The following is a 72,089-nucleotide window of genomic DNA, read 5'->3' as shown; positions in this document are numbered from 1 at the left end:
CGTTTATCATACCCATTTCCTTTTTGTGATTTAAACAAAATATCATCGAATTAGTCAGTATTTTGCCGTTTTGCTACGTTTTTGTGAATTTTCAGTTTATTGGTATTAATTCATTATATATACGATAAAAATGATGTAAACACATAATTGATTAGAAATTAACCTTAAATACTTAATTTTCAATCAACTATTTGTTTCTCGTTAAAATACAGATAAGATATTGAAAAGGGGAGAAGTTCTGTTTTTATTGCATATATCGACGTTTCAGCCGAATTAAAGCGGTTTTACGTGTACATCTTCCATCGGTAATATAAACGGAAAATCAGGAACATTTTCGTTAATTCTAATGAAAACGCATTGATTTTTATGATTTGTATTGGAAACAACATTGTCATGTCTTTTCTTGGATCTTCTTATTACGAAACCTCGCTCTATGATTTGAAGTTAAAATTCTCAAATATGATAAAATAGTGACTTTTTTCACGTTTTTCATGTAGTGTGATTTTACGTAAATATATTCGTTTTTACAAATATTTCGATACTACTTCATGTTTTCTCACGATATGTGATTTGGCCGTCATATCTAAAAATTTCGCAAATTTTGCATTTTTATGCAAGTTTCTTGCATTTTGTTTTGAATTAAAATCATCGAATTTAGCAATATTTTGACGTTTATCATCCCCTTTTCCTTTATGTGATTTAAACAAAATATCATCGAATTAGGATATATTTTGCCGTTTTTCCACGTTTTTGTGAATTTTTAGTTTATTGGTATTAATTCATTAAATATACGATAAAAATGATGCAAACACATAATTGATTTGATAATAACCTTAAATATTTAATTTTCAATCATCTATTTGTTTCTCGTTAAAATACTGAGTAAGATATTGAAAAGGGGAGAAGTTCTGTTTTTATTTGCATATATCGACGTTTCAGCCGAATTAAAGCGGTTTTACGTGTACATCTTCCATCGGTAATATAAACGGAAAATCAGGAACATTTTAGTTAATTCCAATGAAAACGCATTGATTTTTATCATTTGTATTGGAAACAACATTGTCATATGTCTTTTCTTGGATCTTCTTAAAAAGAAAGCTCGCTCTCTGATTTGAAAATAATATCCTCAAATATGGTAAAATAGTGACTTTTTTCACGTTTTTCATGTAGTGTGATTTACGTAAATATATTCATTTTTATCAATATTTCGATACTACTTCATATTTTCTCACGATATGTGATTTGGCCGTCATATCTCAGAATTTCGCAAATTTTGCATTTTTTAGCAAGTTTCTTGCATTTTGTTTTGTACTAAAAATCACGAATTTAGCAATATTTTGACGTTTATCATCCCCTTTTCCTTCATGTGATTTAAACAAAATATCATCGAATTAGGTAATATTTATGCAGTTTTTCCACGTTTTTGTGAATTTTCAGTTTATTGGTATTAATTCATTAAATATACGATAAAAATGATGCAAACACATAATTGATAAGATAATAACCTTAAATATTTCATTTTCAATCATCTACTTGTTTCTCGTTAAAATACTGAGTAAGATATTGAAATATTGAAAAGGGGAGAAGTTCGGTTTTTATTGCATATATCGACGTTTCAGCTGGAATAGAGCTTTACATGTACATCTTCTATCGGTAATATAAACGGAAAATCAGGAACATTTTAGTTAATTCGAATGAAAACACATTGATTTTTATCAGTTGTATCGGAAACAACATTGTCATGTCTTTTTTTGGATCTAAATAATACGAAACCTCGCTCTATGATTCGAAGTTAAAATCCCCAAATTTGGTATAATAGTGACTTTTTCACGTTTTTCATGTAGTTTGATATTACTCATTTTTACCAATATTTCGATACTTTTTCATGTAGTATCACTATATATGATTTGGCCTTCAAATCTCAGAATTTCGCATAATATTGCATTTTAAGCAAGTTTTCTTGCATTTTGTTTCCTACTAAAAATCATCGAATTTAGTAATATTTATACGTTTATCATCCCTATTTCCTTTTTGTGATTTAAACAAAATATCATCGAATTATTCAGTATTTTGCCGTTTTGCTACGTTTTTGTGAATTTTCAGTTTATTGGTATTAATTCATTATATATACGATAAAAATTATGTAAACACATAATTGATTAGAAATTAACCTTAAATACTTTATTTTCAATCAACTATTTGTTTCTCGTTAAAATACAGATAAGATATTGAAAAGGGGAGAAGTTCTGTTTTTATTGCATATATCGACGTTTCAGCCGAATTAAAGCGGTTTTACGTGTACATCTTCCATCGGTAATATAAACGGAAAATCAGGAACATTTTCGTTAATTCTAATGAAAACGCATTGATTTTTATGATTTGTATTGGAAACAACATTGTCATGTCTTTTCTTGGATCTTCTTAATACGAAACCTCGCTCTATGATTTGAAGTTAAAATCCTCAAATATGATAAAATAGTGACTTTTTTCACGTTTTTCATGTAAAGTGATTTTACCTATATATATTCGTTTTCACAAATATTTCTATAATACTTCATGTTTTCTCACGATATGTGATTTGGCCGTCATATCTCAAAATTTCGCAAATTTTGCATTTTTAAGCAAGTTTCTTGCATTTTGTTTTGAATTAAAATCATCGAATTTAGCAATATTTTAACGTTTATCATCCCCTTTTCCTTTATGTGATTTAAACAAAATATCATCGAATTAGGATATATTTTGCCGTTTTTCCACGTTTTAGTGAATTTTTAGTTTATTGGTATTAATTCATTAAATATACGATAAAAATGATGCAAACACATAACTGATTTGATAATAACCTTAAATATTTAATTTTCAATCATCTATTTGTTTCTCGTTAAAATACTGAGTAAGATATTGAAAAGGGGAGAAGTTCTGTTTTTATTTGCATATATCGACGTTTCAGCCGAATTAAAGCGGTTTTACGTGTACATCTTCCATCGGTAATATAAACGGAAAATCAGGAACATTTTAGTTAATTCTAATGAAAACGCATTGATTTTTATCATTTGTATTGGAAACAACATTGTCATATGTCTTTTCTTGGATCTTTCTAATAAGAAACCTCGCTCTCTGATTTGAAAATAATATCCTCAAATATGGTAAAATAGTGACTTTTTTCACGTTTTTCATGTAGTGTGATTATACGTAAATATATTCATTTTTATCAATATTTCGATACTACTTCATATTTTCTCACGATATGTGAATTGGCCGTCATATCTCAGAATTTCGCAAATTTTGCATTTTTTAGCGTTTCTTGAATTTTGTTTTGTACTAAAAATCATCGAATTTAGCAATATTTTGACGTTTATCATCCCCTTTTCCTTTATATGATTTAAACAAAATATCATCGAATTAGGTAATATTTTGCAGTTTTTCCACGTTTTTGTGAATTTTCAGTTTATTGGTATTAATTCATTAAATATACGATAAAAATGATGCAAACACATAATTGATTAGATAATAACCTTAAATATTTCATTTTCAATCATCTACTTGTTTCTCGTTAAAATACTGAGTAAGATATTGAAAAGGGGAAAAGTTCTGTTTTTATTTGCATATATCGACGTTTCAGCCGAATTAAAGCGGTTTTACGTGTACATCTTCCATCGGTAATATAAACGGAAAATCAGGAACATTTTAGTTAATTCTAATGAAAACGCATTGATTTTTATCATTTGTATTGGAAACAACATTGTCATATGTCTTTTCTTGGATCTTCGTAATAAGAAACCTCGCTCTCTGATTTAAAAAAAATATCCTCAAACATGGTAAAATTGTGACTTTTTTCACGTTTTTCATGTAGCGTGATTTTACGTAAATATATTCATTTTTATCAATATTTCGATACTACTTCATATTTTCTCACGATATGTGAATTGGCCGTCATATCTCTGAATTTCGCAAATTTTGCATTTTTTAGCGTTTCTTGCATTTTGTTTTGTACTAAAAATCATCGAATTTAGCAATATTTTGACGTTTATCATCCCCTTTTCCTTTATGTGATTTAAACAAAATATCATCGAATTAGGTAATATTTTGCAGTTTTTCCACGTTTTTGTGAATTTTCAGTTTATTGGTATTAATTCATTAAATATACGATAAAAATGATGCAAACACATAATTGATTAGATAATAACCTTAAATATTTCATTTTCAATCATCTACTTGTTTCTCGTTAAAATACTGAGTAAGATATTGAAATATTGAAAAGGGGAGAAGTTCGGTTTTTATTGCATATATCGACGTTTCAGTTGGAATAGAGCTTTACATGTACATCTTCTATCGGTAATATAAACGGAAAATCAGGAACATTTTAGTTAATTCGAATGAAAACACATTGATTTTTATCAGTTGTATCGGAAACAACATTGTCATGTCTTTTTTTGGATCTAAATAATACGAAACCTCGCTCTATGATTCGAAGTTAAAATCCCCAAATTTGGTATAATAGTGACTTTTTCACGTTTTTCATGTAGTTTGATATTACTCATTTTTACCAATATTTCGATACTTTTTCATGTAGTATCACCATATATGATTTGGCCTTCAAATATCAGAATTTCGCATAATATTGCATTTTAAGCAAGTTTTCTTGCATTTTGTTTCCTACTAAAAATCATCGAATTTAGTAATATTTATACGTTTATCATCCCTATTTCCTTTTTGTGATTTAAACAAAATATCATCGAATTAGTCAGTATTTTGCCGTTTTGCTACGTTTTTGTGAATTTTCAGTTTATTGGTATTAATTCATTATATATACGATAAAAATTATGTAAACACATAATTGATTAGAAATTAACCTTAAATACTTTATTTTCAATCATCTATTTGTTTCTCGTTAAAATACAGATAAGATATTGAAAAGGGGAGAAGTTCTGTTTTTATTGCATATATCGACTTTTCAGCCGAATTAAAGCGGTTTTACGTGTACATCTTCCATCGGTAATATAAACGGAAAATCAGGAACATTTTCGTTAATTCTAATGAAAACGCATTGATTTTTATGATTTGTATTGGAAACAACATTGTCATGTCTTTTCTTGGATCTTCTTAATACGAAACCTCGCTCTATGATTTGAAGTTAAAATCCTCAAATATGATAAAATAGTGACTTTTTTCACGTTTTTCATGTAAAGTGATTTTACCTAAATATATTCGTTTTCACAAATATTTCTATACTACTTCATGTTTTCTCACGATATGTGATTTGGCCGTCATATCTCAAAATTTCGCAAATTTTGCATTTTTAAGCAAGTTTCTTGCATTTTGTTTTGAATTAAAATCATCGAATTTAGCAATATTTTAACGTTTATCATCCCCTTTTCCTTTATGTGATTTAAACAAAATATCATCGAATTAGGATATATTTTGCCGTTTTTCCACGTTTTAGTGAATTTTTAGTTTATTGGTATTAATTCATTAAATATACGATAAAAATGATGCAAACACATAATTGATTTGATAATAACCTTAAATATTTAATTTTCAATCATCTATTTGTTTCTCGTTAAAATACTGAGTAAGATATTGAAAAGGGGAGAAGTTCTGTTTTTATTTGCATATATCGACGTTTCAGCCGAATTAAAGCGGTTTTACGTGTACATCTTCCATCGGTAATATAAACGGAAAATCAGGAACATTTTAGTTAATTCTAATGAAAACGCATTGATTTTTATCATTTGTATTGGAAACAACATTGTCATATGTCTTTTCTTGGATCTTTCTAATAAGAAACCTCGCTCTCTGATTTGAAAATAATATCCTCAAATATGGTAAAATAGTGAATTTTTTCACGTTTTTCATGTAGTGTGATTATACGTAAATATATTCATTTTTATCAATATTTCGATACTACTTCATATTTTCTCACGATATGTGAATTGGCCGTCATATCTCAGAATTTCGCAAATTTTGCATTTTTTAGCGTTTCTTGCATTTTGATTTTGTACTAAAAATCATCGAATTTAGCAATATTTTGACGTTTATCATCCCCTTTTCCTTTATAGTGATTTAAACAAAATATCATCGAATTAGGTAATATTTTGCAGTTTTTCCACGTTTTTGTGAATTTTCAGTTTATTGGTATTAATTCATTAAATATACGATAAAAATGATGCAAACACATAATTGATTAGATAATAACCTTAAATATTTCATTTTCAATCATCTACTTGTTTCTCGTTAAAATACTGAGTAAGATATTGAAAAGGGGAGAAGTTCTGTTTTTATTTGCATATATCGACGTTTCAGCCGAATTAAAGCGGTTTTACGTGTACATCTTCCATCGGTAATATAAACGGAAAATCAGGAACATTTTAGTTAATTCTAATGAAAACGCATTGATTTTTATCATTTGTATTGGAAACAACATTGTCATATGTCTTTTCTTGGATCTTCCTAATAAGAAACCTCGCTCTCTGATTTGAAAATAATATCCTCAAATATGGTAAAATAGTGACTTTTTTCACGTTTTTCATGTAGCGTGATTTTACGTAAATATATTCATTTTTATCAATATTTCGATACTACTTCATACTTTCTCACGATATGTGAATTGGCCGTCATATCTCAGAATTTCGCAAATTTTGCATTTTTAGCGTTTCTTGCATTTTGTTTTGTACTAAAAATCATCGAATTTAGCAATATTTTGACGTTTATCATCCCCTTTTCCTTTATGTGATTTAAACAAAATATCATCGAATTAGGTAATATTTGCAGTTTTTTCCACGTTTTTGTGAATTTTCAGTTTATTGGTATTAATTCATTAAATATACGATAAAAATAATGCAAACACATAATTGATTAGATAATAACCTTAAATATTTCATTTTCAATCATATACTTGTTTCTCGTTAAAATAGAATAGCTTTACATGTACATCTTCATCGGTAATATAAACGGAAAATCAGGAACATTTTAGTTAATTCGAATGAAAACACATTGATTTTTATCAGTTGTATGGAAACAACATTGTCATGTCTTTTTTGGATCTAAATAATACGAAACCTCGCTCTATGATTCGAAGTTAAAATCCCAAATTGGATAATAGTGACTTTTTCACGTTTTTCATGTAGTTTGATATTACTCATTTTTACCAATATTTCGATACTTTCATGTAGTATCACATATATGATTTGGCCTTCAAATATCTCAGAATTTCGCAAATTGCATTTTAAGCAAGTTTCTTGCATTTTGTTTTACTAAAAATCATCGAATTTAGTAATATTTATACGTTTATCATCCCCATTTCCTTTTGTGATTTAAACAAAATATCATCGAATTAGTCAGTATTTTGCCGTTTTGCTACGTTTTTGTGAATTTTCAGTTTATTGGTATTAATTCATTATATACGATAAAAATGATGTAAACACATAATTGATTAGAATAACCTTAAATACTTCATTTTCAATCAACTATTTGTTTCTCGTTAAAATACAGATAAGATATTGAAAAGGGGAGAAGTTCTGTTTTTATTGCATATATCGACGTTTCAGCCGAATTAAAGCGGTTTTACGTGTACATCTTCCATCGGTAATATAAACGGAAAATCAGGAACATTTTCGTTAATTCTAATGAAAACGCATTGATTTTTATCATTTGTATTGGAAACAACATTGTCATGTCTTTTCTTGGATCTTCTTAATACGAAACCTCGCTCTATGATTTGAAGTTAAAATCCTCAAATATAAAATAGTGACTTTTTTCACGTTTTTCATGTAGTGTGATTTTACGTAAATATATTCGTTTTACAAATATTTCGATACTACTTCATGTTTTCTCACGATATGTGATTTGGCCGTCATATCTCAAATTTCGCAAATTTTGCATTTTTAAGCAAGTTTCTTGCATTTTGTTTTGAACTTGTTTCTCGTTAAAATACTGACGTAAGATATTGAAAAGGGGAGAAGTTCTGTTTTTATTTGCATATATCGACGTTTCAGCCGAATTAAAGCGGTTTTACGTGTACATCTTCCATCGGTAATATAAACGGAAAATCAGGAACATTTTAGTTAATTCTAATGAAAACGCATTGATTTTTATCATTTGTATTGGAAACACATTGTCATAATGTCTTTTCTTGGATCTTCTTAAAAAGAAACTCGCTCTCTGATTTGAAAATAATATCCTCAAATATGGTAAAATAGTGACTTTTTTCACGTTTTTCATGTAGTGTGATTTACGTAAATATATTCATTTTTATCAATATTTCGATACTACTTCATATTTTCTCACGATATGTGATTTGGCCGTCATATCTCAGAATTTCGCAAATTTTGCATTTTTTAGCAAGTTTCTTGCATTTTGTTTTGTACTAAAAATCACGAATTTAGCAATATTTTGACGTTTATCATCCCCTTTTCCTTTATGTGATTTAAACAAAATATCATCGAATTAGGTAATATTTATGCAGTTTTTCCACGTTTTTGTGAATTTTCAGTTTATTGGTATTAATTCATTAAATATACGATAAAAATGATGCAAACACATAATTGATTAGATAATAACCTTAAATATTTCATTTTCAATCATCTACTTGTTTCTCGTTAAAATACTGAGTAAGATATTGAAATATTGAAAAGGGGAGAAGTTCGGTTTTTATTGCATATATCGACGTTTCAGCTGGAATAGAGCGGTTTTACATGTACATCTTCTATCGGTAATATAACGGAAAATCAGGAACATTTTAGTTAATTCGAATGAAAACACATTGATTTTTATCAGTTGTATCGGAAACAACATTGTCATGTCTTTTTTTGGATCTAAATAATACGAAACCTCGCTCTATGATTCGAAGTTAAAATCCCCAAATTTGGTATAATAGTGACTTTTTCACGTTTTTTCATGTAGTTTGATATTACTCATTTTTACCAATATTTCGATACTTTTTCATGTAGTATCACCATGTATGATTTGGCCTTCAAATCTCAGAATTTCGCATAATATTGCATATTAAGCAAGTTTTCTTGCATTTTGTTTCGTACTAAAAATCATCGAATTTAGTAATATTTATACGTTTATCATCCCCATTTCCTTTTTGTGATTTAAACAAAATATCATCGAATTAGTCAGTATTTTGCCGTTTTGCTACGTTTTTGTGAATTTTCCGTTTATTGGTAATAATTCATTATATATACGATAAAAATGATGTAAACACATAATTGATTAGAAATTAACCTTAAATACTTCATTTTCAATCAACTATTTGTTTCTCGTTAAAATACAGATAAGATATTGAAAAGGGGAGAAGTTCTGTTTTTATTGCATATATCGACGTTTCAGCCGAATTAAAGCGGTTTTACGTGTACATCTTCCATCGGTAATATAAACGGAAAATCAGGAACATTTTCGTTAATTCTAATGAAAACGCATTGATTTTTATCATTTGTATTGGAAACGACATTGTCATGTCTTTTCTTGGATCTTCTTATTACGAAACCTCGCTCTATGATTTGAAGTTAAAATTCTCAAATATGATAAAATAGTGACTTTTTCACGTTTTTCATGTAGTGTGATTTTACGTAAATATATTCGTTTTTACAAATATTTCGATACTACTTCATGTTTTCTCACGATATGTTATTTGGCCGTCATATCTCAAAATTTCGCAAATTTTGCATTTTTAAGCAAGTTTCTTGCATTTTGTTTTGAATTAAAATCATCGAATTTAGCAATATTTTGACGTTTATCATCCCCTTTTCCTTTATGTGATTTAAACAAAATATCATCGAATTAGGATATATTTTGCCGTTTTTCCACGTTTTTGTGAATTTTTAGTTTATTGGTATTAATTCATTAAATATACGATAAAAATGATGCAAACACATAATTGATTTGATAATAACCTTAAATATTGAATTTTCAATCATCTATTTGTTTCTCGTTAAAATACTGAGTAAGATATTGAAAAGGGGAGAAGTTCTGTTTTTATTTGCATATATCGACGTTTCAGCCGAATTAAAGCGGTTTTACGTGTACATCTTCCATCGGTAATATAAACGGAAAATCAGGAACATTTTAGTTAATTCTAATGAAAACGCATTGATTTTTATCATTTGTATTGGAAACAACATTGTCATATGTCTTTTCTTGGATCTTCTTAATAAGAAACCTCGCTCTCTGATTTGAAAATAATATCCTCAAATATGGTAAAATAGTGACTTTTTTCACGTTTTTCATGTAGTGTGATTTACGTAAATATATTCATTTTTATCAATATTTCGATACTACTTCATATTTTCTCACGATATGTGATTTGGCCGTCATATCTCAGAATTTCGCAAATTTTGCATTTTTTAGCAAGTTTCTTGCATTTTGTTTTGTACTAAAAATCACGAATTTAGCAATATTTTGACGTTTATCATCCCCTTTTTCTTTATGTGATTTAAACAAAATATCATCGAATTAGGTAATATTTATGCAGTTTTTCCACGTTTTTGTGAATTTTCAGTTTATTGGTATTAATTCATTAAATATACGATAAAAATGATGCAAACACATAATTGATTAGATAATAACCTTAAATATTTCATTTTCAATCATCTACTTGTTTCTCGTTAAAATACTGAGTAAGATATTGAAATATTGAAAAGGGGAGAAGTTCGGTTTTTATTGCATATATCGACGTTTCAGCTGGAATAGAGCGGTTTTACATGTACATCTTCTATCGGTAATATAAACGGAAAATCAGGAACATTTTAGTTAATTCGAATGAAAACACATTGATTTTTATCAGTTGTATCAGAAAAAACATTGTCATATGTCTTTTTTTGGATCTAAATAATACGAAACCTCGCTCTATGATTCGAAGTTAAAATCCCCAAATTTGGTATAATAGTGACTTTTTCACGTTTTTCATGTAGTTTGATATTACTCATTTTTACCAATATTTCGATACTTTTTCATGTAGTATCACTATATATGATTTGGCCTTCAAATCTCAGAATTTCGCATAATATTGCATTTTAAGCAAGTTTTCTTGCATTTTGTTTCCTACTAAAATTCATCGAATTTAGTAATATTTATACGTTTATCATCCCCATTTACTTTTTGTGATTTAAACAAAATATCATCGAATTAGTCAGTATTTTGCCGTTTTGCTACGTTTTTGTGAATTTTCAGTTTATTGGTATTAATTCATTATATATACGATAAAAATTATGTAAACACATAATTGATTAGAAATTAACCTTAAATACTTCATTTTCAATCAACTATTTGTTTCTCGTTAAAATACAGATAAGATATTGAAAAGGGGAGAAGTTCTGTTTTTATTGCATATATCGACGTTTCAGCCGAATTAAAGCGGTTTTACGTGTACATCTTCCATCGGTAATATAAACGGAAAATCAGGAACATTTTCGTTAATTCTAATGAAAACGCATTGATTTTTATGATTTGTATTGGAAACAACATTGTCATGTCTTTTCTTGGATCTTCTTAATACGAAACCTCGCTCTATGATTTGAAGTTAAAATCCTCAAATATGATAAAATAGTGACTTTTTTCACGTTTTTCATGTAAAGTGATTTTACCTAAATATATTCGTTTTTTACAAATATTTCTATACTACTTCATGTTTTCTCACGATATGTGATTTGGCCGTCATATCTCAAAATTTCGCAAATTTTGCATTTTTAAGCAAGTTTCTTGCATTTTGTTTTGAATTAAAATCATCGAATTTAGCAATATTTTGACGTTTATCATCCCCTTTTCCTTTATGTGATTTAAACAAAATATCATCGAATTAGGATATATTTTGCCGTTTTTCCACGTTTTAGTGAATTTTTAGTTTATTGGTATTAATTCATTAAATATACGATAAAAATGATGCAAACACATAATTGATTTGATAATAACCTTAAATATTTAATTTTCAATCATCTATTTGTTTCTCGTTAAAATACTGAGTAAGATATTGAAAAGGGGAGAAGTTCTGTTTTTATTTGCATATATCGACGTTTCAGCCGAATTAAAGTGGTTTTACGTGTACATCTTCCATCGGTAATATAAACGGAAAATCAGGAACATTTTAGTTAATTCTAATGAAAACGCATTGATTTTTATCATTTGTATTGGAAACAACATTGTCATATGTCTTTTCTTGGATCTTTCTAATAAGAAACCTCGCTCTCTGATTTGAAAATAATATCCTCAAATATGGTAAAATAGTGACTTTTTTCACGTTTTTCATGTAGTGTGATTTACGTAAATATATTCATTTTTATCAATATTTCGATACTACTTCATATTTTCTCACGATATGTGATTTGGCCGTCATATCTCAGAATTTCGCAAATTTTGCATTTTTAGCAAGTTTCTTGCATTTTGTTTTGTACTAAAAATCACGAATTTAGCAATATTTTGACGTTTATCATCCCCTTTTCCTTTATGTGATTTAAACAAAATATCATCGAATTAGGTAATATTTATGCAGTTTTTCCACGTTTTTGTGAATTTTCAGTTTATTGGTATTAATTCATTAAATATACGATAAAAATGATGCAAACACATAATTGATTAGATAATAACCTTAAATATTTCATTTTCAATCATCTACTTGTTTCTCGTTAAAATACTGAGTAAGATATTGAAATATTGAAAAGGGGAGAAGTTCGGTTTTTATTGCATATATCGACGTTTCAGCTGGAATAGAGCGGTTTTACATGTACATCTTCTATCGGTAATATAAACGGAAAATCAGGAACATTTTAGTTAATTCGAATGAAAACACATTGATTTTTATCAGTTGTATCGGAAACAACATTGTCATGTCTTTTTTTGGATCTAAATAATTCGAAACCTCGCTCTATGATTCGAAGTTAAAATCCCCAAATTTGGTATAATAGTGACTTTTTCACGTTTTCATGTAGTTTGATATTACTCATTTTTACCAATATTTCGATACTTTTTCATGGAGTATCACCATGTATGATTTGGCCTTCAAATCTCAGAATTTCGCATAATATTGCATTTTAAGCAAGTTTTCTTGCATTTTGTTTCGTACTAAAAATCATCGAATTTAGTAATATTTATACGTTTATCATCCCCATTTCCTTTTTGTGATTTAAACAAAATATCATCGAATTAGTCAGTATTTTGCCGTTTTGCTACGTTTTTGTGAATTTTCAGTTTATTGGTAATAATTCATTATATATACGATAAAAATGATGTAAACACATAATTGATTAGAAATTAACCTTAAATACTTCATTTTCAATCAACTATTTGTTTCTTGTTAAAATACAGATAAGATATTGAAAAGGGGAGAAGTTCTGTTTTTATTGCATATATCGACGTTTCAGCCGAATTAAAGCGGTTTTACGTGTACATCTTCCATCGGTAATATAAACGGAAAATCAGGAACATTTTCGTTAATTCTAATGAAAACGCATTGATTTTTATCATTTGTATTGGAAACAACATTGTCATGTCTTTTCTTGGATCTTCTTATTACGAAACCTCGCTCTATGATTTGAAGTTAAAATTCTCAAATATGATGAAATAGTGACTTTTTCACGTTTTTCATGTAGTGTGATTTTACATAAATATATTCGTTTTTACAAATATTTCGATACTACTTCATGTTTTCTCACGATATGTTATTTGGCCGTCATATCTCAAAATTTCGCAAATTTTGCATTTTTAAGCAAGTTTCTTGCATTTTGTTTTGAATTAAAATCATCGAATTTAGCAATATTTTGACGTTTATCATCCCCTTTTCCTTTATGTGATTTAAACAAAATATCATCGAATTAGGATATATTTTGCCGTTTTTCCACGTTTTTGTGAATTTTTAGTTTATTGGTATTAATTCATTAAATATACGATAAAAATGATGCAAACACATAATTGATTTGATAATAACCATAAATATTTAATTTTCAATCATCTATTTGTTTCTCGTTAAAATACTGAGTAAGATATTAAAAAGGGGAGAAGTTCTGTTTTTATTTGCATATATCGACGTTTCAGCCGAATTAAAGCGGTTTTACGTGTACATCTTCCATCGGTAATATAAACGGAAAATCAGGAACATTTTAGTTAATTCTAATGAAAACGCATTGATTTTTATCATTTGTATTGGAAACAACATTGTCATATGTCTTTTCTTGGATCTTCTTAATAAGAAACCTCGCTCTCTGATTTGAAAATAATATCTTCAAATATGGTAAAATAGTGACTTTTTTCACGTTTTTCATGTAGTGTGATTTACGTAAATATATTCATTTTTATCAATATTTCGATACTACTTCATATTTTCTCACGATATGTGATTTGGCCGTCATATCTCAGAATTTCGCAAATTTTGCATTTTTTAGCAAGTTTCTTGCATTTTGTTTTGTACTGAAAATCACGAATTTAGCAATATTTTGACGTTTTCATCCCCTTTTTCTTTATGTGATTTAAACAAAATATCATCGAATTAGGTAATATTTATGCAGTTTTTCCACGTTTTTGTGAATTTTCAGTTTATTGGTATTAATTCATTAAATATACGATAAAAATGATGCAAACACATAATTGATTAGATAATAACCTTAAATATTTCATTTTCAATCATCTACTTGTTTCTCGTTAAAATACTGAGTAAGATATTGAAATATTGAAAAGGGAGAAGTTCGGTTTTTATTGCATATATCGACGTTTCAGCTGGAATAGAGCGGTTTTACATGTACATCTTCTATCGGTAATATAAACGAAAAATCAGGAACATTTTAGTTAATTCGAATGAAAACACATTGATTTTTATCAGTTGTATCGGAAACAACATTGTCATGTCTTTTTTTGGATCTAAATAATTCGAAACCTCGCTCTATGATTCGAAGTTAAAATCCCCAAATTTGGTATAATAGTGACTTTTTCACGTTTTTCATGTAGTTTGATATTACTCATTTTTACCAATATTTCGATACTTTTTCATGTAGTATCACCATGTATGATTTGGCCTTCAAATCTCAGAATTTCGCATAATATTGCATTTTAAGCAAGTTTTCTTGCATTTTGTTTCGTACTAAAAATCATCGAATTTAGTAATATTTATACGTTTATCATCCCCATTTCCTTTTTGTGATTTAAACAAAATATCATCGAATTAGTCAGTATTTTGCCGTTTTGCTACGTTTTTGTGAATTTTCAGTTTATTGGTAATAATTCATTATATATACGATAAAAATGATGTAAACACATAATTGATTAGAAATTAACCTTAAATACTTCATTTTCAATCAACTATTTGTTTCTCGTTAAAATACAGATAAGATATTGAAAAGGGGAGAAGTTCTGTTTTTATTGCATATATCGACGTTTCAGCCGAATTAAAGCGGTTTTACGTGTACATCTTCCATCGGTAATATAAACGGAAAATCAGGAACATTTTCGTTAATTCTAATGAAAACGCATTGATTTTTATCATTTGTATTGGAAACAACATTGTCATGTCTTTTCTTGGATCTTCTTAATACGAAACCTCGCTCTATGATTTGAAGTTAAAATCCTCAAATATGATAAAATAGTGACTTTTTTCACGTTTTTCATGTAAAGTGATTTTACCTAAATATATTCGTTTTCACAAATATTTCTATACTACTTCATGTTTTCTCACGATATGTGATTTGGCCGTCATATCTCAAAATTTCGCAAATTTTGCATTTTTAAGCAAGTTTCTTGCATTTTGTTTTGAATTAAAATCATCGAATTTAGCAATATTTTGACGTTTATCATCCCCTTTTCCTTTATGTGATTTAAACAAAATATCATCGAATTAGGATATATTTTGCCGTTTTTCCACGTTTTAGTGAATTTTTAGTTTATTGGTATTAATTCATTAAATATACGATAAAAATGATGCAAACACATAATTGATTTGATAATAACCTTAAATATTTAATTTTCAATCATCTATTTGTTTCTCGTTAAAATACTGAGTAAGATATTGAAAAGGGGAGAAGTTCTGTTTTTATTTGCATATATCGACGTTTCAGCCGAATTAAAGCGGTTTTACGTGTACATCTTCCATCGGTAATATAAACGGAAAATCAGGAACATTTTAGTTAATTCTAATGAAAACTCATTGATTTTTATCATTTGTATTGGAAACAACATTGTCATATGTCTTTTCTTGGATCTTTCTAATAAGAAACCTCGCTCTCTGATTTGAAAATAATATCCTCAAATATGGTAAAATAGTGACTTTTTTCACGTTTTTCATGTAGTGTGATTATACGTAAATATATTAATTTTTATCAATATTTCGATACTACTTCATATTTTTTCACGATATGTGAATTGGCCGTCATATCTCAGAATTTCGCAAATTTTGCATTTTTTAGCGTTTCTTGCATTTTGTTTTGTACTAAAAATCATCGAATTTAGCAATATGTTGACGTTTATCATCCCCTTTTCCTTTATGTGATTTAAACAAAATATCATCGAATTAGGATATATTTTGCCGTTTTTCCACGTTTTAGTGAATTTTTAGTTTATTGGTATTAATTCATTAAATATACGATAAAAATGATGCAAACACATAATTGATTTGATAATAACCTTAAATATTTAATTTTCAATCATCTATTTGTTTCTCGTTAAAATACTGAGTAAGATATTGAAAAGGGGAGAAGTTCTGTTTTTATTTGCATATATCGACGTTTCAGCCGAATTAAAGCGGTTTTACGTGTACATCTTCCATCGGTAATATAAACGGAAAATCAGGAACATTTTAGTTAATTCTAATGAAAACGCATTGATTTTTATCATTTGTATTGGAAACAACATTGTCATATGTCTTTTCTTGGATCTTCCTAATAAGAAACCTCGCTCTCTGATTTGAAAATAATATCCTCAAATATGGTAAAATAGTGACTTTTTTCACGTTTTTAATGTAGTGTGATTTTACGTAAATATCAATATTTCAATACTACTTCATATTTTCTGACGATATGTGATTTGGCCGTCATATCTCAGAATTTCGCAAATTTTGCATTTTTTAGCGTTTCTTGCATTTTGTTTTGTACTAAAAATCATCGAATTAAGCAATATTTTGACGTTTATCATCCCCTTTTCCTTTATGTGATTTAAACAAAATATCATCGAATTAGGTAATATTTTGCAGTTTTTCCACGTTTTTGTGAATTTTCAGTTTATTGGTATTAATTCATTAAATATACGATAAAAATGATGCAAACACATAATTGATTAGATAATAACCTTAAATATTTCATTTTCAATCATCTACTTGTTTCTCGTTAAAATACTGAGTAAGATATTGAAAAGGGGAGAAGTTCTGTTTTTATTTGCATATATCGACGTTTCAGCCGAATTAAAGCGGTTTTACGTGTACATCTTCCATCGGTAATATAAACGGAAAATCAGGAACATTTTAGTTAATTCTAATGAAAACGCATTGATTTTTATCATTTGTATTGGAAACAACATTGTCATATGTCTTTTCTTGGATCTTCCTAATAAGAAACCTCGCTCTCTGATTTGAAAATAATATCCTCAAATATGGTAAAATAGTGACTTTTTTCACGTTTTTCATGTAGTGTGATTATACGTAAATATATTCATTTTTATCAATATTTCGATACTACTTCATATTTTTTCACGATATGTGAATTGGCCGTCATATCTCAGAATTTCGCAAATTTTGCATTTTTTAGCGTTTCTTGCATTTTGTTTTGCACTAAAAATCATCGAATTTAGCAATATTTTGACGTTTATCATCCCCTTTTCCTTTATGTGATTTAAACAAAATATCATCGAATTAGGATATATTTTGCCGTTTTTCCACGTTTTAGTGAATTTTTAGTTTATTGGTATTAATTCATTAAATATACGATAAAAATGATGCAAACACATAATTGATTTGATAATAACCTTAAATATTTAATTTTCAATCATCTATTTGTTTCTCGTTAAAATACTGAGTAAGATATTGAAAAGGGGAGAAGTTCTGTTTTTATTTGCATATATCGACGTTTCAGCCGAATTAAAGCGGTTTTACGTGTACATCTTCCATCGGTAATATAAACGGAAAATCAGGAACATTTTAGTTAATTCTAATGAAAACGCATTGATTTTTATCATTTGTATTGGAAACAACATTGTCATATGTCTTTTCTTGGATCTTTCTAATAAGAAACCTCGCTCTCTGATTTGAAAATAATATCCTCAAATATGGTAAAATAGTGACTTTTTTCACGTTTTTCATGTAGTGTGATTTACGTAAATATATTCATTTTTATCAATATTTCGATACTACTTCATATTTTCTCACGATATGTGATTTGGCCGTCATATCTCAGCATTTCCCAAATTTTGCATTTTTTAGCAAGTTTCTTGCATTTTGTTTTGTACTAAAAATCACGAATTTAGCAATATTTTGACGTTTATCATCCCCTTTTCCTTTATGTTATTTAAACAAAATATCATCGAATTAGGTAATATTTATGCAGTTTTTCCACGTTTTTGTGAATTTTCAGTTTATTGGTATTAATTCATTAAATATACGATAAAAATGATGCAAACACATAATTGATTAGATAATAACCTTAAATATTTCATTTTCAATCATCTACTTGTTTCTCGTTAAAATACTGAGTAAGATATTGAAATATTGAAAAGGGGAGAAGTTCGGTTTTTATTGCATATATCGACGTTTCAGCTGGAATAGAGCTTTACATGTACATCTTCTATCGGTAATATAAACGGAAAATCAGGAACATTTTAGTTAATTCGAATGAAAACACATTGATTTTTATCAGTTGTATCGGAAACAACATTGTCATGTCTTTTTTTGGATCTAAATAATACGAAACCTCGCTCTATGATTCGAAGTTAAAATCCCCAAATTTGGTATAATAGTGACTTTTTCACGTTTTTCATGTAGTTTGATATTACTCATTTTTACCAATATTTCGATACTTTTTCATGTAGTATCACCATATATGATTTGGCCTTCAAATATCAGAATTTCGCATAATATTGCATTTTAAGCAAGTTTTCTTGCATTTTGTTTCGTACTAAAAATCATCGAATTTAGTAATATTTATACGTTTATCATACCCATTTCCTTTTTGTGATTTAAGCAAAATATCATTGAATTAGTCAGTATTTTGCCGTTTTGCTACGTTTTGGTGAATTTTCAGTTTATTGGTATTAATTCATTAAATATACGATAAAAATGATGCAAACACATAATTGATTAGATAATAACCTTAAATATTTCATTTTCAATCATCTACTTGTTTCTCGTTAAAATACTGAGTAAGATATTGAAATATTGAAAAGGGGAGAAGTTCGGTTTTTATTGCATATATCGACGTTTCAGCTGGAATAGAGCTTTACATGTACATCTTCTATCGGTAATATAAACGGAAAATCAGGAACATTTTAGTTAATTCGAATGAAAACACATTGATTTTTATCAGTTGTATCGGAAACAACATTGTCATGTCTTTTTTTGGATCTAAATAATACGAAACCTCGCTCTATGATTCGAAGTTAAAATCCCCAAATTTGGTATAATAGTGACTTTTTCACGTTTTTCATGTAGTTTGATATTACTCATTTTTACCAATATTTCGATACTTTTTCATGTAGTATCACCATATATGATTTGGCCTTCAAATATCAGAATTTCGCATAATATTGCATTTTAAGCAAGTTTTCTTGCATTTTGTTTCGTACTAAAAATCATCGAATTTAGTAATATTTATACGTTTATCATACCCATTTCCTTTTTGTGATTTAAGCAAAATATCATTGAATTAGTCAGTATTTTGCCGTTTTGCTACGTTTTGGTGAATTTTCAGTTTATTGGTATTAATTCATTAAATATACGATAAAAATGATGCAAACACATAATTGATTAGATAATAACCTTAAATATTTCATTTTCAATCATCTACTTGTTTCTCGTTAAAATACTGAGTAAGATATTGAAATATTGAAAAGGGGAGAAGTTCGGTTTTTATTGCATATATCGACGTTTCAGCTGGAATAGAGCTTTACATGTACATCTTCTATCGGTAATATAAACGGAAAATCAGGAACATTTTAGTTAATTCGAATGAAAACACATTGATTTTTATCAGTTGTATCGGAAACAACATTGTCATGTCTTTTTTTGGATCTAAATAATACGAAACCTCGCTCTATGATTCGAAGTTAAAATCCCCAAATTTGGTATAATAGTGACTTTTTCACGTTTTTCATGTAGTTTGATATTACTCATTTTTACCAATATTTCGATACTTTTTCATGTAGTATCACCATATATGATTTGGCCTTCAAATATCAGAATTTCGCATAATATTGCATTTTAAGCAAGTTTTCTAGCATTTTGTTTCGTACTAAAAATCATCGAATTTAGTAATATTTATACGTTTATCATACCCATTTCCTTTTTGTGATTTAAGCAAAATATCATCGAATTAGTCAGTATTTTGCCGTTTTGCTACGTTTTTGTGAATTTTCAGTTTATTGGTATTAATTCATTATATATACGATAAAAATGATGTAAACACATAATTGATTAGAAATTAACCTTAAATACTTCATTTTCAATCAACTATTTGTTTCTCGTTAAAATACAGATAAGATATTGAAAAGGGGAGAAGTTCTGTTTTTATTGCATATATCGACGTTTCAGCCGAATTAAAGCGGTTTTACGTGTACATCTTCCATCGGTAATATAAACGGAAAATCAGGAACATTTTCGTTAATTCTAATGAAAACGCATTGATTTTTATCATTTGTATTGGAAACAACATTGTCATGTCTTTTCTTGGATCTTCTTATTACGAAACCTCGCTCTATGATTTGAAGTTAAAATTCTCAAATATGATAAAATAGTGACTTTTTTCACGTTTTTCATGTAAAGTGATTTTACCTAAATATATTCGTTTTCATAAATATTTCTATACTACTTCATGTTTTCTCACGATATGTGATTTGGCCGTCATATCTCAAAATTTCGCAAATTTTGCATTTTTAAGCAAGTTTCTTGCATTTTGTTTTGAATTAAAATCATCGAATTTAGCAATATTTTGACGTTTATCATCCCCTTTTCCTTTATGTGATTTAAACAAAATATCATCGAATTAGGATATATTTTGCCGTTTTTCCACGTTTTAGTGAATTTTTAGTTTATTGGTATTAATTCATTAAATATACGATAAAAATGATGCAAACACATAATTGATTTGATAATAACCTTAAATATTTAATTTTCAATCATCTATTTGTTTCTCGTTAAAATACTGAGTAAGATATTGAAAAGGGGAGAAGTTCTGTTTTTATTTGCATATATCGACGTTTCAGCCGAATTAAAGCGGTTTTACGTGTACATCTTCCATCGGTAATATAAACGGAAAATCAGGAACATTTTAGTTAATTCTAATGAAAACTCATTGATTTTTATCATTTGTATTGGAAACAACATTGTCATATGTCTTTTCTTGGATCTTTCTAATAAGAAACCTCGCTCTCTGATTTGAAAATAATATCCTCAAATATGGTAAAATAGTGACTTTTTTCACGTTTTTCATGTAGTGTGATTATACGTAAATATATTCATTTTTATCAATATTTCGATACTACTTCATATTTTTTCACGATATGTGAATTGGCCGTCATATCTCAGAATTTCGCAAATTTTGCATTTTTTAGCATTTCTTGCATTTTGTTTTGCACTAAAAATCATCGAATTTAGCAATATTTTGACGTTTATCATCCCCTTTTCCTTTATGTGATTTAAACAAAATATCATCGAATTAGGATATATTTTGCCGTTTTTCCACGTTTTAGTGAATTTTTAGTTTATTGGTATTAATTCATTAAATATACGATAAAAATGATGCAAACACATAATTGATTAGATAATAACCTTAAATATTTCATTTTCAATCATCTACTTGTTTCTCGTTAAAATACTGAGTAAGATATTGAAATATTGAAAAGGGGAGAAGTTCGGTTTTTATTGCATATATCGACGATTCAGCTGGAATAGAGCGGTTTTACATGTACATCTTCTATCGGTAATATAAACGGAAAATCAGGAACATTTTAGTTAATTCGAATGAAAACACATTGATTTTTATCAGTTGTATCAGAAAAAACATTGTCATATGTCTTTTTTTGGATCTAAGTAATACGAAACCTCGCTCTATGATTCGAAGTTAAAATCCCCAAATTTGGTATAATAGTGACTTTTTTACGTTTTTCATGTAGTTTGATATTACTCATTTTTACCAATATTTCGATACTTTTTCATGTAGTATCACTATATATGATTTGGCCTTCAAATCTCAGAATTTCGCATAATATTGCATTTTAAGCAAGTTTTCTTGCATTTTGTTTCCTACTAAAAATCATCGAATTTAGTAATATTTATACGTTTATCATCCCTATTTCCTTTTTGTGATTTAAGCAAAATATCATCGAGTTAGTCAGTATTTTGCCGTTTTGCTACGTTTTTGTGAATTTTCAGTTTATTGGTATTAATTCATTATATATACGATAAAAATGATGTAAACACATAATTGATTAGAAATTAACCTTAAATACTTCATTTTCAATCAACTATTTGTTTCTCGTTAAAATACAGATAAGATATTGAAAAGGGGAGAAGTTCTGTTTATATTGCATATATCGACGTTTCAGCCGAATTAAAGCGGTTTTACGTGTACATCTTCCATCGGTAATATAAACGGAAAATCAGGAACATTTTCGTTAATTCTAATGAAAACGCATTGATTTTTATCATTTGTATTGGAAACAACATTGTCATGTCTTTTCTTGGATCTTCTTATTACGAAACCTCGCTCTATGATTTGAAGTTAAAATTCTCAAATATGATAAAATAGTGACTTTTTCACGTTTTTCATGTAGTGTGATTTTACGTAAATATATTCGTTTTTACAAATATTTCGATACTACTTCATGTTTTCTCACGATATGTTATTTGGCCGTCATATCTCAAAATTTCGCAAATTTTGCATTTTTAAGCAAGTTTCTTGCATTTTGTTTTGAATTAAAATCATCGAATTTAGCAATATTTTGACGTTTATCATCCCCTTTTCCTTTATGTGATTTAAACAAAATATCATCGAATTAGGATATATTTTGCCGTTTTTCCACGTTTTAGTGAATTTTTAGTTTATTGGTATTAATTCATTAAATATACGATAAAAATGATGCAAACACATAATTGATTTGATAATAACCTTAAATATTTAATTTTCAATCATCTATTTGTTTCTCGTTAAAATACTGAGTAAGATATTGAAAAGGGGAGAAGTTCTGTTTTTTTGTTGCATATATCGACGTTTCAGCCGAATTAAAGCGGTTTTACGTGTACATCTTCCATCGGTAATATAAACGGAAAATCAGGAACATTTTAGTTAATTCTAATGAAAACGCATTGATTTTTATCATTTGTATTGGAAACAACATTGTCATATGTCTTTTCTTGGATCTTTCTAATAAGAAACCTCGCTCTCTGATTTGAAAATAATATCCTCAAATATGGTAAAATAGTGACTTTTTTCACGTTTTTCATGTAGTGTGATTTACGTAAATATATTCATTTTTATCAATATTTCGATACTACTTCATATTTTCTCACGATATGTGAATTGGCCGTCATATCTCAGAATTTCGCAAATTTTGCATTTTTTAGCGTTTCTTGCATTTTGTTTTGTACTAAAAATCATCGAATTTAGCAATATTTTGACGTTTATCATCCCCTTTTCCTTTATGTGATTTAAACAAAATATCATCGAATTAGGTAATATTTTGCAGTTTTTCCACGTTTTTGTGAATTTTCAGTTTATTGGTATTAATTCATTAAATATACGATAAAAATGATGCAAACACATAATTGATTAGATAATAACCTTAAATATTTCATTTTGAATCATCTACTTCTTTCTCGTTAAAATACTGAGTAAGATATTGAAATATTGAAAAGGGGAGAAGTTCGGTTTTTATTGCATATATCGACGTTTCAGCTGGAATAGAGCGGTTTTACATGTACATCTTCTATCGGTAATATAAACGGAAAATCAGGAACATTTTAGTTAATTCGAATGAAAACACATTGATTTTTATCAGTTGTATCGGAAACAACATTGTCATGTCGTTTTTTGGATCTAAATAATACGAAACCTCGCTCTATGATTCGAAGTTAAAATCCCCAAATTTGGTATAATAGTGACTTTTTCACGTTTTTCATGTAGTTTGATATTACTCATTTTTACCAATATTTCGATACTTTTTCATGTAGTATCACCATATATGATTTGGCCTTCAAATCTCAGAATTTCGCATAATATTGCATTTTAAGCAAGTTTTCTTGCATTTTGTTTCGTACTAAAAATCATCGAATTTAGTAATATTTATACGTTTATCATCCCCATTTCCTTTTTGTGATTTAAACAAAATATCATCGAATTAGTCAGTATTTTGCCGTTTTGCTACGTTTTTGTGAATTTTCAGTTTATTGGTAATAATTCATTATATATACGATAAAAATTATGTAAACACATAATTGATTAGAAATTAACCTTAAATACTTCATTTTCAATCAAATATTTGTTTCTCGTTAAAATACAGATAAGATATTGAAAAGGGGAGAAGTTCTGTTTTTATTGCATATATCGACGTTTCAGCCGAATTAAAGCGGTTTTACGTGTACATCATCCATCGGTAATATAAACGGAAAATCAGGAACATTTTCGTTAATTCTAATGAAAACGCATTGATTTTTATGATTTGTATTGGAAACAACATTGTCATGTCTTTTCTTGGATCTTCTTAATACGAAACCTCGCTCTATGATTTGAAGTTAAAATCCTCAAATATGATAAAATAGTGACTTTTTTCACGTTTTTCATGTAAAGTGATTTTACCTAAATATATTCGTTTTCACAAATATTTCTATACTACTTCATGTTTTCTCACGATATGTGATTTGGCCGTCATATCTCAAAATTTCGCAAATTTTGCATTTTTAAGCAAGTTTCTTGCATTTTGTTTTGAATTAAAATCATCGAATTTAGCAATATTTTGACGTTTATCATCCCCTTTTCCTTTATGTGATTTAAACAAAATATCATCGAATTAGGATATATTTTGCCGTTTTTCCACGTTTTAGTGAATTTTTAGTTTATTGGTATTAATTCATTAAATATACGATAAAAATGATGCAAACACATAATTGATTTGATAATAACCTTAAATATTTAATTTTCAATCATCTATTTGTTTCTCGTTAAAATACTGAGTAAGATATTGAAAAGGGGAGAAGTTCTGTTTTTATTTGCATATATCGACGTTTCAGCCGAATTAAAGCGGTTTTACGTGTACATCTTCCATCGGTAATATAAACGGAAAATCAGGAACATTTTAGTTAATTCTAATGAAAACGCATTGATTTTTATCATTTGTATTGGAAACAACATTGTCATATGTCTTTTCTTGGATCTTTCTAATAAGAAACCTCGCTCTCTGATTTGGAAATAATATCCTCAAATATGGTAAAATAGTGACTTTTTTCACGTTTTTCATGTAGCGTGATTATACGTAAATATATTCATTTTTATCAATATTTCGATACTACTTCATATTTTCTCACGATATGTGAATTGGCCGTCATATCTCAGAATTTCGCAAATTTTGCATTTTTTAGCGTTTCTTGCATTTTGTTTTGTACTAAAAATCATCGAATTTAGCAATATTTTGACGTTTATCATCCCCTTTTCCTTTATGTGATTTAAACAAAATATCATCGAATTAGGTAATATTTTGCAGTTTTTCCACGTTTTTTTGAATTTTCAGTTTATTGGTATTAATTCATTAAATATACGATAAAAATGATGCAAACACATAATTGATTAGATAATAACCTTAAATATTTCATTTTCAATCATCTACTTGTTTCTCGTTAAAATACTGAGTAAGATATTGAAATATTGAAAAGGGGAGAAGTTCGGTTTTTATTGCATATATCGACGTTTCAGCTGGAATAGAGCTTTACATGTACATCTTCTATCGGTAATATAAACGGAAAATCAGGAACATTTTAGTTAATTCGAATGAAAACACATTGATTTTTATCAGTTGTATCGGAAACAACATTGTCATGTCTTTTTTTGGATCTAAATAATACGAAACCTCGCTCTATGATTCGAAGTTAAAATCACCAAATTTGGTATAATAGTGACTTTTTCACGTTTTTCATGTAGTTTGATATTACTCATTTTTACCAATATTTCGATACTTTTTCATGTAGTATCACCATATATGATTTGGCCTTCAAATCTCAGAATTTCGCATAATATTGCATTTTAAGCAAGTTTTCTTGCATTTTGTTTCGTACTAAAAATCATCGAATTTAGTAATATTTATACGTTTATCATCCCCATTTCCTTTTTGTGATTTAAACAAAATATCATCGAATTAGTCAGTATTTTGCCGTTTTGCTACGTTTTTGTGAATTTTCAGTTTATTGGTAATAATTCATTATATATACGATAAAAATGATGTAAACACATAATTGATTAGAAATTAACCTTAAATACTTCATTTTCAATCAACTATTTGTTTCTCGTTAAAATACAGATAAGATATTGAAAAGGGGAGAAGTTCTGTTTTTATTGCATATATCGACGTTTCAGCCGAATTAAAGCGGTTTTACGTGTACATCTTCCATCGGTAATATAAACGGAAAATCAGGAACATTTTCGTTAATTCTAATGAAAACGCATTGATTTTTATCATTTGTATTGGAAACAACATTGTCATGTCTTTTCTTGGATCTTCTTATTACGAAACCTCGCTCTATGATTTGAAGTTAAAATTCTCAAATATGATAAAATAGTGACTTTTTCACGTTTTTCATGTAGTGTGATTTTACGTAAATATATTCGTTTTTACAAATATTTCGATACTACTTCATGTTTTCTCACGATATGTTATTTGGCCGTCATATCTCAAAATTTCGCAAATTTTGCATTTTTAAGCAAGTTTCTTGCATTTTGTTTTGAATTAAAATCATCGAATTTAGCAATATTTTGACGTTTATCATCCCCTTTTCCTTTATGTGATTTAAACAAAATATCATCGAATTAGGATATATTTTGCCGTTTTTCCACGTTTTTGTGAATTTTTAGTTTATTGGTATTAATTCATTAAATATACGATAAAAATGATGCAAACACATAATTGATTTGATAATAACCTTAAATATTTAATTTTCAATCATCTATTTGTTTCTCATTAAAATACTGAGTAAGATATTGAAAAGGGGAGAAGTTCTGTTTTTATTTGCATATATCGACGTTTCAGCCGAATTAAAGCGGTTTTACGTGTACATCTTCCATCGGTAATATAAACGGAAAATCAGGAACATTTTAGTTAATTCTAATGAAAACGCATTGATTTTTATCATTTGTATTGGAAACAACATTGTCATATGTCTTTTCTTGGATCTTCTTAATAAGAAACCTCGCTCTCTGATTTGAAAATAATATCCTCAAATATGGTAAAATAGTGACTTTTTTCACGTTTTTCATGTAGTGTGATTTACGTAAATATATTCATTTTTATCAATATTTCGATACTACTTCATATTTTCTCACGATATGTGATTTGGCCGTCATATCTCAGAATTTCGCAAATTTTGCATTTTTTAGCAAGTTTCTTGCATTTTGTTTTGTACTAAAAATCACGAATTTAGCAATATTTTGACGTTTATCATCCCCTTTTTCTTTATGTGATTTAAACAAAATATCATCGAATTAGGTAATATTTATGCAGTTTTTCCACGTTTTTGTGAATTTTCAGTTTATTGGTATTAATTCATTAAATATACGATAAAAATGATGCAAACACATAATTGATTAGATAATAACCTTAAATATTTCATTTTCAATCATCTACTTGTTTCTCGTTAAAATACTGAGTAAGATATTGAAATATTGAAAAGGGGAGAAGTTCGGTTTTTATTGCATATATCGACGTTTCAGCTGGAATAGAGCGGTTTTACATGTACATCTTCTATCGGTAATATAAACGGAAAATCAGGAACATTTTAGTTAATTCGAATGAAAACACATTGATTTTTATCAGTTGTATCAGAAAAAACATTGTCATATGTCTTTTTTTGGATCTAAATAATACGAAACCTCGCTCTATGATTTGAAGTTAAAATCCCCAAATTTGGTATAATAGTGACTTTTTCACGTTTTTCATGTAGTTTGATATTACTCATTTTTACCAATATTTCGATACTTTTTCATGTAGTATCACTATATATGATTTGGCCTTCAAATCTCAGAATTTCGCATAATATTGCATTTTAAGCAAGTTTTCTTGCATTTTGTTTCCTACTAAAAATCATCGAATTTAGTAATATTTATACGTTTATCATTCCTATTTCCTTTTTGTGATTTAAACAAAATATCATCGAATTAGTCAGTATTTTGCCGTTTTGCTACGTTTTTGTGAATTTTCAGTTTATTGGTATTAATTCATTATATATACGATAAAAATTATGTAAACACATAATTGATTAGAAATTAACCTTAAATACTTCATTTTCAATCAACTATTTGTTTCTCGTTAAAATACAGATAAGATATTGAAAAGGGGAGAAGTTCTGTTTTTATTGCATATATCGACGTTTCAGCCGAATTAAAGCGGTTTTACGTGTACATCTTCCATCGGTAATATAAACGGAAAATCAGGAACATTTTCGTTAATTCTAATGAAAACGCATTGATTTTTATGAATTGTATTGGAAACAACATTGTCATGTCTTTTCTTGGATCTTCTTAATACGAAACCTCGCTCTATGATTTGAAGTTAAAATCCTCAAATATGATAAAATAGTGACTTTTTTCACGTTTTTCATGTAAAGTGATTTTACCTAAATATATTCGTTTTCACAAATATTTCTATACTACTTCATGTTTTCTCACGATATGTGATTTGGCCGTCATATCTCAAAATTTCGCAAATTTTGCATTTTTAAGCAAGTTTCTTGCATTTTGTTTTGAATTAAAATCATCGAATTTAGCAATATTTTGACGTTTATCATCCCCTTTTCCTTTATGTGATTTAAACAAAATATCATCGAATTAGGATATATTTTGCCGTTTTTCCACGTTTTAGTGAATTTTTAGTTTATTGGTATTAATTCATTAAATATACGATAAAAATGATGCAAACACATAATTGATTTGATAATAACCTTAAATATTTAATTTTCAATCATCTATTTGTTTCTCGTTAAAATACTGAGTAAGATATTGAAAAGGGGAGAAGTTCTGTTTTTATTTGCATATATCGACGTTTCAGCCGAATTAAAGCGGTTTTACGTGTACATCTTCCATCGGTAATATAAACGGAAAATCAGGAACATTTTAGTTAATTCTAATGAAAACGCATTGATTTTTATCATTTGTATTGGAAACAACATTGTCATATGTCTTTTCTTGGATCTTTCTAATAAGAAACCTCGCTCTCTGATTTGGAAATAATATCCTCAAATATGGTAAAATAGTGACTTTTTTCACGTTTTTCATGTAGCGTGATTATACGTAAATATATTCATTTTTATCAATATTTCGATACTACTTCATATTTTCTCACGATATGTGAATTGGCCGTCATATCTCAGAATTTCGCAAATTTTGCATTTTTTAGCGTTTCTTGCATTTTGTTTTGTACTAAAAATCATCGAATTTAGCAATATTTTGACGTTTATCATCCCCTTTTCCTTTATGTGATTTAAACAAAATATCATCGAATTAGGTAATATTTTGCAGTTTTTCCACGTTTTTTTGAATTTTCAGTTTATTGGTATTAATTCATTAAATATACGATAAAAATGATGCAAACACATAATTGATTAGATAATAACCTTAAATATTTCATTTTCAATCATCTACTTGTTTCTCGTTAAAATACTGAGTAAGATATTGAAATATTGAAAAGGGGAGAAGTTCGGTTTTTATTGCATATATCGACGTTTCAGCTGGAATAGAGCTTTACATGTACATCTTCTATCGGTAATATAAACGGAAAATCAGGAACATTTTAGTTAATTCGAATGAAAACACATTGATTTTTATCAGTTGTATCGGAAACAACATTGTCATGTCTTTTTTTGGATCTAAATAATACGAAACCTCGCTCTATGATTCGAAGTTAAAATCACCAAATTTGGTATAATAGTGACTTTTTCACGTTTTTCATGTAGTTTGATATTACTCATTTTTACCAATATTTCGATACTTTTTCATGTAGTATCACCATATATGATTTGGCCTTCAAATCTCAGAATTTCGCATAATATTGCATTTTAAGCAAGTTTTCTTGCATTTTGTTTCGTACTAAAAATCATCGAATTTAGTAATATTTATACGTTTATCATCCCCATTTCCTTTTTGTGATTTAAACAAAATATCATCGAATTAGTCAGTATTTTGCCGTTTTGCTACGTTTTTGTGAATTTTCAGTTTATTGGTAATAATTCATTAAATATACGATAAAAATGATGTAAACACATAATTGATTAGAAATTAACCTTAAATACTTCATTTTCAATCAACTATTTGTTTCTCGTTAAAATACAGATAAGATATTGAAAAGGGGAGAAGTTCTGTTTTTATTGCATATATCGACGTTTCAGCCGAATTAAAGCGGTTTTACGTGTACATCTTCCATCGGTAATATAAACGGAAAATCAGGAACATTTTCGTTAATTCTAATGAAAACGCATTGATTTTTATGATTTGTATTGGAAACAACATTGTCATGTCTTTTCTTGGATCTTCTTAATACGAAACCTCGCTCTATGATTTGAAGTTAAAATCCTCAAATATGATAAAATAGTGACTTTTTCACGTTTTTCATGTAAAGTGATTTTACCTAAATATATTCGTTTTCACAAATATTTCTATACTACTTCATGTTTTCTCACGATATGTGATTTGGCCGTCATATCTCAAAATTTCGCAAATTTTGCATTTTTAAGCAAGTTTCTTGCATTTTGTTTTGAATTAAAATCATCGAATTTAGCAATATTTTGACGTTTATCATCCCCTTTTCCTTTATGTGATTTAAACAAAATATCATCGAATTAGGATATATTTTGCCGTTTTTCCACGTTTTAGTGAATTTTTAGTTTATTGGTATTAATTCATTAAATATACGATAAAAATGATGCAAACACATAATTGATTTGATAATAACCTTAAATATTTAATTTTCAATTATCTATTTGTTTCTCGTTAAAATACTGAGTAAGATATTAAAAAGGGGAGAAGTTCTGTTTTTATTTGCATATATCGACGTTTCAGCCGAATTAAAGCGGTTTTACGTGTACATCTTCCATCGGTAATATAAACGGAAAATCAGGAACATTTTAGTTAATTCTAATGAAAACGCATTGATTTTTATCATTTGTATTGGAAACAACATTGTCATATGTCTTTTCTTGGATCTTTCTAATAAGAAACCTCGCTCTCTGATTTGAAAATAATATCCTCAAATATGGTAAAATAGTGACTTTTTTCACGTTTTTCATGTAGCGTGATTATACGTAAATATATTCATTTTTATCAATATTTCGATACTACTTCATATTTTCTCACGATATGTGAATTGGCCGTCATATCTCAGAATTTCGCAAATTTTGCATTTTTTAGCGTTTCTTGCATTTTGTTTTGTACTAAAAATCATCGAATTTAGCAATATTTTGACGTTTATCATCCCCTTTTCCTTTATGTGATTTAAACAAAATATCATCGAATTAGGTAATATTTTGCAGTTTTTCCACGTTTTTTTGAATTTTCAGTTTATTGGTATTAATTCATTAAATATACGATAAAAATGATGCAAACACATAATTGATTAGATAATAACCTTAAATATTTCATTTTCAATCATCTACTTGTTTCTCGTTAAAATACTGAGTAAGATATTGAAATATTGAAAAGGGGAGAAGTTCGGTTTTTATTGCATATATCGACGTTTCAGCTGGAATAGAGCTTTACATGTACATCTTCTATCGGTAATATAAACGGAAAATCAGGAACATTTTAGTTAATTCGAATGAAAACACATTGATTTTTATCAGTTGTATCGGAAACAACATTGTCATGTCTTTTTTTGGATCTAAATAATACGAAACCTCGCTCTATGATTCGAAGTTAAAATCACCAAATTTGGTATAATAGTGACTTTTTCACGTTTTTCATGTAGTTTGATATTACTCATTTTTACCAATATTTCGATACTTTTTCATGTAGTATCACCATATATGATTTGGCCGTCAAATATCAGAATTTCGCATAATATTGCATTTTAAGCAAGTTTTCTTGCATTTTGTTTCGTACTAAAAATCATCGAATTTAGTAATATTTATACGTTTATCATACCCATTTCCTTTTTGTGATTTAAACAAAATATCATCGAATTAGTCAGTATTTTGCCGTTTTGCTACGTTTTTGTGAATTTTCAGTTTATTGGTATTAATTCATTATCTATACGATAAAAATGATGTAAACACATAATTGATTAGAAATTAACCTTAAATACTTCATTTTCAATCAACTATTTGTTTCTCGTTAAAATACAGATAAGATATTGAAAAGGGGAGAAGTTCTGTTTTTATTGCATATATCGACGTTTCAGCCGAATTAAAGCGGTTTTACGTGTACATCTTCCATCGGTAATATAAACGGAAAATCAGGAACATTTTCGTTAATTCTAATGAAAACGCATTGATTTTTATGATTTGTATTGGAAACAACATTGTCATGTCTTTTCTTGGATCTTCTTATTACGAAACCTTGCTCTATGATTTGAAGTTAAAATTCTCAAATATGATAAAATAGTGACTTTTTCACGTTTTTCATGTAAAGTGATTTTACCTTAATATATTCGTTTTCACAAATATTTCTATACTACTTCATGTTTTCTCACGATATGTGATTTGGCCGTCATATCTCAAAATTTCGCAAATTTTGCATTTTTAAGCAAGTTTCTTGCATTTTGTTTTGAATTAAAATCACCGAATTTAGCAATATTTTGACGTTTATCATCCCCTTTTCCTTTATGTGATTTAAACAAAATATCATCGAATTAGTATATATTTTGCCGTTTTTCCCACGTTTTTGTGAATTTTTAGTTTATTGGTATTAATTCATTAAATATACTATAAAAATGATGCAAACACATAATTGATTTGATAATAACCTTAAATATTTAATTTTCAATCATCTATTTGTTTCTCGTTAAAATACTGAGTAAGATATTGAAAAGGGGAGAAGTTCTGCTTTTATTTGCATATATCGACGTTTCAGCCGAATTAAAGCGGTTTTACTTGTACATCTTCCATCGGTAATATAAACGGAAAATCAGGAACATTTTAGTTAATTCTAATGAAAACGCATTGATTTTTATCATTTGTATTGGAAACAACATTGTCATATGTCTTTTCTTGGATCTTCTTAAAAAGAAACCTCGCTCTCTGATTTGAAAATAATATCCTCAAATATGGTAAAATAGTGACTTTTTTCACGTTTTTCATGTAGTGTGATTTTACGTAAATATATTCATTTTTATCAATATTTCAATACTACTTCATATTTTCTCACGATATGTGATTTGGCCGTCATATCGCAGAATTTCGCAAATTTTGCATTTTTTAGCGTTTCTTGCATTTTGTTTTGTACTAAAAATCATCGAATTAAGCAATATTTTGACGTTTATCATCCCCTTTTCCTTTATGTGATTTAAACAAAATATCATCGAATTAGGTAATATTTTGCAGTTTTTCCACGTTTTTGTGAATTTTCAGTTTATTGGTATTAATTCATTAAATATACGATAAAAATGATGCAAACACATAATTGATTAGATAATAACCTTAAATATTTCATTTTCAATCATCTATTTGTTTCTCGTTAAAATACTGAGTAAGATATTGAAAAGGGGAGAAGTTCTGTTTTTATTTGCATATATCGACGTTTCAGCTGGAATAGAGCGATTTTACGTGTACATCTTCTATCGGTAATATAAACGGAAAATCAGGAACATTTTAGTTAATTCTAATGAAAACGCATTGATTTTTATCATTTGTATTGGAAACAACATTGTCATATGTCTTTTCTTGGATCTTCTTAAAAAGAAACCTCGCTCTCTGATTTGAAAATAATATCCTCAAATATGGTAAAATAGTGACTTTTTTCACGTTTTTCATGTAGTGTGATTTACGTAAATATATTCATTTTTATCAATATTTCGATACTACTTCATATTTTCTCACGATATGTGATTTGGCCGTCATATCTCAGAATTTCGCAAATTTTGCATTTTTTAGCAAGTTTCTTGCATTTTGTTTTGTACTAAAAATCACGAATTTAGCAATATTTTGACGTTTATCATCCCCTTTTCGTTTATATGATTTAAACAAAATATCATCGAATTAGGTAATATTTATGCAGTTTTTCCACGTTTTTGTGAATTTTCAGTTTATTGGTATTAATTCATTATATATACGATAAAAATGGTGCAAACACATAATTGATTAGATAATAACCTTAAATATTTCATTTTCAATCATCTACTTGTTTCTCGTTAAAATACTGAGTAAGATATTGAAATATTGAAAAGGGGATAAGTTCGGTTTTTATTGCATATATCGACGTATCAGCTGGAATAGAGCGATTTTACATGTACATCTTCTATCGGTAATATAAACGGAAAATCAGGAACATTTTAGTTAATTCTAATGAAACGCATTGATTTTTATCATTTGTATTGGAAACAACATTGTCATATGTCTTTTCTTGGATCTTCTTAAAAAGAAACCTCGCTCTCTGATTTGAAAATAATATCCTCAAATATGGTTAAATAGTGACTTTTTTCACGTTTTTCATGTAGTGTGATTTACGTAAATATATTCATTTTTATCAATATTTCGATACTACTTCATATTTTCTCACGATATGTGATTTGGCCGTCATATCTCAGAATTTCGCAAATTTTGCATTTTTTAGCAAGTTTCTTGCATTTTGTTTTGTACTAAAAATCACGAATTTATCAATATTTTGACGTTTATCATCCCCTTTTCGTTTATGTGATTTAAACAAAAATCATCGAATTAGGTAATATTTATGCAGTTTTTCCACGTTTTTGTGAATTTTCAGTTTATTGGTATTAATTCATTATATATACGATAAAAATGATGCAAACACATAATTGATTAGATAATAACCTTAAATATTTCATTTTCAATCATCTACTTGTTTCTCGTTAAAATACTGAGTAAGATATTGAAATATTGAAAAGGGGAGAAGTTCGGTTTTTATTGCATATATCGACGTTTCAGCTGGAATAGAGCGGTTTTACATGTACATCTTCTATCGGTAATATAAACGGAAAATCAGGAACATTTTAGTTAATTCGAATGAAAACACATTGATTTTTATCAGTTGTATCAGAAAAAACATTGTCATATGTCTTTTTTTGGATCTAAATCATACGAAACCTCGCTTTATGATTCGAAGTTAAAATCCCCAAATTTGGTATAATAGTGACTTTTTTCACGTTTTTCATGTAGTTTGATATTACTCATTTTTACCAATATTTCGATACTTTTTCATGTAGTATCACTATATATGACTTGGCCTTCAAATCTCAGAATTTCGCATAACATTGCATTTTAAGCAAGTTTTCTTGCATTTTGTTTCGTACTAAAAATCATCGAATTTAGCAATATTTTGACGTTTATATAAACATATTTTTGTGATATAATATGATATAATATTTTTGTGATATTTTTGTGATATATATTTTGTGATATAAACAAAATATCATCGAGTTAGGCAATATTTTGCCGTTTTTCCACGTTTTTGTGAATTTTCAGTTTATTGGTATTAATTCAATAAATATACGATTAAAATGATGCAAACACATAATTGATTAGAAATTAACCTTAAATACTTCATTTGCAAACAACTATTTGTTTCTCGTTAAAATACAGAGTAAGATATTGAAAAGGAGAGAAGTTCTGTTCTTATTACATATATCGACGTTTCAGCCAGATTAGAGCGGTTTTACGTGAACATCTTCCATCGGTAATATAAACGGAAAATCAGGAACATTTTAGTTAATTCTAATGAAAACGCATTGATTTTTATCATTTGTAATGGAAACAACATTGTCATATGTCTTTTCTTGGATCTTCTTAATACGAAACCTCGCTCTGTGATTTGAAGATAAAATCCTCATATATGGTAAAATAGTGACTTTTTTCACGGTTTCCATGTAGTGTGATTTTACGTAAATATATTCATTTTTATCAATATTTCGATATTACATCATGTTTTCTCACGATATGTGATTTGGCCGTCATATCACAGAATTTTGCAAATTTTGCATTTTTAAGCAAGTTTATTGCATTTTGTTTTGTACTAAAAATCATCGAATTTAGCGTTAGTTAGTGACTATGACGTTTATCATCCCCTTTTCCTTTATGTGATTTAAACAAAATATCATCGAATTAGGCAATATTTTGCCTTTTTCTACGTTTTTGAGAATTTTCAGTTTATTGGTATTAAGTCATAAAATATACGATAAAAATGATGCAAACACATAATTGATTAGATATTAACCTTAAATACTTCATTTTCAATCATCTATTTGTTTCTTGTTAAAATACTGAGTAAGATATTGAAAAGGGGAGAAGTTCGGTTTTTATTGCATATATCGACGTTTCAGCCGGAATAGAGCGGTTTTACGTGTACATCTTCCATCGGTAATATAAACGGAAAATCAGGAACATTTAGTTAATTCCAATGAAAACACATTGATTTTTGTCATTTGTATTGGAAACAACATTGTCATATGCCTTTTCTTGGATCTTCTTAATCCGAAACCTCGCTCAATGATTCGTAGTTAAAATCCTCAAAATTGGTATAATAGTGACTTTTTTCACGTTTTTTTGTAGTTTGATATTACGTAAATATGTTTATTTTTACCAATACTTCGATACTATTTCATGTTGTATCACAATATGTGATTTGGCCTTCAAATCTCAGAATTTCGCATAATATTGCATTTTAAGCAAGTTTTCTTGCATTTTGTTTCGTACTAAAAATCATCTAATTTAGCGATATTTTGACGTTTATCATCCCCTTTTCGTTTATGTGATTTAAACAAAATATAATCGAATTAGGTAATATTTTGCCGTTTTTCCACGCTTTTGTGAATTTTCAGTTTATTGTTATTAATTCATTAAATATACGATAAAAATGATGCAAACACATATTTGATTAGAAATTAACCTTAAATACTTCACTTGCAATCAACTATTTGTTTCTCGTTAAAATACAGAGTAAGATATTGAAAAGGGGAAAAGTTCTGTTTTTATTGCATATATCGACGTTTCAGCCGGATTAGAGCGGTTTTACGTGTACTTCTTCCATCGGTAATATAAACGGAAATTCAGGAATATTTTAGTTATCTCTAATGAAAACACATTGATTTTTATCATTTGTATCGGAAACAACATTGTCATATGTCTTTTCTTGGATCTTCTTAATACGAAACCTCGCTTAATGATTCGAAGTTTAAATCCTCAAATTTGGTATAATAGTGACTTTTTTCACGTTTTTCATGTAATTTGATTTTACGTATATATATTCATTTTAACCAATATTTCGATACTATTTCATGTAGTATCACGATATGTGATTTGGCCTTCAAATCTCAGAATTTCGCATAATATTGCATTTTAAGCAAGTTTTCTTGCATTTTGTTTCGTACTAAAAATCATCGAATTTAGCAATATTTTGACGTTTATCATCCCCTTTTCCTTTATGTGATATAAACAAAATATCATCGAGTTAGGCAATATTTTGCCGTTTTTCCACGATTTTGTGAATTTTCAGTTTATTGGTATTAATTCAATAAATATACGATTAAAATGATGCAAACACATAATTGATTAGAAATTAACCTTAAATACTTCATTTGCAAACAACTATTTGTTTCTCGTTAAAATACAGAGTAGGATATTGAAAAGGAGAGAAGTTCTGTTCTTATTACATATATCGACGTTTCAGCCAGATTAGAGCGGTTTTACGTGAACATCTTCCATCGGTAATATAACGGAAAATCAGGAACATTTTAGTTAATTCTAATGAAAACGCATTGATTTTTATCATTTGTATCGGAAACAACATTGTCATATGTCTTTTCTTGGATCTTCTTAATACGAAACCTCGCTCTGTGATTTGAAGTTAAAATCCTCAAATATGGTATAATAGTGACATTTTTCACGTTTTTCATGTAGTTTGATATTACGTATATATATTAATTTTTACCAATATTTCGATACTATTTCATGTAGTATCACGATTTGTGATTTGGCCTTCAAATCTCAGAAGTTCGCATAATATTGCATTTTAAGCAAGTTTTCTTGCATTTTGTTTCGTACTAAAAATCATCGAATTTAGCAATATTTTGACGTTTGTCATCCCCTTTTCGTTTACGTGATTTAAACAAAGTATAATCGAATTAGGCAATATTTTGCCGTTTTTCCACGTTTTTGTGAATTTTCAGTTTATTGATATTAATTCATTAAATATACGATAAAAATGATGCAAACACATAATTGATTAAAAATTAACCTTAAATACTTCATTTGCTATCAACTATTTGTTTCTCGTTAAAATACAGAGTAAGATATTGAAAAGGAGAGAAGTTCTGTTCTTATTGCATATATCGACGTTTCAGCCGGATTAGAGCGGTTTTACGTGAACATCTTCCATCGGTAATATAAACGGAAAATCAGGAACATTTTAGTTAATTCTAATGAAAACGCATTGATTTTCATATTTTTTATTGGAAACAACATTGTCATATGTCTTTTCTTGGATCTTCTTAATACGAAACCTCGCTCTGTGATTTGAAGATAAAATCCTCATATATGGTAAAATAGTGACTTTTTTCACGTTTTCAATGTAGTGTGATTTTACGTAAATATATTCATTTTTATCAATATTTCGATATTACATCATGTTTTCTCACGATATGTGATTTGGCCGTCATATCACAGAATTTTGCAAATTTTGCATTTTTAAGGAAGTTTCTTGCATTTTGTTTTCTACTAAAAATCATCGAATTTAGCGTTAGTTAGTGACTATGACGTTTATCATCCCCTTTTCCTTTATGTGATTTAAACAAAATATCATCGAATTAGGCAATATTTTGCCTTTTTCTACGTTTTTGAGAATTTTCAGTTTATTGGTATTAAGTCATAAAATATACGATAAAAATGATGCAAACACATAATTGATTAGATAATAACCTTAAATACTTCATTTTCAATCATCTATTTGTTTCTCGTTAAAATACTGAGTAAGATATTGAAAAGGGGAGAAGTTCGGTTTTTATTGCATATATCGACGTTTCAGCCGGAATAGAGCGGTTTTACGTGTACATCTTCCATCGGTAATATAAACGGAAAATCAGGAACATTTAGTTAATTCCAATGAAAACACATTGATTTTTGTCATTTGTATTGGAAACAACGTTGTCATATGCCTTTTCTTGGATCTTCTTAATACGAAACCTCGCTCAATGATTCGAAGTTAAAATCCTCAAAATTGGTATAATAGTGACTTTTTTCACGTTTTTTTGTAGTTTGATATTACGTAAATATGTTTATTTTTACCAATACTTCGATACTATTTCATGTAGTATCACGATATGTGATTTGGCCTTCAAATCTCAGAATTTCGCATAATATTGCATTTTAAGCAAGTTTTCTTGCATTTTGTTTCGTACTAAAAATCATCGAATTTAGCAATATTTTGACGATTATCATCCCCTTTTCCTTTGTGTGATATAAACAAAATATCATCGAATTTGGCAATATTTTGCCGGTTTTCCACGTTTTTGTGAATTTTCAGTTTATTGGTATTAATTCAATAAATATACGATAAAAATGATGCAAACACATATTTGATTAGAAATTAACCTTAAATACTTCATTTGCAATCAACTATTTGTTTCTCGTTAAAATACAGAGTAAGATATTGAAAAGGGGAAAAGTTCTGTTTTTATTGCATATATCGACGTTTCAGCCGGATTAGAGCGGTTTTACGTGTACTTCTTCCATCGGTAATATAAATGGAAATTCAGGAACATTTTAGTTATCTCTAATGAAAACACATTGATTTTTATCATTTGTATCGGAAACAACATTGTCATATGTCTTTTCTTGGATCTTCTTAATACGAAACCTCGCTTAATGATTCGAAGTTTAAATCCTCAAATTTGGTATAATAGTGACTTTTTTCACGTTTTTCATGTAATTTGATTTTACGTATATATATTCATTTTTACCAATATTTCGATACTATTTCATGTAGTATCACGATATGTGATTTGGCCTTCAAATCTCAGAATTTCGCATAATATTGCATTTTAAGCAAGTTTTCTTGCATTTTGTTTCGTACTAAAAATCATCGAATTTAGCAATATTTTGACGTTTATCATCCCCTTTTCCTTTATGTGATATAAACAAAATATCATCGAGTTAGGCAATATTTTGCCGTTTTTCCACGATTTTTTGAATTTTCAGTTTATTGGTATTAATTCAATAAATATACGATTAAAATGATGCAAACACATAATTGATTAGAAATTAACCTTAAATACTTCATTTGCAAACAACTATTTGTTTCTCGTTAAAATACAGAGTAAGATATTGAAAAGGAGAGAAGTTCTGTTCTTATTACATATATCGACGTTTCAGCCAGATTAGAGCGGTTTTACGTGAACATCTTCCATCGGTAATATAACGGAAAATCAGGAACATTTTAGTTAATTCTAATGAAAACGCATTGATTTTTATCATTTGTATCGGAAACAACATTGTCATATGTCTTTTCTTGGATCTTCTTAATACGAAACCTCGCTCTGTGATTTGAAGTTAAAATCCTCAAATATGGTATAATAGTGACATTTTTCACGTTTTTCATGTAGTTTGATATTACGTATATATATTAATTTTTACCAATATTTCGATACTATTTCATGTAGTATCACGATTTGTGATTTGGCCTTCAAATCTCAGAATTTCGCATAATATTGCATTTTAAGCAAGTTTTCTTGCATTTTGTTTCGTACTAAAAATCATCGAATTTAGCAATATTTTGACGTTTGTCATCCCCTTTTCGTTTACGTGATTTAAACAAAGTATAATCGAATTAGGCAATATTTTGCCGTTTTTCCACGTTTTTGTGAATTTTCAGTTTATTGTTATTAATTCATTAAATATACGATAAAAATGATGCAAACACATAATTGATTAGAAATTAACCTTAAATACTTCATTTGCTATCAACTATTTGTTTCTCGTTAAAATACAGAGTAAGATATTGAAAAGGAGAGAAGTTCTGTTCTTATTGCATATATCGACGTTTCAGCCGGATTAGAGCGGTTTTACGTGAACATCTTCCATCGGTAATATAAACGGAAAATCAGGAACATTTTAGTTAATTCTAATGAAAACGCATTGATTTTCATATTTTTTATTGGAAACAACATTGTCATATGTCTTTTCTTGGATCTTCTTAATACGAAACCTCGCTCTGTGATTTGAAGATAAAATCCTCATATATGGTAAAATAGTGACTTTTTTCACGTTTTCCATGTAGTGTGATTTTACGTAAATATATTCATTTTTATCAATATTTCGGTATTACATCATGTTTTCTCACGATATGTGATTTGGCCGTCATATCACAGAATTTTGCAAATTTTGCATTTTTAAGGAAGTTTCTTGCATTTTGTTTTGTACTAAAAATCATCGAATTTAGCGTTAGTTAGTGACTATGACGTTTATCATCCCCTTTTCCTTTATGTGATTTAAACAAAATATCATCGAATTAGGCAATATTTTCCCTTTTTCTACGTTTTTGTGAATTTTCAGTTTATTGGTATTAATTCATTAAATATACGATAAAAATGATGCAAACACATAATTGATTAGATAATACCTTAAATACTTCATTTTCAATCATCTATTTGTTTCTTGTTAAAATACTGAGTAAGATATTGAAAAGGGGAGAAGTTCGGTTTTTATTGCATATATCGACGTTTCAGCCGGAATAGAGCGGTTTTACGTGTGCATCTTCCATCGGTAATATAAACGGAAAATCAGGAACATTTAGTTAATTCCAATGAAAAGACATTGATTTTTGTCATTTGTATTGGAAACAACATTGTCATATGCCTTTTCTTGGATCTTCTTAATACCAAACCTCGCTCAATGATTCGAAGTTAAAATCCTCAAAATTGGTATAATAGTGACTTTTTTCACGTTTTTTTGTAGTTTGATATTACGTAAATATGTTTATTTTTACCAATACTTCGATACTATTTCATGTAGTATCACGATATGTGATTTGGCCTTCAAATCTCAGAATTTCGCATAATATTGCATTTTAAGCAAGTTTTCTTGCATTTTGTTTCGTACTAAAAATCATCGAATTTAGCAATATTTTGACGATTATCATCCCCCTTTTCCTTTGTGTGATATAAACAAAATATCATCGAATTTGGCAATATTTTGCCGGTTTTCCACGTTTTTGTGAATTTTCAGTTTATTGGTATTAATTCAATAAATATACGATAAAAATGATGCAAACACATATTTGATTAGAAATTAACCTTAAATACTTCATTTGCAATCAACTATTTGTTTCTCGTTAAAATACAGAGTAAGATATTGAAAAGGGGAAAAGTTCTGTTTTTATTGCATATATCGACGTTTCAGCCGGATTAGAGCGGTTTTACGTGTACTTCTTCCATCGGTAATATAAATGGAAATTCAGGAACATTTTAGTTATCTCTAATGAAAACACATTGATTTTTATCATTTGTATCGGAAACAACATTGTCATATGTCTTTTCTTGGATCTTCTTAATACGAAACCTCGCTTAATGATTCGAAGTTTAAATCCTCAAATTTGGTATAATAGTGACTTTTTTCACGTTTTTCATGTAATTTGATTTTACGTATATATATTCATTTTTACCAATATTTCGATACTATTTCATGTAGTATCACGATATGTGATTTGGCCTTCAAATCTCAGAATTTCGCATAATATTGCATTTTAAGCAAGTTTTCTTGCATTTTGTTTCGTACTAAAAATCATCGAATTTAGCAATATTTTGACGTTTATCATCCCCTTTTCCTTTATGTGATATAAACAAAATATCATCGAGTTAGGCAATATTTTGCCGTTTTTCCACGATTTTTTGAATTTTCAGTTTATTGGTATTAATTCAATAAATATACGATTAAAATGATGCAAACACATAATTGATTAGAAATTAACCTTAAATACTTCATTTGCAAACAACTATTTGTTTCTCGTTAAAATACAGAGTAAGATATTGAAAAGGAGAGAAGTTCTGTTCTTATTACATATATCGACGTTTCAGCCAGATTAGAGCGGTTTTACGTGAACATCTTCCATCGGTAATATAACGGAAAATCAGGAACATTTTAGTTAATTCTAATGAAAACGCATTGATTTTTATCATTTGTATCGGAAACAACATTGTCATATGTCTTTTCTTGGATCTTCTTAATACGAAACCTCGCTCTGTGATTTGAAGTTAAAATCCTCAAATATGGTATAATAGTGACATTTTTCACGTTTTTCATGTAGTTTGATATTACGTATATATATTATTTTTTACCAATATTTCGATACTATTTCATGTAGTATCACGATTTGTGATTTGGCCTTCAAATCTCAGAATTTCGCATAATATTGCATTTTAAGCAAGTTTTCTTGCATTTTGTTTCGTACTAAAAATCATCGAATTTAGCAATATTTTGACGTTTGTCATCCCCTTTTCGTTGACGTGATTTAAACAAAGTATAATCGAATTAGGCAATATTTTGCCGTTTTTCCACGTTTTTGTGAATTTTCAGTTTATTGTTATTAATTCATTAAATATACGATAAAAATGATGCAAACACATAATTGATTAGAAATTAACCTTAAATACTTCATTTGCTATCAACTATTTGTTTCTCGTTAAAATACAGAGTAAGATATTGAAAAGGAGAGAAGTTCTGTTCTTATTGCATATATCGACGTTTCAGCCGGATTAGAGCGGTTTTACGTGAACATCTTCCATCGGTAATATAAACGGAAAATCAGGAACATTTTAGTTAATTCTAATGAAAACGCATTGATTTTCATATTTTTTATTGGAAACAACATTGTCATATGTCTTTTCTTGGATCTTCTTAATACGAAACCTCGCTCTGTGATTTGAAGATAAAATCCTCATATATGGTAAAATAGTGACTTTTTTCACGTTTTCCATGTAGTGTGATTTTACGTAAATATATTCATTTTTATCAATATTTCGGTATTACATCATGTTTTCTCACGATATGTGATTTGGCCGTCATATCACAGAATTTTGCAAATTTTGCATTTTTAAGGAAGTTTCTTGCATTTTGTTTTGTACTAAAAATCATCGAATTTAGCGTTAGTTAGTGACTATGACGTTTATCATCCCCTTTTCCTTTATGTGATTTAAACAAAATATCATCGAATTAGGCAATATTTTCCCTTTTTCTACGTTTTTGTGAATTTTCAGTTTATTGGTATTAATTCATTAAATATACGATAAAAATGATGCAAACACATAATTGATTAGATAATAACCTTAAATACTTCATTTTCAATCATCTATTTGTTTCTTGTTAAAATACTGAGTAAGATATTGAAAAGGGGAGAAGTTCGGTTTTTATTGCATATATCGACGTTTCAGCCGGAATAGAGCGGTTTTACGTGTGCATCTTCCATCGGTAATATAAACGGAAAATCAGGAACATTTAGTTAATTCCAATGAAAAGACATTGATTTTTGTCATTTGTATTGGAAACAACATTGTCATATGCCTTTTCTTGGATCTTCTTAATACCAAACCTCGCTCAATGATTCGAAGTTAAAATCCTCAAAATTGGTATAATAGTGACTTTTTTCACGTTTTTTTGTAGTTTGATATTACGTAAATATGTTTATTTTTACCAATACTTCGATACTATTTCATGTAGTATCACGATATGTGATTTGGCCTTCAAATCTCAGAATTTCGCATAATATTGCATTTTAAGCAAGTTTTCTTGCATTTTGTTTCGTACTAAAAATCATCGAATTTAGCAATATTTTGACGATTATCATCCCCCTTTTCCTTTGTGTGATATAAACAAAATATCATCGAATTTGGCAATATTTTGCCGGTTTTCCACGTTTTTGTGAATTTTCAGTTTATTGGTATTAATTCAATAAATATACGATAAAAATGATGCAAACACATATTTGATTAGAAATTAACCTTAAATACTTCATTTGCAATCAACTATTTGTTTCTCGTTAAAATACAGAGTAAGATATTGAAAAGGGGAAAAGTTCTGTTTTTATTGCATATATCGACGTTTCAGCCGGATTAGAGCGGTTTTACGTGTACTTCTTCCATCGGTAATATAAATGGAAATTCAGGAACATTTTAGTTATCTCTAATGAAAACACATTGATTTTTATCATTTGTATCGGAAACAACATTGTCATATGTCTTTTCTTGGATCTTCTTAATACGAAACCTCGCTTAATGATTCGAAGTTTAAATCCTCAAATTTGGTATAATAGTGACTTTTTTCACGTTTTTCATGTAATTTGATTTTACGTATATATATTCATTTTTACCAATATTTCGATACTATTTCATGTAGTATCACGATATGTGATTTGGCCTTCAAATCTCAGAATTTCGCATAATATTGCATTTTAAGCAAGTTTTCTTGCATTTTGTTTCGTACTAAAAATCATCGAATTTAGCAATATTTTGACGTTTATCATCCCCTTTTCCTTTATGTGATATAAACAAAATATCATCGAGTTAGGCAATATTTTGCCGTTTTTCCACGATTTTTTGAATTTTCAGTTTATTGGTATTAATTCAATAAATATACGATTAAAATGATGCAAACACATAATTGATTAGAAATTAACCTTAAATACTTCATTTGCAAACAACTATTTGTTTCTCGTTAAAATACAGAGTAAGATATTGAAAAGGAGAGAAGTTCTGTTCTTATTACATATATCGACGTTTCAGCCAGATTAGAGCGGTTTTACGTGAACATCTTCCATCGGTAATATAACGGAAAATCAGGAACATTTTAGTTAATTCTAATGAAAACGCATTGATTTTTATCATTTGTATCGGAAACAACATTGTCATATGTCTTTTCTTGGATCTTCTTAATACGAAACCTCGCTCTGTGATTTGAAGTTAAAATCCTCAAATATGGTATAATAGTGACATTTTTCACGTTTTTCATGTAGTTTGATATTACGTATATATATTATTTTTTACCAATATTTCGATACTATTTCATGTAGTATCACGATTTGTGATTTGGCCTTCAAATCTCAGAATTTCGCATAATATTGCATTTTAAGCAAGTTTTCTTGCATTTTGTTTCGTACTAAAAATCATCGAATTTAGCAATATTTTGACGTTTGTCATCCCCTTTTCGTTGACGTGATTTAAACAAAGTATAATCGAATTAGGCAATATTTTGCCGTTTTTCCACGTTTTTGTGAATTTTCAGTTTATTGTTATTAATTCATTAAATATACGATAAAAATGATGCAAACACATAATTGATTAGAAATTAACCTTAAATACTTCATTTGCTATCAACTATTTGTTTCTCGTTAAAATACAGAGTAAGATATTGAAAAGGAGAGAAGTTCTGTTCTTATTGCATATATCGACGTTTCAGCCGGATTAGAGCGGTTTTACGTGAACATCTTCCATCGGTAATATAAACGGAAAATCAGGAACATTTTAGTTAATTCTAATGAAAACGCATTGATTTTCATATTTTTTATTGGAAACAACATTGTCATATGTCTTTTCTTGGATCTTCTTAATACGAAACCTCGCTCTGTGATTTGAAGATAAAATCCTCATATATGGTAAAATAGTGACTTTTTTCACGTTTTCCATGTAGTGTGATTTTACGTAAATATATTCATTTTTATCAATATTTCGGTATTACATCATGTTTTCTCACGATATGTGATTTGGCCGTCATATCACAGAATTTTGCAAATTTTGCATTTTTAAGGAAGTTTCTTGCATTTTGTTTTGTACTAAAAATCATCGAATTTAGCGTTAGTTAGTGACTATGACGTTTATCATCCCCTTTTCCTTTATGTGATTTAAACAAAATATCATCGAATTAGGCAATATTTTCCCTTTTTCTACGTTTTTGTGAATTTTCAGTTTATTGGTATTAATTCATTAAATATACGATAAAAATGATGCAAACACATAATTGATTAGATAATAACCTTAAATACTTCATTTTCAATCATCTATTTGTTTCTTGTTAAAATACTGAGTAAGATATTGAAAAGGGGAGAAGTTCGGTTTTTATTGCATATATCGACGTTTCAGCCGGAATAGAGCGGTTTTACGTGTGCATCTTCCATCGGTAATATAAACGGAAAATCAGGAACATTTAGTTAATTCCAATGAAAACACATTGATTTTTGTCATTTGTATTGGAAACAACATTGTCATATGCCTTTTCTTGGATCTTCTTAATACCAAACCTCGCTCAATGATTCGAAGTTAAAATCCTCAAAATTGGTATAATAGTGACTTTTTTCACGTTTTTTTGTAGTTTGATATTACGTAAATATGTTTATTTTTACCAATACTTCGATACTATTTCATGTTGTATCACGATATGTGATTTGGCCTTCAAATCTCAGAATTTCGCATAATATTGCATTTTAAGCAAGTTTTCTTGCATTTTGTTTCGTACTAAAAATCATCGAATTTAGCAATATTTTGACGTTTATCATCCCCTTTTCCTTTGTGTGATATAAACAAAATATCATCGAATTAGGCAATATTTTGCCGTTTTTCCACGTTTTTGTGAATTTTCAGTTTATTGGTATTAATTCAATAAATATACGATTAAAATGATGCAAACACATAATTGATTAGAAATTAACCTTAAATACTTCATTTGCAAATAACTATTTGTTTCTCGTTAAAATACAGAGTAAGATATTGAAAAGGAGAGAAATTCTGTTTTTATTGCATATATCGACGTTTCAGCCTGATTAGAGCGGTTTTACGTGAACATCTTCCATCGTAATTATAAACGGAAAATCAGGAACATTTTAGTTAATTCTAATGAAAACGCATTGTTTTTTATCATTTGTATCGGAAACAACATTGTCATATGTCTTTTCTTTGATCTAAATAATACGAAACCTCGATCTGTGATTCGAAGTTAAAATCCTCAAATATGGTATAATAGTGACTTTTTTCACGTTTTTCATGTAGTTTGATATTACGTATATATATTCATTTTTACCAATATTTCGATACTATTTCATGTAGTATCACGATATGTGATTTGGCCTTCAAATCTCAGAATTTCGCATAATATTGCATTTTAAGCAAGTTTTCTTGCATTTTGTTTCGTACTAAAAATCATCGAATTTAGCAATATTTTGACGTTTATCATCCCCTTTTCTTTTATGTGATACAAACAAAATATCATCGAGTTAGGCAATATTTTGCCGTTTTTCCACGATTTTGTGAATTTTCAGTTTATTGGTATTAATTCAATAAATATACGAATAAAATGATGCAAACACATAATTGATTAGAAATTAACCTTAAATACTTCATTTGCAAACAACTATTTGTTTCTCGTTAAAATACAGAGTAAGATCTTGAAAAGGAGAGAAGTTCTGTTCTTATTACATATATCGACGTTTCAGCCAGATTTGAGCGGTTTTACGTGAACATCTTCCATCGGTAATATAAACGGAAAATCAGGAACATTTTAGTTAATTCTAATGAAAACGCATTGATTTTTATCATTTGTAATGGAAACAACATTGTCATATGTCTTTTCTTGGATCTTCTTAATACGAAACCACGCTCTGTGATTTGAAGTTAAAATCCTCAAATATGGTATAATAGTGACATTTTTCACGTTTTTCATGTAGTTTGATATTACGTATATATATTAATTTTTACCAATATTTCGATACTATTTCATGTAGTATCACGATTTGTGATTTGGCCTTCAAATCTCAGAATTTCGCATAATATTGCATTTTAAGCAAGTTTTCTTGCATTTTGTTTTGTACTAAAAATCATCGAATTTATCAATATTTTGACGTTTGTCATCCCCTTTTCGTTTATGTGATTTAAACAAAGTATAATCGAATTAGGCAATATTTTGCCGTTTTTCCACGTTTTTGTGAATTTTCAGTTTATTGTTATTAATTCATTAAATATACGATAAAAATGATGCAAACACATAATTGATTAGAAATTAACCTTAAATACTTCATTTGCTATCAACTATTTGTTTCTCGTTAAAATACAGAGTAAGATATTGAAAAGGAGAGAAGTTCTGTTTTTATTGCATATATCGACGTTTCAGCCTGATTAGAGCGGTTTTACGTGAACATCTTCCATCGGAATTATAAACGGAAAATCAGGAACATTTTAGTTAATTCTAATGAAAACGCATTGATTTTTATCATTTGTATCGGAAACAACATTGTCATATGTCTTTTCTTTGATCTAAATAATACGAAACCTCGCTCTGTGATTCGAAGTTAAAATCCTCAAATATGGTATAATAGTGACTTTTTTCACGTTTTTCATGTAGTTTGATATTACGTATATATATAAATTTTTACCAATATTTCCATACTATTTCATGTAGTATCACGATTTGTGATTTGGCCTTCAAATCTCAGAATTTCGAATAATATTGCATTTTAAGCAAGTTTTCTTGCATTTTGTTTCGTACTAAAAATCATCTAATTTAGCAATATTTTGACGTTTATCATCCCCTTTTCGTTTATGTGATTTAAACAAAATATAATCGAATTAGGCAATATTTTGCCGTTTTTCCACGTTTTTGTGAATTTTCAGTTTATTGTTATTAATTCATTAAATATACGATAAAAATGATGCAAACACATATTTGATTAGAAATTAACCTTAAATACTTCATTTGCAATCAACTATTTGTTTCTCGTTAAAATACAGAGTAAGATATTGAAAAGGCGAAAAGTTCTGTTTTTATTGCATATATCGACGTTTCAGCCGGATTAGAGCGGTTTTACGTGTACTTCTTCCATCGGTAATATAAACGGAAATTCAGGAACATTTTAGTTATCTCTAATGAAAACACATTGATTTTTATCATTTGTATCGGAAACAACATTGTCATGTCTTTTCTTGGATCTTCTTAATACGAAACCTCGCTTAATGATTCGAAGTTTAAATCCTCAAATTTGGTATAATAGTGACTTTTTTCACGTTTTTCATGTAGTTTGATTTTACGTATATATATATTCATTTTTACCAATATTTCGATACTATTTCATGTAGTATCACGATATGTGATTTGGCCTTCAAATCTCAGAATTTCGCATAATATTGCATTTTAAGCAAGTTTTCTTGCATTTTGTTTCGTACTAAAAATCATCGAATTTAGCAATATTTTGACGTTTATCATCCCCTTTTCCTTTATGTGATATAAACAAAATATCATCGAGTTAGGCAATATTTTGCCGTTTTTCCACGATTTTGTAAATTTTCAGTTTATTGGTATTAATTCAATAAATATACGAATAAAATGATGCAAACACATAATTGATTAGAAATTAACCTTAAATACTTCATTTGCAAACAACTATTTATCTATATCTCGTTAAAATACAGAGTAAGATATTGAAAAGGAGAGAAGTTCTGTTCTTATTACATATATCGACGTTTCAGCCAGATTAGAGCGGTTTTACGTGAACATCTTCCATCGGTAATATAAACGGAAAATCAGGAACATTTTAGTTAATTCTAATGAAAACGCATTGATTTTTATCATTTGTAATGGAAACAACATTGTCATATGTCTTTTCTTGGATCTTCTTAATACGAAACCTCGCTCTGTGATTTGAAGTTAAAATCCTCAAATATGGTAAAATAGTGGCATTTTTCACGTTTTTCATGTAGTTTGATATTACGTATATATATTAATTTTTACCAATATTTCGATACTATTTCATGTAGTATCACGATTTGTGATTTGGCCTTCAAATCTCAGAATTTCGCATAATATTGCATTTTAAGCAAGTTTTCTTGCATTTTGTTTTGTACTAAAAATCATCGAATTTATCAATATTTTGACGTTTGTCATCTCCTTTTCGTTTATGTGATTTAAACAAAGTATAATCGAATTAGGCAATATTTTGCCGTTTTTCCACGTTTTTGTGAATTTTCAGTTTATTGTTATTAATTCATTAAATATACGATAAAAATGATGCAAACACATAATTGATTAGAAATTAACCTTAAATACTTCATTTGCTATCAACTATTTGTTTCTCGTTAAAATACAGAGTAAGATATTGAAAAGGAGAGAAGTTCTGTTTTTATTGCATATATCGACGTTTCAGCCTGATTAGAGCGGTTTTACGTGAACATCTTCCATCGGAATTATAAACGGAAAATCAGGAACATTTTAGTTAATTCTAATGAAAACGCATTGATTTTTATCATTTGTATCGGAAACAACATTGTCATATGTCTTTTCTTTGATCTAAATAATACGAAACCTCGCTCTGTGATTCGAAGTTAAAATCCTCAAATATGGTATAATAGTGACTTGTTTCACGTTTTTCATGTAGTTTGATATTACGTATATATATAAATTTTTACCAATATTTCCATACTATTTCATGTAGTATCACGATTTGTGATTTGGCCTTCAAATCTCAGAATTTCGAATAATATTGCATTTTAAGCAAGTTTTCTTGCATTTTGTTTCGTACTAAAAATCATCTAATTTAGCAATATTTTGACGTTTATCATCCCCTTTTCGTTTATGTGATTTAAACAAAATATAATCGAATTAGGCAATATTTTGCCGTTTTTCCACGTTTTTGTGAATTTTCAGTTTATTGTTATTAATTCATTAAATATACGATAAAAATGATGCAAACACATATTTGATTAGAAATTAACCTTAAATACTTTATTTGCAATCAACTATTTGTTTCTCGTTAAAATACAGAGTAAGATATTGAAAAGGGGAAAAGTTCTGTTTTTATTGCATATATCGACGTTTCAGCCGGATTAGAGCGGTTTTACGTGTACTTCTTCCATCGGTAATATAAACGGAAATTCAGGAACATTTTAGTTATCTCTAATGAAAACACATTGATTTTTATCATTTGTATCGGAAACAACATTGTCATGTCTTTTCTTGGATCTTCTTAATACGAAACCTCGCTTAATGATTCGAAGTTTAAATCCTCAAATTTGGTATAATAGTGACTTTTTTCACGTTTTTCATGTAGTTTGATTTTACGTATATATATTCATTTTTACCAATATTTCGATACTATTTCATGTAGTATCACGATATGTGATTTGGCCTTGAAATCTCAGAATTTCGCATAATATTGCATTTTAAGCAAGTTTTCTTGCATTTTGTTTCGTACTAAAAATCATCGAATTTAGCAATATTTTGACGTTTATCATCCCCTTTTCCTTTGTGTGATATAAACAAAATATCATCGAATTAGGCAATATTTTGCCGTTTTTCCACGTTTTTGTGAATTTTCAGTTTATTGGTATTAATTCAATAAATATACGATTAAAATGATGCAAACACATAATTGATTAGAAATTAACCTTAAATACTTCATTTGCAAACAACTATTTGTTTCTCGTTAAAATACAGAGTAAGATATTGAAAAGGAGAGAAGTTCTGTTCTTATTACATATATCGACGTTTCAGCCAGATTAAAGCGGTTTTACGTGAACATCTTCCATCGGTAATATAACGGAAAATCAGGAACATTTTAGTTAATTCTAATGAAAACGCATTGATTTTTATCATTTGTAATGGAAACAACATTGTCATATGTCTTTTCTTGGATCTTCTTAATACGAAACCACGCTCTGTGATTTGAAGTTAAAATCCTCAAATATGGTATAATAGTGACATTTTTCACGTTTTTCATGTAGTTTGATATTACGTATATATATTAATTTTTACCAATATTTCGATACTATTTCATGTAGTATCACGATTTGTGATTTGGCCTTCAAATCTCAGAATTTCGCATAATATTGCATTTTAAGCAAGTTTTCTTGCATTTTGTTTTGTACTAAAAATCATCGAATTTATCAATATTTTGACGTTTGTCATCCCCTTTTCGTTTATGTGATTTAAACAAAGTATAATCGAATTAGGCAATATTTTGCCGTTTTTCCACGTTTTTGTGAATTTTCAGTTTATTGTTATTAATTCATTAAATATACGATAAAAATGATGCAAACACATAATTGATTAGAAATTAACCTTAAATACTTCATTTGCTATCAACTATTTGTTTCTCGTTAAAATACAGAGTAAGATATTGAAAAGGAGAGAAGTTCTGTTTTTATTGCATATATCGACGTTTCAGCCTGATTAGAGCGGTTTTACGTGAACATCTTCCATCGGAATTATAAACGGAAAATCAGGAACATTTTAGTTAATTCTAATGAAAACGCATTGATTTTTATCATTTGTATCGGAAACAACATTGTCATATGTCTTTTCTTTGATCTAAATAATACGAAACCTCGCTCTGTGATTCGAAGTTAAAATCCTCAAATATGGTATAATAGTGACTTTTTTCACGTTTTTCATGTAGTTTGATATTACGTATATATATAAATTTTTACCAATATTTCCATACTATTTCATGTAGTATCACGATTTGTGATTTGGCCTTCAAATCTCAGGATTTCGAATAATATTGCATTTTAAGCAAGTTTTCTTGCATTTTGTTTCGTACTAATAATCATCTAATTTAGCAATATTTTGACGTTTATCATCCCCTTTTCGTTTATGTGATTTAAACAAAATATAATCGAATTAGGCAATATTTTGCCGTTTTTCCACGTTTTTGTGAATTTTCAGTTTATTGTTATTAATTCATTAAATATACGATAAAAATGATGCAAACACATATTTGATTAGAAATTAACCTTAAATACTTCATTTGCAATCAACTATTTGTTTCTCGTTAAAATACAGAGTAAGATATTGAAAAGGCGAAAAGTTCCGTTTTTATTGCATATATCGACGTTTCAGCCGGATTAGAGCGGTTTTACGTGTACTTCTTCCATCGGTAATATAAACGGAAATTCAGGAACATTTTAGTTATCTCTAATGAAAACACATTGATTTTTATCATTTGTATCGGAAACAACATTGTCATGTCTTTTCTTGGATCTTCTTAATACGAAACCTCGCTTAATGATTCGAAGTTTAAATCCTCAAATTTGGTATAATAGTGACTTTTTTCACGTTTTTCATGTAGTTTGATTTTACGTATATATATTCATTTTTACCAATATTTCGATACTATTTCATGTAGTATCACGATATGTGATTTGGCCTTCAAATCTCAGAATTTCGCATAATATTGCATTTTAAGCAAGTTTTCTTGCATTTTGTTTCGTACTAAAAATCATCGAATTTAGCAATATTTTGACGTTTATCATCCCCTTTTCCTTTATGTGATATAAACAAAATATCATCGAGTTAGGCAATATTTTGCCGTTTTTCCACGATTTTGTAAATTTTCAGTGTATTGGTATTAATTCAATAAATATACGAATAAAATGATGCAAACACATAATTGATTAGAAATTAACCTTAAATACTTCATTTGCAAACAACTATTTATCTATATCTCGTTAAAATACTGAGTAAGATATTGAAAAGGAGAGAAGTTCTGTTCTTATTACATATATCGACGTTTCAGCCAGATTAGAGCGGTTTTACGTGAACATCTTCCATCGGTAATATAAACGGAAAATCAGGAACATTTTAGTTAATTCTAATGAAAACGCATTGATTTTTATCATTTGTAATGGAAACAACATTGTCATATGTCTTTTCTTGGATCTTCTTAATACGAAACCTCGCTCTGTGATTTGAAGTTAAAATCCTCAAATATGGTAAAATAGTGGCATTTTTCACGTTTTTCATGTAGTTTGATATTACGTATATATATTAATTTTTACCAATATTTCGATACTATTTCATGTAGTATCACGATTTGTGATTTGGCCTTCAAATCTCAGAATTTCGCATAATATTGCATTTTAAGCAAGTTTTCTTGCATTTTGTTTTGTACTAAAAATCATCGAATTTATCAATATTTTGACGTTTGTCATCCCCTTTTCGTTTATGTGATTTAAACAAAGTATAATCGAATTAGGCAATATTTTGCCGTTTTTCCACGTTTTTGTGAATTTTCAGTTTATTGTTATTAATTCATTAAATATACGATAAAAATGATGCAAACACATAATTGATTAGAAATTAACCTTAAATACTTCATTTGCTATCAACTATTTGTTTCTCGTTAAAATACAGAGTAAGATATTGAAAAGGAGAGAAGTTCTGTTTTTATTGCATATATCGACGTTTCAGCCTGATTAGAGCGGTTTTACGTGAACATCTTCCATCGGAATTATAAACGGAAAATCAGGAACATTTTAGTTAATTCTAATGAAAACGCATTGATTTTTATCATTTGTATCGGAAACAACATTGTCATATGTCTTTTCTTTGATCTAATTAATACGAAACCTCGCTCTGTGATTCGAAGTTAAAATCCTCAAATATGGTATAATAGTGACTTTTTTCACGTTTTTCATGTAGTTTGATATTACGTATATATATAAATTTTTACCAATATTTCCATACTATTTCATGTAGTATCACGATTTGTGATTTGGCCTTCAAATCTCAGAATTTCGAATAATATTGCATTTTAAGCAAGTTTTCTTGCATTTTGTTTCGTACTAAAAATCATCTAATTTAGCAATATTTTGACGTTTATCATCCCCTTTTCGTTTATGTGATTTAAACAAAATATAATCGAATTAGGCAATATTTTGCCGTTTTTCCACGTTTTTGTGAATTTTCAGTTTATTGTTATTAATTCATTAAATATACGATAAAAATGATGCAAACACATATTTGATTAGAAATTAACCTTAAATACTTTATTTGCAATCAACTATTTGTTTCTCGTTAAAATACAGAGTAAGATATTGAAAAGGGGAAAAGTTCTGTTTTTATTGCATATATCGACGTTTCAGCCGGATTAGAGCGGTTTTACGTGTACTTCTTCCATCGGTAATATAAACGGAAATTCAGGAACATTTTAGTTATCTCTAATGAAAACACATTGATTTTTATCATTTGTATCGGAAACAACATTGTCATGTCTTTTCTTGGATCTTCTTAATACGAAACCTCGCTTAATGATTCGAAGTTTAAATCCTCAAATTTGGTATAATAGTGACTTTTTTCACGTTTTTCATGTAGTTTGATTTTACGTATATATATTCATTTTTACCAATATTTCGATACTATTTCATGTAGTATCACGATATGTGATTTGGCCTTCAAATCTCAGAATTTCGCATAATATTGCATTTTAAGCAAGTTTTCTTGCATTTTGTTTCGTACTAAAAATCATCGAATTTAGCAATATTTTGACGTTTATCATCCCCTTTTCCTTTATGTGATATAAACAAAATATCATCGAGTTAGGCAATATTTTGCCGTTTTTCCACGATTTTGTGAATTTTCAGTTTATTGGTATTAATTCAATAAATATACGAATAAAATGATGCAAACACATAATTGATTAGAAATTAACCTTAAATACTTCATTTGCAAACAACTATTTATCTATATCTCGTTAAAATACAGAGTAAGATATTGAAAAGGAGAGAAGTTCTGTTCTTATTACATATATCGACGTTTCAGCCAGATTAGAGCGGTTTTACGTGAACATCTTCCATCGGTAATATAAACGGAAAATCAGGAACATTTTAGTTAATTCTAATGAAAACGCATTGATTTTTATCATTTGTAATGGAAACAACATTGTCATATGTCTTTTCTTGGATCTTCTTAATACGAAACCTCGCTCTGTGATTTGAAGTTAAAATCCTCAAATATGGTAAAATAGTGGCATTTTTCACGTTTTTCATGTAGTTTGATATTACGTATATATATTAATTTTTACCAATATTTCGATACTATTTCATGTAGTATCACGATTTGTGATTTGGCCTTCAAATCTCAGAATTTCGCATAATATTGCATTTTAAGCAAGTTTTCTTGCATTTTGTTTCGTACTAAAAATCATCGAATTTAGCAATATTTTGACGTTTATCATCCCCTTTTCGTTTATGTGATTTAAACAAAGTATAATCGAATTAGGCAATATTTTGCCTTTTTTCCACGTTTTTGTGAATTTTCAGTTTATTGTTATTAATTCAATAAATATACGATAAAAATGATGCGAACACATAATTGATTAGAAAATAACCTTAAATACTTCATTTGCTATCAACTATTTGTTTCTCGTTAGAATACAGAGTAAGATATTGAAAAGGAGAGAAGTTCTGTTCTTATTGCATATATCGACGTTTCAGCCGGATTAGAGCGGTTTTACGTGAACATCTTCCATCGGTAATATAACGGAAAATCAGGAACATTATAGTTAATTCTAATGAAAACGCATTGATTTTCATATTTTTTATTGGAAACAACATTGTCATATGTCTTTTCTTGGATCTTCTTAATACGAAACCTCGCTCTGTCATTTGAAGATAAAATCCTCATATATGGTAAAATAGTGACTTTTTTCACGTTTTCCTTTTAGTGTGATTTTACGTAAATATATTCATTTTTACCAATATTTCGATATTACATCATGTTTTCTCACGATATGTGATTTGGCCGTCATATCACAGAATTTTTGCAAATTTTGCATTTTTAAGCAAATTTCTTGGCATTTTGTTTTGTACTAAAAATCATCGAATTTAGCGTTAGTTAGTGACTATGACGTTTATCATCCCCTTTTCCTTTATGTGATTTAAAACAAAATATCAATCGAATTAGGCAATATTTTCCCTTTTTCTACGTTTTTGTGAATTTTCAGTTTATTGGTATTAATTCATTAAATATACGATAAAATTATGCAAAAACATAATTGATTAGATAATACCTTAAATACTTCATTTTCAATCATCTATTTGTTTTCTCGTTAAAATACTGAGTAAGATATTGAAAAGGGAGAGAAGTTCGGTTTTTATTGCATATATCGACGTTTCAGCCGGAATAGAGCGGTTTTTACGTGTACATCTTCCATCGGTAATATAAACGGAAAATCAGGAACATTTAGTTAATTCCAATGAAAACACATTGATTTTGTCATTTGTATTGGAAACAACATTGTCATATGTCTTTTCTTGGATCTTCTTAATACGAAACCTAGCTCAATGATTCGAAGTTAAAATCCTCAAATTTGGTATAATAGTGACTTTTTTCACGTTTTTCATGTAGTTTGATGTTACGTAAATATGTTTATTTTTACCAATACTTCGATACTATTTCATGTAGTTTCACGATATGTGATTTGGCCTTCAAATCTCAGAATTTCGCATAATATTGCATTTTAAGCAAGTTTTCTTGCATTTTGTTTCGTACTAAAAATCATCGAATTTAGCAATATTTTGACATTTATCATCCCCTTTTCCTTTATGTGATATAAACAAAATATCATCGAGTTAGGCAATATTTTGCCGTTTTTCCACGTTTTTGTGAATTTTTCAGTTTATTGGTATTAATTCAATATATATACGATTAAAATGATGCAAGCACATAATTGATTAGAAATTAACCTTAAATACTTAATTGCAAACAACTATTTGTTTCTCGTTAAAATACAGAGTAAGATATTGAAAAGGAGAGAAGTTCTGTTCTTATTACGTATATCGACGTTTCAGCCAGATTAGAGCGGTTTTACGTGAACATCTTCCATCGGTAATATAAACGGAAAATCAGGAACATTTTAGTTAATTCTAATGAAAACGCATTGATTTTTCATATTTTTATTGGAAACAACATTGTCATATGTCTTTTCTTGGATCTTCTTAATACGAAACCTCGCTCTGTGGTTTGAGATAAAATCCTCATATATGTAAAAATAGTGACCTTTTCACGTTTTCCAGATGGTGTGATTTTACGTAAATATATTCATTGTTACCAATATTTCGATATTACATCATGTTTTCTCACGATATGTGATTTGGCCGACAAATCACAGAATTTTGCAAATTTTGCATTTTTAAGGCAAGTTTCTTGCATTTTGTTTTGTACTAAAAATCATCGAATTTAGCGTTAGTTAGTGACTATGACCGTTTATCATCCCCTTTTCCTTTATGTGATTTAAACAAATATCATCGAATTAGGCAATATTTTGCCTTTTTCTACGTTTTTGTGAATTTTCAGTTTATTGGTATTAATTCATTAAATATACGATAAAAACGATGCAAAAACATAATTTATTAGATAATAACCTTAAATACTTCCATTTCAATCATCTATTTGTTTCTTGTTAAAATACTGAGTAAGATATTGAAAAGGGGAGAAGTTTCAGTTTTTTTTTGCATATATCGACGTTTCAGCCGGAATAGAGCGGTTTTACGTGTACATTTTCCATCGGTAATATAAACGGAAAATCAGGAACATTTAGTTAATTCCAATGAAAACACATTGATTTTTGTCATTTGTATGGGAAACAACATTGTCATATGCCTTTTCTTGGATCTTCTTAATACGAAACCTCGCTCAATGATTCGAAGTTAAAATCCTCAAAATTGGTATAATAGTGACTTTTTTCACGTTTTTTTGTAGTTTGATATTACGTAAATATGTTTATTTTTACCAATACTTCGATACTATTTCATGTAGTATCACGATATGTGATTTGGCCTTCAAATCTCAGAATTTCGCATAATATTGCATTTTAAGCAAGTTTTCTTGCATTTTGTTTCGAACTAAAAATCATCGAATTTAGCAATATTTTGACGTTTATCATCCCCTTTTCCTTTGTGTGATATAAACCAAATATCATCGAATTAGGCAATATTTTGCCGTTTTTCCACGTTTTTGTGAATTTTCAGTTTATTGGTATTAATTCAATAAATATACGATTAAAATGATGCAAACACATAATTGATTAGAAATTAACCTTAAATACTTCATTTGCAATCAACTATTTGTTTCTCGTTAAAATACAGAGTAAGATATTGAAAAGGGGAAAGTTCTGTTTTATTGTATATATCGACGTTTCAGCCGGATTAGAGCGGTTTTACGTGTACTTCTTCCTACGGTAATATAAACGGAAATTCAGGAACATTTTAGTTATCTCTAATGAAAACACATTGATTTTTAATCATTTGTATCGGAAACAACATTGTCATATGTCTTTTCTTTGATCTAAATAATACGCAACCTCGCTTAATGATTCGAAGTTTAAATCCTCAAATTTGGTATAATAGTGACTTTTTTCACGTTTTTCATGTAGTTTGATTTTACGTATATATATTAATTTTTACCAATTTTTCGATACTATTTCATGTAGTATCACGATATGTGATTTGGCCTTCAAATCTAAGAATTTCGCATAATATTGCATTTTAAGCAAGTTTTCTTGCATTTTGTTTAGTACTAAAAATCATCGAATTTAGCAATATTTTGACGTTTATCATCCCCTTTTCCTCTATGTATTTAAAACAAAATATAATCGAATTAGGCAATATTTTGCCGTTTTTCCACGTTTTTGTGAATTTTCAGTTTATTGGTAATAATTAATTAAATATACGATAAAAATGATACAAACACATAATTGATTAGAAATTAACTTTAAATACGTCATTTTCAATCAACTATTTGTTTCTCTTTAAAATACAGAGTAAGATAATGAAAAGGGGAGAAGTTCTGTTTTTAATTGCATATATCGAGGTTTCACCCGGATTAGAGCGGTTTTGCGTGTACATCTTCCATCGGTAATATAAACGGAAATCAGGAACATTTTAGTTAATTCTAATGAAAAAGCACTGACTTTTTCAGTGCACATAAATTGATTAGATAATAATTGATTAGATTATTACACATATTGGATTACACATAATTGATTAGATAATAACCTTAAATACTTCATTTTCAATCATCTATTTGTTTCTCGTTAAAATACTGAGTAGATATTGAAAAGGGGAGATGTTCGGTTTTTAATTGCATATATCGACGTTTCAGCCGGAATAGAGCGGTTTTACGTGTACATCTTCCATTCGGTAATATAAACGGAAAACCAGGAACATTTTAGTTAATTCTAATGAAAACGCATTGATTTTTATCATTTGTAATGGAAACAACATTGTCCATAGTGTCTTTTCTTGGATCTTCTTAATACGAAACCTCGCTCTGTGATTTGAAGTTAAAATCCTCAAATATGGTATAATAGTGAATTTTTTCACGTTTTTCATGTAGTTTGATGTTACGTATATATATTAATTTTTACCAATATTTCGATACTAGTTCATGTAGTATCACGATTTGTGATTTGGCCTTCAAATCTCAGAATTTCGCATAATATTGCATTTTTATGCAAGTTTTCTTGCATTTTGTTTCGTACTAAAAATCATCGAATTTAGCAATATTTTGACGTTTATCATCCCCTTTTCGTTTATTGTGATTTAAACAAAGTATAATCGAATTAGGCAATATTTTGCCGTTTTTTCCACGTTTTTGTGAATTTTCAGTTTATTGTTATTAATTCATTAAATATACGATAAAAATGATGCAAACACATAATTGATTAGAAATTAACCTTAAATACTTCATTTGCTATCAACTAATTTGTTTCTCGTTAAAATACAGAGTAAGATATTAAAAAGGAGAGAAGTTCTGTTCTTATTGCATATATCGACGTTTCAGCCGGATTAGAGCGGTTTTACGTGAACATCTTCCATCGGTAATATAAACGGAAAATTAGGAACATTTTAGTTAATTCTAATGAAAACGCATTGATTTTTCATATTTTTTATTGGAAACAACATTGTCATATGTCTTTTCTTGGATCTTCTTAATACGAAACCTCGCTCTGTGATTTGAAGATAAAATCCTCATATATGGTAAAATAGTGACTTTTTCACGTTTTCCATTTAGTGTGATTTTACGTAAATATATTCATTTTTACCAATATTTCGATATTACATCATGTTTTCTCACGATATGTGATTTGGCCGACAAATCACAGAATTTTGCATATTTTGCATTTTTAAGCAAGTTTCTTGCATTTTGTTTTGTACTAAAAATCATCGAATTTAGCGTTAGTTAGTGACTATGACGTTTATCATCCCCTTTTCCTTTATGTGATTTAAACAAAATATCATCGAATTAGGCAATATTTTGCCTTTTTCTACGTTTTTGTGAATTTTCAGTTTATTGGTATTAATTCATTAAATATAACGATAAAAACAGATGCAAAAACATAATTGATTAGATAATAACCTTAAATGACTTCCATTTCAATCATCTGTTTGTTTCTCGTTAAAAATACTGAGTAAGATATTGAAAAGGAGAGAAGTTCGGTTTTTTTTGCATATATCGACGTTTCAGCCGAATAGAGCGGTTTTACGTGAACATCTTCCAGCGGAATTATAAACGGAAAATCAGGAAACATTTTAGGTTAATTCTAATGAAAACGCATTGAATTTTATCATTTGTAATGGAAAACAACATTGTCATATGTCTTTTCTTGGATCTTCTTAATACGAAACCTCGCTCTGTGATTTGAAGTTAAAATCCTCAAATATGGTATAATAGTGACTTTTTTCACGTTTTTCATGTAGTTTGATATTACGTTATATATAGTAATTTTTTACCAATATTTCGATACTATTTCATGCAGTATCACGATTTGTGATTTGGCCTTCAAAATCTCAGAATTTTCGAATAATATTGCATTTTAAGCAAGTTTTCTTGCATTTTGTTTCGTACTAAAAATCATATAATTTAGCAATTTTGACGTTTATCATCCCCTTTTCGTTTATGTGATTTAAACAAAATATAATCGAATTAGGCAATATTTTGCCGTTTTTCCACGTTTTTGTGAATTTTCAGTTATTGTTATTAATTCATTAAATATACGATAAAAATGATGCAAACACAATAATTGTTAGAAATTAACCTTAAATACTTCATTTGCAATCAACTATTTGTTTCTCGTTAAAATACAGAGTAAAGATATTGAAAAAGGGAAAAAGTTCTGTTTTTATTGTATATATCGACGTTTCAGCCGGATTAGAGCGGTTTTACGTGTACTTCTTCCATCGGTAATATAAACAGAAAATCAGGAAACATTTTAGTTATCTCTAATGAAAACACATTGATTTTTATCATTTGTATCGGAAAACACATTGTCATATTTCTTTCTTTGATCTAAATAATACGAAACCTAGCTTAATGATTCGAAGTTTAAATCCTCAAATTTGGTATAATAGTGACTTTTTTTCACGTTTTTCATGTAGTTTGATATTACGTAAATATGTTATTATTTTTACCAATACTTCGATACTATTTCATGCAGTATCACGATATGTGATTTGGCCTTCAAATCTCAGAATTTCGCATAATATTGTATTTTAAGCAAGTTTTCTTGCATTTTTTTCGTACTAAAAATCATCGAATTTAGCAATATTTTGACGTTTATCATCCCCTTTCCTTTATGTGATGTAAACAAAATATCATCGAATTAGGCATTATTTTGCCGTTTTCCACGTTTTTGTGAATTTTCAGTTTTATTGGTATTAATTCAATAAATATACGATAGAAATGATGCAAACACATAATTGATTAGAAATTAACCTTAAATACTTCATTTGCAAACAACTATTTGTTTCTCGTTAAAATACAGAGTAAGATATTGAAAAGGAGAGAAGTTCTGTTCTTATTACATATATCGACGTTTCAGCCGGATTAGAGCGATTTTACGTGAACCTCTTCCATCGGTAATATAAACGGAAAATCAGGAACATTTTAGTTAATTCTAATGAAAACGCATTGATTTTCATATTTTTTATTGGAAACAACATTGTCATATGTCTTTTCTGGGATCTTCTTAATACGAAACCTCGCTCTGTGATTTGAAGATAAAATCCTCATATATGGTAAAATAGTGACTTTTTTCACGTTTTCCATGTAGTGTGATTTTACGTAAATATATTCATTTTTACCAATATTTCGATATTACATCATGTTTTCTCACGATATGTGATTCGGCCGTCATATCACAGAATATTGCAAATTTTGCATTTTTAAGCAAGTTTCTTGCATTTTGTTTTGTACTATAAATCATCGAATTTAGCGTTAGTTAGTGACTATGACGTTTATCATCCCCTTTTCCATTATGTGATTTAAACAAAATATCATCGAATTAGGCAATATTTTGCCTTTTTCTACGTTTTTGTGAATTTTCAGTTTATTGGTATTAATTCATTAAATATACAATAAAAACGATGCAAAAACATAATTGATTAGATAATAACCTTAAATACTTCCATTTCAATCATCTATTTGTTTCTCGTTAAAATACTGAGTAAGATATTGAAAAGGAGAGAAGTTCGTTTTTTTTTGCATATATCGACGTTTCAGCCGGAATCGAGCGGTTTTACGTGTACATCTTCCATCGGTAATATAAACGGAAAATCAGGAACATTTAGTTAATTCCAATGAAAACACATTGATTTTTGTCATTTGTATTGGAAACAACATTGTCATATGCCTTTTCTTGGATCTTCTTAATACGAAACCTCGCTCAATGATTCGAAGTTAAAATCCTCAAATTGGTATAATAGTGACTTTTTTCACGTTTTTTTGTAGTTTGATATTACGTAAATATGTTTATTTTTACCAATACTTCGATACTATTTCATGTAGTATCACGATATGTGATTTGGCCTTCAAATCTCAGAATTTCGCATAATATTGCATTTTAAGCAAGTTTTCTTGCATTTTGTTTCGTACTAAAAATCATCGAATTTAGCAATATTTTGACGTTTATCATCCCCTTTTCCTTTGTGTGATATAAACAAAATATCATCGAATTAGGCAATATTTTGCCGTTTTTCCACGTTTTTGTGAATTTTCAGTTTATTGGTATTAATTCAATAAATATACGATTAAAATGATGCAAACACATAATTGATTAGAAATTAACCTTAAATACTTCATTTGCAAACAACTATTTGTTTCTCGTTAAAATACAGAGTAATATATTGAAAAGGAGAGAAGTTCTGTTTTTATTGCATATATCGACGTTTCAGCCGGATTAGAGCGGTTTTACGTGAACATCTTCCATCGGAATTATAAACGGAAAATCAGGAACATTTTAGTTAATTCTAATGAAAACGCATTGATTTTTATCATTTGTAATGGAAACAACATTGTCATATGTCTTTTCTTGGATCTTCTTAATACGAAACCTCGCTCTGTGATTTGAAGTTAAAATCCTCAAATATGGTATAATAGTGACTTTTTTCACGTTTTTCATGTAGTTTGATATTACGTATATATATTAATTTTTACCAATATTTCGATACTATTTCATGCAGTATCACGATTTGTGATTTGGCCTTGAAATCTCAGAATTTCGAATAATATTGCATTTTAAGCAAGTTTTCTTGCATTTTGTTTCGTACTAAAAATCATCTAATTTAGCAATATTTTGACGTTTATCATCCCCTTTTTGTTTATGTGATTTAAACAAAATATAATCGAATTAGGCAATATTTTGCCGTTTTTCCACGTTTTTGTGAATTTTCAGTTTATTGTTATTAATTCATTAAATATACGATAAAAATGATGCAAACACATAATTGATTAGAAATTAACCTTAAATACTTCATTTGCAATCAACTATTTGTTTCTCGTTAAAATACAGAGTAAGATATTGAAAAGGGGAAAAGTTCTGTTTTTATTGCATATATCGACGTTTCAGCCGGATTAGAGCGGTTTTACGTGTACTTCTTCCATCGGTAATATAAACAAAAATCAGGAACATTTTAGTTATCTCTAATGAAAACACATTGATTTTTATCATTTGTATCGGAAACAACATTGTCATATTTCTTTTCTTTGATCTAAATAATACGAAACCTAGCTTAATGATTCGAAGTTTAAATCCTCAAATTTGGTATAATAGTGACTTTTTTCACGTTTTTCATGTAGTTTGATATTACGTAAATATGTTTATTTTTACCAAAACTTCGATACTATTTCATGTAGTATCACGATATGTGATTTGGCCTTCAAATCTCAGAATTTCGCATAATATTGCATTTTAAGCAAGTTTTCTTGCATTTTGTTTCGTACTAAAAATCATCGAATTTAGCAATATTTTGACGTTTATCATCCCCTTTTCTTTATGTGATATAAACAAAATATCATCGAATTAGGCAATATTTTGCCGTTTTTCCACGTTTTTGTGAATTTTCAGTTTATTGGTATTAATTCAATAAATATACGATTAAAATGATGCAAGCACATAATTGATTAGAAATTAACCTTAAATACTTCATTTGCTATCAACTATTTGTTTCTCGTTAAAATACAGAGTAAGAGATTGAAAAGGAGAGAAGTTCTGTTCTTATTGCATATATCGACGTTTCAGCCGGATTAGAGCGATTTTACGTGAACATCTTCCATCGGTAATATAAACGGAAAATCAGGAACATATTAGTTAATTCTAATGAAAACGCATTGATTTTCATATTTTTTATTGGAAACAACATTGTCATATGTCTTTTCTTGGATCTTCTTAATACGAAACGTCGCTCTGTGATTTGAAGAGAAAATCCTCATATATGGTAAAATAGTGACTTTTTTCACGTTTTCCATGTAGTGTGATTATACGTAAATATATTCATTTTAACCAATATTTCGATATTACATCATGTTTTCTCACGATATGTGATTTGGCCGTCATATCACAGAATTTTGCAAATTTTGCATTTTTAAGGAAGTTTCTTGCATTTTGTTTTGTACTAAAAATCATCGAATTTAGCGTTAGTTAGTGACTATGACGTTAATCATCCCCTTTTCCTTTATGTGATTTAAACAAAATATCATTGAATTAGGCAATATTTTGCCTTTTTCTACGTTTTTGTGAATTTTCAGTTTATTGGTATTAATTCAATAAATATACGATTAAAATGATGCAAACACATAATTGATTAGAAATTAACCTTAAATACTTCATTTGCAAACAACTATTTGTTTCTCGTTAAAATACAGAGTAAGATATTGAAAAGGAGAGAAGTTCTGTTTTTATTGCATATATCGACGTTTCAGCCGGATTAGAGCGGTTTTACGTGAACATCTTCCATCGGAATTATAAACGGAATATCAGGAACATTTTAGTTAATTCTAATGAAAACGCATTGATTTTTATCATTTGTAATGGAAACAACATTGTCATATGTCTTTTCTTGGATCTTCTTAATACGAAACCTCGCTCTGTGATTTGAAGTTAAAATCCTCAAATATGGTATAATAGTGATTTTTTTCACGTTTTTCATGTAGTTTGATATTACGTATATATATTAATTTTTACCAATATTTCGATACTATTTCATGCAGTATCACGATTTGAGATTTGGCCTTCAAATCTCAGAATTTCGAATAATATTGCATTTTAAGCAAGTTTTCTTGCATTTTGTTTTGTGTTTCGTACTAAAAATCATCTAATTTAGCAATATTTTGACGTTTATCATCCCCTTTTCGTTTATGTGATTTAAACAAAATATAATCGAATTAGGCAATATTTTGCCGTTTTTCCACGTTTTTGTGAATTTTCAGTTTATTGTTATTAATTCATTAAATATACGATAAAAATGATGTAAACACATAATTGATTAGAAATTAACCTTAAATACTTCATTTGCAATCAACTATTTGTTTCTCGTTAAAATACAGAGTAAGATATTGAAAAAGGGAAAAGTTCTGTTTTTATTGTATATATCGACGTTTCAGCCGGATTAGAGCGGTTTTACGTGTACTTCTTCCTACGGTAATATAAACGGAAATTCAGGAACATTTTAGTTATCTCTAATGAAAACACATTGATTTTTATCATTTGTATCGGAAACAACATTGTCATATGTCTTTTCTTTGATCTAAATAATACGAAACCTCGCTTAATGATTCGAAGTTTAAATCCTCAAATTTGGTATAATAGTGACTTTTTTCACGTTTTTCATATAGTTTGATATTACTTAAATATGTTTATTTTTACCAATACTTCGATACTATTTCATGTAGTATCACGATATGTGATTTGGCCTTCAAATCTCAGAATTTCGCATAATATTGTATTTTAAGCAAGTTTTCTTGCATTTTGTTTCGTACTAAAAATCATCGAATTTAGCAATATTTTGACGTTTATCATCCCCTTTTCCTTTATGTGATATAAACCAAATATCATCGAATTAGGCAATATTTTGCCGTTTTTCCACGTTTTTGTGAATTTTCAGTTTATTGGTATTAATTCAATAAATATACGATAGAAATGATGCAAACACATCATTGATTAGAAATTAACCTTAAATACTTCATTTGCAAACAACTATTTGTTTCTCGTTAAAATACAGAGTAAGATATTGAAAAGGAGAGAAGTTCTGTTCTTCTTACATATATCGACGTTTCAGCCGGATTAGAGCGGTTTTACGTGAACATCTTCCATCGGTAATATAAACGGAAAATCAGGAACATTTTAGTTAATTCTAATGAAAACGCATTGATTTTCATATTTTTTATTGGAAACAACATTGTCATATGTCTTTTCTGGGATCTTCTTAATACGAAACCTCGCTCTGTGATTTGAAGTTAAAATCCTCAAATTTGGTATAATAGTGACTTTTTTCACGTTTTTCATGTAGTTTGATATTACGTAAATATGTTTATTTTTACCAATACTTCGATACTATTTCATGTAGTATCACGATATGTGATTTGGCCTTCAAATCTCAGAATTTCGCATAATATAGCATTTTAAGCAAGTTTTCTTGCATTTTGTTTCGATACAGAGGCAGTTCGATACAACTGCAGCCCTCTCTTGAACCTCTGCATCCCTCTCTTGAACTCCTGCATCTCTCTCTTGAGCCTCTGTATCCCTCTCATGAGCCTTTGCATCACTCTCTTAAGCCTCTGAATCCCTCTCTTGATCCTCTGCGTCACTCTCGTAAACCTCAGCATCACTCTCTTGAGCCTCTGCATAACTCTCTTGAGTGTCTGCATCACTCTCTTGAGCCTCTGCATCTCTCTCGTGAGCCTCTGCAACACTATCCTGAGCCTCTGCATCACTCTCTTAAGCCTCTGAATCAATCTCTTGAGCCTCTGAATCCCTCTCTTGAGCCTCTGCATCACTCTCTCGAGCCTCTGCATCACTCAATTGAGCCTTTGCATCACACTCTTAAGCCTCTGAATTCCTCTCTTGAGCCACTGAATCCCTCTCTTGTGCCTCTGCATCACTCTCTCGAGCCTCTGCATCACTCTCTTGAGCCTCTGCATCACTCCCTTCAGCCTCTGCATCCCTCTATTGAGCCTCTGCATCATTCTCCTAAGCCTCTGCATCATTCTTTTGAGCCTCTGCATCACTCTCTTGATCCTCAACATTACTCTCTTAAGCCTCTGCATCACTCTCTCGAGCCTCTGCATCACTCAATTGAGCCTCTGCATCACTCTCTTGAGCCTCTGCATCACTCTCTTAAGCCTCTGCAGCCCTCTCTTCATCCTCTGCATCATTCTCTTGAGCCTCAGCATCATTCTCTTGAGACTCTGCATCCCTCTCTTAAGCTTTTAACTCATCATTCTCTTGAGCCTCTGCATCACTCTCTTAAGCCTCTGCATCCCTCTCTTGAGTCTCTGCATCACTCTCGTGAGCCTCTGCATCACTCTCTTGAGCCTCTGCATCACTCTCTTGACCCTCTGCATCCTTCTCTTGAGCCTCTACATCCCTCTCATGAGCCTTTGCATTACTCTCTTAAGCCTCTGCAGCCCTCTCTTAATGCTCTGCATCACTCTCGTGAGCCTCATTTCATCCCTCTCTTAAGCCTCTGCATCACTCTTTTAAGCCTCTGCATCACTCTCGTAAGCCTCTGAATCACTCTCTTGAGCCTCTGCATGCCTCTCTTGAACTCCTGCATCCCTCTCATGAGCCTCTGCATCCCTTTCTTGAGCCTTTGCATCTCTCTCTTAAGCCTCTGCATCCCTCTGTTGAGCCTCTGCATCACTCTCAAGAGCCTCTGCATCCCTCCCTATTGCCTCTTCATCCTTCAATTGAGCCTCTGCATCCCTCTCTAGAGCCTCTGCATCCCTCTCTTGTGCCTCTGCATCCCTCTCTTGAGCCTCTTCCTCCCACTCTTAAGCCTCTGCATCACTCTCTTAAGCCCTGAATTACGCACTTAAGCCTCTGAATCCCTCTCTTGAGCCTCTGCATCACTCTCTTGAGCCTCTACATCACCCTCTTGAGCCTCTGCATCACTCTCTTGAGCCTCTGCATCACTCTTTTCAGCCTCTTTATTTCTCTCATGTGCCTCTGCATCACTCTCTTGAACCTCTGATTCACTCTCGTCAGCCTCTGCATCACTCTCTTCAGCTTCTGCACCCCTCTCTTAGTCCTCTGCATCACTCTCATAAGCCTCTGCATCACTCTCTTGATCCTCTGCATAACACTCTTGAGTCTCTGCATCACTCTCTTGAGCCTCTGTATCCCTCTCTTGAGCCTCTGCATCACTCTCTTAAGCCTCTGCATCACTCTCGTAAGCCTCTGAATCACTCTCTTGAGCCTCTGCATCACTCTCTTCAGCCCCTGCATCCCTCTCTTGAGCCTCTGCATCACTCTCCTGAGCCTCTGCATCACTCTCTTAAGCCTCTACATCCCTCTTTTAAGCCGCTGCAACACTTTCTTAAGCAACTGCAGCCCTCTCTTGAACCTCTGCATCACTCTCCTGAGCCTCTGCATCACTCTCTTAAGCCTCTACATCCCTCTTTTAAGCCGCTGCAACACTTCTTAAGCAACTGCAGCCCTCTCTTGAACCTCTGCATCCTCTCTTGAACTCCTGCATCCTCTCTTGAGCCTCTGTATCCCTCTCATGAGCCTTTGCATCACTCTCTTAAGCCTCTGAATCCCTCTCTTGATCCTCTGCATCACTCTCGTAAACCTCAGCATCACTCTCTTAAGCCTCTGCATCACTCTTTTAAGCCTCTGCATCACTCTCGTAAGCCTCTGAATCACTCTCTTGAGCCTCTGCATGCCTCTCTTGAACTCCTGCATCCCTCTCATGAGCCTCTGCATCCCTTTCTTGAGCCTTTGCATCTCTCTCTTAAGCCTCTGCATCCCTCTGTTGAGCCTCTGCATCACTCTCAAGAGCCTCTGCATCCCTCCCTATTGCCTCTTCATCCTTCAATTGAGCCTCTGCATCCCTCTCTAGAGCCTCTGCATCCCTCTCTTGTGCCTCTGCATCCCTCTCTTGAGCCTCTTCCTCCCTCTCTTAAGCCTCTGCATCACTCTCTTAAGCCCTGTATTACGCACTTAAGCCTCTGAATCCCTCTCTTGAGCCTCTGCATCACTCTCTTGAGCCTCTACATCACCCTCTTGAGCCTCTGCATCACTCTCTTGAGCCTCTGCATCACTCTTTTCAGCCTCTTTATTTCTCTCATGTGCCTCTGCATCACTCTCTTGAACCTCTGATTCACTCTCGTCAGCCTCTGCATCACTCTCTTCAGCTTCTGCACCCCTCTCTTAGTCCTCTGCATCACTCTCATAAGCCTCTGCATCACTCTCTTGATCCTCTGCATAACACTCTTGAGTCTCTGCATCACTCTCTTGAGCCTCTGTATCCCTCTCTTGAGCCTCTGC

Source organism: Procambarus clarkii, chromosome 3 (genome assembly GCF_040958095.1).
Source record: "Procambarus clarkii isolate CNS0578487 chromosome 3, FALCON_Pclarkii_2.0, whole genome shotgun sequence".
Lineage (NCBI taxonomy): Eukaryota > Metazoa > Arthropoda > Malacostraca > Decapoda > Cambaridae > Procambarus > Procambarus clarkii.
The sequence above is the reverse complement of the archived record's forward strand: the minus strand, read 5'-3'. Positions refer to the sequence as shown.